Raw genomic sequence first — 72,089 nt, 5'->3', positions numbered from 1 at the left:
GTCCATTACTGAAAAATGATTCTAGTAAATTCTGGCCAAATCTACCATACCAGTTAACGTATGCAAATGACTGATATAATAATATGTAAAGTTATCTTCTATTTTTCATTTTTTTGAACTTTAGTAAACTCACTAGTAATAGTGAGTAAGGTACATCTACACACATCAGCATTCCACTAGAGCGACTGCCCTGGTAAGCGGAATCCTATCGGGAATGAATTCTATCTGGAATAGATATAGCGATCTAACTTTTTTATTTAGATCGGGATAACCACAATTTATATATTCCCCTAAAAACAAGCGAATCGACTCTTTGAACTAATTCCCCCAGAAAGATCGAGAGTCAGTTCAGCTATCTCGCTATCTCCTTAGGACAAATCTAGTGGTGACTGAAGGTTGGAACCGAGTCTCTAAAACCTAGGACTATATGCAGCTATTAGACACTGCGCGCGCACATCACAAAGCGACGTATGTCGCCATGGTGACCGCAAACGCAACTGATAGGTTAGAGACTTTCGATTCCCTAATGAATGGACCTTTGAGTAACGAGTATGCATATCGAGACGTAACCCCGCCCCCGGTCCGCCTGCAACCATGCTAATTGGAAGACGCGGGTAGGAGGGCGGGTTCTGCCTCGGTATATACTCATTTCCCCTCAGCTGTGCCAGTAGCTCTTGAGAAAGGCGTGTGAGCACGCCGAAACGCGCGTCGAGCGTTTTTGCCGTATTTTGTTTTTAATACTGGGGGATGCTTTTGGCTAACTTAATAATGGGGGAAGCCTGCTAATGTTTTGGACTGGGTGACTGGACTTCGACCAGAGCGATAAGTAATCTCTCAATCAGCAACAGCAATATCCAGTCCTGGCAGTGCATGGCACTAGGGGGTCTTGCAGTTTATGCCTTTATATATATATTTAGACGACCTTTGAGGCAGTTCATATCTCCTTAGTCAGGTAGACAGTGGGGACTATTTTACGCTAGGCTGCCTCGAAGCAGCAGTTTAGTGGAATCTAATATACCCATGAATCAGACCGGAGAGTGAGGATATTTTAGCTAGCTGGAATGCTTTTTTGCACAATTTAGCGGCAGGCTGCCTCGAAGCAGCAGTTTTACTTAATGCACATTAGCACTGGACCAGCTGCGTTACATTTTTTCTACAACTGTACATATGTATATATACTCTATTTGCCAAATATTATTGCTGACCTCCTTGAAGGAGACTGTATATAGATGTGCTCCGTATAAGCTGCCCAGGCATACCCTGTAGCATCAGCTGTTCAGCAGGGTTCACAATCTGTGTTCCGATCTGAACAACTATAAAGGCTAGTGGGGACCAGGTTACTCCTCTACCATCCGGAGGCTACTAGACAATATATGACGTCTGCCTCTGTGATACTCTAAACCTGACTTTACCCGATACTAAGGCTTCTACTGTGTACCCATTAGAGATATATACAAACTAATGGATTCTGACTCTTGTCCCCATCGACTGAACAGTTCCGTACGCACTACCATACTGCTGTATATTTAGAGTAGCATTTTTGGACGGACACGTCCACACAGAGACTCTGTGGGTCCGTTCTTAATTATATGTATCTCTAAACAGAGTCAATAATAGGAACTGTCATTCTAAGTCTAAAAAGCCAGGATATCTACTAAACCCTACGTGCATGTATGGATGAGGGGGTAGAAATATCTGATCAAATATAGAACATATGGTACACCGCATCTACTTAATACTATATCTCAGATATCCCTCTCTACTAACTTTACTGCTACTGGGTAATATCCAATACCGCATCCACCTAGTTTTTAATTCACTTCTAGTTTACACGAGTGTTTCACCATCACTGTATGTCTGTTTTGTCCGCAAGCGGCTTAATAAAGGGTATATCCCACAATTAATTATTTTTACCTTATATTTAGAGATATCATCCTGTGGAATAGACACCCTACTGCTTTGGCTGTAGTTGTGCAACTGTCCCACTCTAGTCTTTTCTCTCTCCAATTGTATGCTTACTCATGCATGTCAGCATAATACAAACATACACTGTACAAGCATTGCTACTAGAGGAACCTTTCTTCTGCAAATCCTGGTTACAGGAGTCATACTGTTGGCAGGTCAGTTACCACTACAGACACCATTAGCAAACTGTGCACCACAAACTGGACGCACGCTTTGTTATGACATCTATCTAGCTTATTATTTATTTATTTTCCCCCTTGAAGAACGCATATGTATCAGGATTTACTAAAGTGTGAATTGTAGCTAACGGGTGTCTATGGCTATCGCTGACTTGGCAAATTTTTCCAGAGTATCTAATTTAGCCTCAATTTCCCCATTCAGATTTAGGCCAGATTTATTAAGCTTTCTAAATGTTTTCATACTGTTAGAAAAACCTTCCAAATGATTTATTAACAGAAGTCTATTGGGAATTTTATAGATAAATCATTTAGAAAGTTTTTCTAATAGTATTGAATCATTTGGAAAACGTATTTGCTTAAGTCTGTTTAGTAAAAAAAATACAAAAAAATACAAAAATTAAAAAGGTCCTTTCTGAGCTTTCTTTCGTAATTACAGATGAGGGATGGTTGGCCATAAAACTCACAATTCCTTATATGAGGATTGCTTCAATAATGATGGCTATTTTGGACCAGGTGACTTGGTTATTTGGTGACTGATATATGAAGCATGTGGCATTTAAACTTGAAGAACAATAAGAGACCCTATGCCCACTAGTTTGGGCATTCCCTAACCCCTTCCCTTTTATTAGACCAGGGGAAGCCAACCTATGGCACTGCAGATGTTATGGACTACGTGTCCCATAATGCTCTTACAGATATAATCCTGGCAAACACAAATATCCCACATCCTCACCACAATGTGTATGGTGTGGTTCACAGACTTTTATAGAGTATATGAATGTACAGCTTCCTCTTGGGGTATCCCAGACAATTACCCCTTCCAGAACAACCACAACACAATATATATGGGGGCTGTGGATCTACAAATAAATATTGACACAGTGTAAAACTGTTTTTTTTTTTTTTTATAACTTGTACTTTATTGTTTTCAATAAAACAAGGATATTGAGTCATTTTGTTTCCATTAACAATACATTTAACCAATGATATAAGTGATATATCATCAATAAATAAAGTGTCATTAGTCATCACATATATATTACACAGAACATTCTCAATACAAGTATCTTACAAACGTATCCTTTTTGTGGAAAGCAAAGAGTGAAAGATGGAAGTAAAACGTAAAGAAGGGGGACGTTGGGAGGGGGAGTCCAGAGTGAACTTGTCATTTGTGGCTACCTGACACTCCGCTAGTACCAACACTCACTGCTATTCGTCCTTTTCCTATCCAATGTGTACCTTTGATCTAGATTTCCTGGTTATGAAGTAGATTGTTGGTGTGCTAAATTGCCAGATTAAGTATGTATTAGCTTGGTTCGAGGTTTTATTTTTTTATGTGCTTCTATCCTGTGAATCTAAATAAGAGTACAATGTTTCTTTAGCCTGCTTTGTTGTATTTTCCCCTCTATTATAAGGAGCTAAATACATTCATAAATTAAGTTCACTGAAATCAGCTCCTACAAGTCTTCCCTTGTTGTCATTGGGGTGGATCTCCTATATCTTGCTATTAGAGAGTTTGCTGCTATCAATATTATAAATGCTAATTTCTTAATGTGCTTGGGCATAGTAACCTAAATAATATATGCAATTCTGCTATGTATCGGCTAACTGAGTCCTGACACTGCCTGTAATATTTTTCTTACTGTAATATTTTTCTTACTTCCGACCAATATGTAGACAGCATTGTATACCCCCACCCCACCTAACATGCAGCATCGTGCCTCTCTGTTAGACACCTCCAACAGGTCCCACTTTCCTCCTATCCTAGATGTGTCAGCCTAGCAGGGACTAGATACCAATATAACAATTCTATTTGGTTTGCGCATGTTGTAAGGCCTTTGTGTATCTGCAAAGCTTGTGTCCATTTTTCTTCCTCTAAAGTATATCCTAATTCTTAATGCCATGTTTGCATACAGCCACTAGGCATTTTGCTTGATTTTTGCCTAATACACTTGTAACATGCGGACAATACTTTAACTGCAGGTATCTTTTGGATACACATCTCTTTTGTTTTTGTCAGTTTTGAACTGTCAACCTGTGAAGGCTTCAACAAGGAAGTATCTCATATTATCGATTTGTAGGTGAAGTATGCGATTTTGGGGAGCTGATACTGAGCTTGTAAATGTGCACATGGATGGATCTGCACGTTATGAGAAATTTGATATACGTGTTGAATGCCCCCTGTGTCCCAAGATTCATAGTTAAACGAGAAGGATAAGCCTACTCTCACAGAATACATTGGGGTCGCTAGAGACCATGGGGTGTATTTACAGTATTTAATACAGTTAGTTTTGAGATAAACTGGGCTGATAGAAATTCACTCACAGAGTATGTCGTAAATAAATCACCTCTGGGTTCTTCCCCTTATACGTTTAGGGGGCTACTTGATATCCCCTTCACTCCTGGTTGCAATCTCCACACCAGTACCAATAAGGAGGATTCAGGGTAGGTTCCAAAAATATTCCAATTTATTTATACAAATAAAGATATAAAATAAAGGAAAAAAAGTGCAGTGCAAAGCATCAGGGGAAATGCAGTTCACAACACCTGGAGTGCCGAAGGATGCATACTCCTGTACTAGACCGTATAATCAACCTAGTAAATATGCCTCTTGCTTCATCTACACAAATGTTCAGGGGAAGAGTATAAAAGGGGTGCAACAAGCAGCTATTATTCAGGTACAAACATATTTCAGTGCTTTGTAGACTAATAAATTTACAGCTCAATTTAATTTAGTTAAATATTAAGTACAAATGAATAATAATAAGTGTCAAAAAATACACCATTCATTCAACTGTTTAGCTATATATTTGTGGGTTTAGTAGTATATCCCTTTGGGTATAAAATGGTTCTTGGGACTGCAAAGCTAGTGGATTAAAAATATCTGGCAATAAAAGTGTCTGAATGAGAAGAAATCTTTTCAATATACAAGCACTGGCCTACTCTATTGTATTACATTTTCTGCTCACTGTATTCCCACAGCAACCAGACAACCTGAGTGCTCGCATTTGTATATATTTGCCCAAAGTTCCATATTTTGCATATCTACTGTCAGTCTTTGACTTCTATTGCTTGTGCTCTGAGAAGTCAACAGAAGCTTACATCCATCTGCAGAAGATTGTGAGATTCACCTTTTTCAAAACAGAGTAAACCTTTAGGATGCATTTGGAAACAAATGATGCCTCTAGGCAAGGCTGTGCCCCTAACTACTATTTTCTGGAGCTTTACCATAGGAAAATTTTGCAACACTCCAGTGTTGAGAGAACAATAATTTCATAACCTTAGAAACCTAGGAGGGCGTAACTAGCAATCAGTCCCTGGTGCAAAAAATCAAAAAAGGCCAACTTTGTTGGTCACCAACCCTAAGTAATACATCTGAGTGGGATGTGTGTGGTGGCTGTGTGTGATTGTGTACGTGGGCTGGCTAAGTTTGATATGTATGCGTGGAGTTGGCTGAGTGTGAGAGAGTTTAGCAGAGTGGGACTGTGTGTGGGGTTGATTGAGTGGGACTGCATGTGAAATTAGCTGACTGTGTGGGGATTAGGTATTTAATATCAACCTAAAACACTGTTTTTAAACCCTTTTCTGTATACCTTTCTGCAGGGAGGAGGTATAACCTCTGGTGGTCCTGTGGTTTTAAACGCTACGTTTAGCACCCCCAATGTCCCCTAGCTTCAGTATAGTGCACCCATTCTTTTAATGAATCTCCCCAGTCCTACAGCAGGGCCAGGCCCCATACATTTGGAGAGCATTCCTGGGCACTCATTGAATGAGTTAAAGCCTTTCTACAGGAACTCAATGGCGCTCTGACTTATTTTCTGAGTGCAGGGACCATGAGGAAGCTCCATGTATTAATTTTACTGTTATTTAATATATTGCCTAAGTGATATTATACTAAATAATGGTTTTGCAAAGGAACACCTGATCCAGCCTGGGTTCCCCTTGACAGGCAGAACTCCAGGTCCAGTTCACAATAGGATAGCTCATGGCATATTTTCACAAGGCCAATAATGGCCCAGCTTACATTTACCAAAACCTGTGATAAAATAGGAATGATCCTTCTATGACTGATGTTATAGAGAAATGCCCTTGCCAAACAGTGACTGCCTTATCAAACCTATAAAAGTTTTTTACTCCAATTTCAACGTTAAACAGGCAAATATTCTCACTTGTTCTTTCATTATGGTTCTAAACAATGACCTACACATATTTTTCTAATTGGTATTACATTTCACATCTTTAGCATAGTTAAAGGGACACAATAGTCACCAAAACACCTTTAGCTTAATGAAGCAGTTTTGGTGTACAGATCATGCCCCTGCAGCCTCACTTATGCAGCTCTAGACACACCTCCCTGCATGTGACTTGCACAGCCTTCCTAAACACTTCATGTAAAGATTAAACTAATGTTTAACCTTCCTTTATTGTAAATTCTGTTTAGAATATTTTTTTTTATTTCTTGCTCTGTTAATAGCTTGCTAGACCCTGTAGGAGCCTCGTGTGTGTAATTAAAGTTCAATTTTTCAGAGCAGGAGATAAAAACTTTTAAAGTAAATTATGTCTGATTGAAAGAATTTTTTTTTTTTCAAGCAGCCAGTGTAAGTTGCAACCAGGGAAGGTGTGTCTTGGGCTGCATTAACAGACACAAAAGTGATTTCGCTCCTAAATGGCAGAGAATTGAGCAGTGAGAGTGCAGGGGCACTATCTATACACTAAAACTGCTTCATTAAGCTAAAGTTGTTTTGGTGGTCCCTTTAATTATATTTGAAACATATTTAAGCAGTGGGAATTGTAAAAATAGAATAGACAAAGAATTAAGATAAAGTTATATATAATATAGTTTGTAACAGGTGATTAAGAATTCCTCAAGTGAAAAATTACTTCTGCAGTAAAGTTTACAGCACATCCTTACAATGAGAATATTAAATGGTATTTAAAACATTATCGTATTATTTTACATTTAATATGCCTGCATGGAAATCTTCCAAACTCAATATATCAGCAGATTATGACTTATATAGGGCATGACTGATGGATACTACCTGTTTATTCATATATGTGTGAAAATCTGCTCCTCTAGCATGTGAGCTCATTGAGCGGGGCCCTCAACCCCTCGTTTCTGTGCTTGCAACTCCTCTGGCTACAAATACGTGTCTATTAGTCCACCCATTTTACAGCGCTGCGGAATTTGTTGACGCATTATAAATAATAATAATAGTAGTAGCTGGGCTATACACATTTTTTTAAAACAATAAGAAAACAACATATATCCTGAAGTGGTAATGCCAGTGGTGTTATGCGAGGGCACTTCATAAAAGTAGCGACCAATAAGAAACGCCTCAAAACTCAAAAACTTAGGGTACTACAGGAGAACTTACGTCGACTAGAAAACACACACAAGACAGCGCCCTCCACGACCATTCTGGCTCAACTTAACGCAACCAGACACACACTTAAAGACACCCTCTTAGAGGACGTGGCCCAACACCTACTTTGGTCCAGGCGCCTTTTCTATGAAAAGAGGAGCAAAATGGACTCTCTCCTAGCGAGGGGATTAAAACCTATAACGCGCCGGGAACCTATAACGGCCATAAACACTACAAAGAGACACATGGTCACGACCCCCTGGGAGATTCACCTGGCCTTTCAGGAATACTTCACCAAACTCTATAATCATTCCCCCACTAAGACTCTAGCCAACCCAGAATATAGGGCAGACCTGGAAACTTTCCTTGCCTCTCTAAAACTCTCACTGAGGAACCGAAACTCACCCTAGAATACGACTTTTCCCCAGATGAGATTCAAGCAGCGATAGCTGCCCTAAAGAGCTCCAAGGTCCCTGGCCCCGATGGATTCAGTGGAGGATATTACAAAACCTTTAGCGAATTACTAGTACCACACCTGACTACTCTCTTTAACATAGTGAAAAGGGGCATACCACTCACAGACGACACAAAACTAGCCAACATCACCCTATAAACCAAAGAAGGCAAACCAGATGAGGAGATGGTTAACTGTAGACCAATATCCCTTATAAACACGGATGCAAAACAGTTTGCAGCCATTTTGGCCAGGACACTGAACCCACTGATGCCGGGCCTGATCCACCCTGACCAAGTGGGCTTCATAAGAGAAAGGCAGCTCTTCGAAAAACACTAGACTGGCCACGGATTTGCTGTGGTGGGCGGCGGGGTCAGGGAGGCCTTCTCTGGCCCTTTCCCTGGACGCGGATAAGGCCTTTAACCGTGTTCTATAGCCGGATCTGTTCGGTCTAATGGAAAAAATTGGGTTTTCAGGCTGGGTTCAGGGGGGATGTCGAAGCACTATACACAGCTCCCAATGAGCTGATTTTAGTGCCCGGAGCGGTCCCAGCCCCCTTTAGCCTGTCCAACGGGACCAGGCAGGGATGCCCCCTATCCCCTTTACTGTTTGAAATATCCATTGAGCTACTGCTTCACCTCATTAGAGAGCATCCTGACATCAAAGGTTTCCCTATTGCACAAACCCCTACGCGGACGACATGCTTCTCACGCTGACAGACCCACAGAATTCGCTTCCCCTGCTGATCGACCTGCTCGATCGCTTTGGAGCCATTTCAGGTTATAAAGTCAACCTAGGGAAATCCTGTGCCATGCCGTTCCACATGGGGGCCCAGGACGTGGTGCTGCTGCAGACCCAATACGGGTTACAGGTTCAAAGGTACTCTTTCGGATACTTAGGCATACTCTTAACCTCTGATCCAGCCAGATTGGGACCTCTAAACTTACTTAGAAAAGTGGACCTCCAAGCCCCTTTCCTGGATAGGGAGGATACACACAGCAAAAATGAATGCCCTCCAGCAAATACTATTTTATTTCCAGGCATTCTCTGTATTGCTGTCCAGATGGGACTTGGCAGGGTTGCAATCAGCAATAAACAACTTCATATGGGGAGGGAAGAGGCACCGTATCTCCAAACGCGTACTCTACCGCCCACTAGCAGTCTGGGACTGCCCAACTTATACATGTACTATGTGGCCAATCAGCTGGCCCAGATCGAATCAGAATCAGGAAACCGGAAGCAAGGGCCTAATTACCACCATATATAATGCTCAGAATCCGCAGAATGGGGCAATTAAGCATGCACGGACCAGTGGGAGGCAGACCTGGGAGAGGTACAGGAGAGTGGGGTATGGCAGGACATATGGGAAGCAGCCACCAAAGTATCAATCAGTGTACGACTCCAAGAACAATCGATCAAGACAATGATGCGCTGGTACACCACACCCACCAAGCTACAACATCTGAGCACAGGGGCTACTGATCTTTGCTGGCGAGGCTGTGCCGAGAGAGGCACCTATACATACATGTGGTGGGTGTGCACGAAGATACAACCACTATGGCGGGATGTGGGGGACCTGTTGACTGACCTACTGGAGAGACCAATTGTTTTAGATCCCTGGGCCTTTCTTCTGGCCAGACCTGTGGGCGGCATGTCGAACAGACACAACAAACTAATGACCAAGGTTGCCCTGGCAACCAGGAGGGCCATAATGGCAAAATGGCTGGAACCCGCCACCCCAACATGAATGAAGTGACACAAGCTCATGGATAAGCTCACCGCAATAGTTCACAACACTACCAAATCCTTCGAGAGGGTGTTGGCACCCTGGGAAGCGATGGTAGGGTAACCACCACAGGCAGGGCATGGGCGCAGCACTCTCGCCTGGGGTTGTTGGGGCAGGTGCGGGGTATTGGGGAAAAGAAAGTGCTCCCACTCCTCCTTACAATAAGTCAACCTCTACAAATTTTCCAGAAACAGCTGAGACATCTTTCCTTTTTCCTTTTCTATTAGTTTGTTCAGATCTATACATTGTTTAGTTATTATTTCGGGAAAAGGAAAAAAATTTTTGGGGGGCGGCATGTACTGGGCTGCATAAACAGGGACATGTTATTGCATTTATACAATATGACTGCTAAGTGGAAAAGTGTTAGGGCATAATAAACCAGCTCTGTCTTTGGTACACCTTGAAAGAGACTATTATGTATGCAACAAACCACACGGAGCTTCTGCATAAGCATCTAATCAAATGCTTAAGCCTGTAATGCTTGCCAATGAAAAAATAAAGAGTTATAAAAAATAAAAATAAAACAATAAGAAAACATCCTAAAAAACATCTTCAGTCCTATGACCAATTAAAGGGTTATTCAAACACTCTTGACTATCTATGTAATTGTTGTTTTATATATAGCTTAATCTATTATTGTCACTTATTCTCACTACATTAAATCCAGCAGTGTGCTAAATTCTCCATGCCATATAAATCATTGTTTTACTTTGGACACACGTGAGGAAAAAGCCGCGAATCCAGTGCTTTTCTATCAGAAGTACTACACTGCACTTGTGCATGGTCATGAATGGTGAGATGACAGCGCATCTCAATGCTAACGGACACTCAGCAAATTCTGGAGAGAACGTGTAGACTGGACAGAAGGTGGGTGGAGCACCACGTAATATAAAATGTAAGGGTCGTGGGCTGCATGGAGAGTGGTGAAAATGTGACATGCAGCAAGTGATTTGGACACTTTTTGTAGGTGTGCTCATTATGACTCTTGCAAGTCCATGCTGATAACTAATGTTTTTTACACACAGAACTAAGTCAGTCAGAAACAGATTGTGATGTCACACATCCGGCACAAATTTACTTCTTTCTGAAAACGATTTATGGAAACAATGCAGGCTTTAGCTTCTATTGATAAATTTTCTTAGCAGATAGCAATTACATTTTGGAGAGGGCATCCAACATTCTAAATGCTAATGGTAGATGTTAAAACGTGAAGTATTTAGTAAATAATTCAGATAGAAAAGGTGTCCCTAAAGTCTGTTTGGTAGAACATATTGCAAAAGCTTACAATATCTCTACAGGCTGGCTTGACCCCCATAGAGACCTCTGATTATTTAATTATCCTTACCATGAAAAATAAACTGAGTATTCTGTGTTTGAGAGTCCAGTCTATCTTGGTTATTCACGTAACACAGGATTTTGCCCGGGTGGACAAAATCTAGTAAAAATTATCGAATTCCAACTGCATTGGCATTCTTATAATTACTAAAGCCAAATGCGATTGGAATTCGTTCGGCCCAATTTGATCTGCAGCAATCGCCGGATCCATTCAGTACCCGGATTAAAATCTGTGTTCACTTTTAGTCTGGCTGAAAACTGGACCAACTTCAGAGTCTGAAATACAAGCTCCAGTCATTGTTAATCTGCACAAACAATGTCTGGATTCTGCAGTCTGAATAGCCTAAGCATACAGTACTTTCATAAGACACTTAAAATTAATCTCTTTAGAAAAGCTTTACATCTTCCTGGGTAACTTCTCTCATTACAACAGCTCACAATAGCAGACCCACCACACCACAGTCTGTACTTCCACAGCTTACTTCACCTTTTCCTTCAACTCCTTCAAAGGTTTCTCTACACAGCACTTTTAAAAGCTTAACTAGCTACATGTGACATACTTGTCAATCTCTCCTCCCCTCTGACACATTGTGCTTTTATTTTCTCATAGCTTGCAAGCTTGTAAGATTGTAACTCTTGTATCTGTAATCATTGGCTTATCCTGTATGTTGGTGCCATAATACATTCACTGATCAGCCACAACATTAAACATTGAATATATCCTTACAGTGGACCCATCAAGTGGTGGGATATATGAGGCAGCAAGTGAACAATTAGCCCTTGAATTTCATGTGTTGGAAGCAAAATGGGCAAAAGAAAAGGCCAGTGATTTTGACAAGGGCCAAATAGTGATGGTTAGACAGCTGATTCAAAGAATTTCCAAAACAACAAGTCTTGTGGGGTGTTCCCAGTATGCAGTGGTTAGTACCCACCAAAAGTGGGGAAAGGAAGGACAACAAGTGAATCGGTATCAGGGTCATGGCTCACTGATGCACATGAAAAGCGAAGGCAAGTCTGTCTGATCTGATCACACAGAACAGCTACTGTAGCTCAAATTGCTGAAAAACATAATACTGGCAATGATAGAAATGTGTCAGAACATACAGTGCATTGCAGTTTGCTGCATAGCCGCAGACCGGTTAGAGTGCCCATGATGATCCTTGTCCACTACTGAAAGCTCCTTCAATGGGGACATTGTCAGGCTCAGCATGGAACCTAAACATACAGACAAGCCATGTACCGGTCCTCAGAGTGGCCGGACTAATGACAAAGGAGTCAGAGAGAACTCTGAGGTCAAGGATAGGAGAGATACAGATAAATGATATAACAAGTCAAGGTCAAATGATTACAGAGAGATCAGGAGAAAAGATTAAACAGACAAATCAGTAACCAGGGATAGGATATACAAGGAACACGCTCTTGGTCAACTACAGGGGTTCCCAAAAGACAGATCCATAGATGTTCTAAAACTACAGCTTACATGATGCTTTGTCATTCTACCGGCATTTTAAAGGCATGCAAAGCATCATATGAGGTGAAGCTTTACAACATCTGAGGATCTAACCTTTGGGCACCCTTGGTCTACTAGAACCACAACAGGACAACATGGAGTGGGAGAAGTATGTATTGGCATAGCTTAAAGGGACACTCCAGGCACAAAAACAACTTAATCTAAATGAAGCTGTTATGATGACAGGAGGCCCCTGGAGGCACTCTTACCTCAAGGGATTAAACCGTTCTTGGTTTAACCCCAAAGTTGCCTCCAGCAGGGATTTCCCTTCCCCTCCCCGGTGGCATCTGGCTTCAGAATTTTCAGATTCAGAAAGCAGGGGCGCCGCTGATTGGCTGAGAGCGGTCAGCTGACGCACTCAACCATTCACAAAACTGGCTGGCAAAAATACGTACATGTAGTCCTGACACTATAGTTTTAAACTATTTAGGTTCCCCTATTTAACTATTTAGATTGTTATGAAAAAGGCATTAAACTTACCTTATTCATCAGAACTCTGACTACTGTTCATTGACTTAGAACAAGAATCGCAGGTACACTCCAAACTCAAATTTAAATTTTTCATCGCAGCAAATACCCCTATAGCACGTGCACGGAAGACGCAACAGGCACCTGACAGGAAGGCACTACATACCCAGGTTATCACAAACTAGGATTACGAAACCATGTCACACATCCATATGAAACCTAACAGGGTCACAACAGAGGCCAGAAAGATATGGGAAGACTACTCATCCCCCTAGTACACTACAGAGACCTACAACAGGGTAAAGTACTCCTACTAGACATAATGTCTGCCACTCTGCTACACGACATCTTTTGACCATACCCTAGGTCAGGTATGGACAGTCATGGGTTTATGTATCTATATCTATATGTGATCTGCTCCACTAACCGATAAACAATCCACAAAGAGTGCTCTTGGCATTGCAGCAACTCCCCCCCCCCCCTTCTCTCCCCCGGTGGCCCATTGTTACACAGCCAACACCCAAAAGCACAGCCTTCAGCATCAAACGTATTAAACACAGAGACTGCATGCACAGCCACAAACCTAACTACCATGCTCCAGGCCCTGGCCATACTAGACTATTATTTTGGAATGTATTTTTGTACTTGGGATCTACTGAACACCGGAAAGTATCACACGACAACAAATATGTCCCTCGAGAAAGGGTAGCAACTGCCTAGGATAAATATTTCTTATGTATGTGTCAGTCAAACTGATTTATCTGTTGAGTGTGTTCAATGATGCTGCTTACCCCCCCCCCTTTTTTCTTCTGTACCCAAAAAGATAAATAAAATTGTCAAATTGATAAAAAAAAACTTTATTCCCAGTCTGCACTGGTCTCCCCACAGTTGGCCCTGCCTCCATGGCTTAGATCATTGATCTTGATGATCTCAGCCAATCCAAAGCTTTCCCACCGAAAAATGCTGTGTTGCACCACACTGTGTGCAGCACTGACACAGGAGGCACCTCTAGTGGCCATCTATGTAATTGCCACTAGAGGTGTTATGGGGACAGCCTACAAACACCAGAACCGCTACATTAAGCTGTAGTGGTTCAGTACCGGATACGGGGGGGGGATCCGCCAGTGTAGTGGTTCTTGGGGCCATAATGTCCCTTAAAAAGATCTGCTGCTAATATCTTGGTGCCAGATACAGGGCCGGATTAAGAGCACACTGGGCCTGGTGCTGACAATTATGATGGGCCTAATTACGGAATCTTATTGACCAAAAACATTAAAACAATCATACCTCCCAAGCGTCATGTATCTGATGGAGATGGTACTGGAGGGAAACTCATTGGATGCAGCTATAAGAAAACACATACTCTATGCTAATCTCTCTCTAATTTATATCTTTCATCTTTCAATTAAATCCATAACCCTTAACAGCAGTGTCCAGTGAAGCAGGCAGTCAATGGGCAGGGTAAAAGGGTGGCCACTGGTGCGAATCACGTGACCAGACCTGCCAAAAGGCGAGGACATGTCCAAAAAGGGGGCATGTCTGTCCAAAGAATTTGAAGGACAGCCTGACATGAATGCATGTCAGGCTGCCCGCCAATCATGCAGGCTGTCCAACTAAGGGCATACTATGCAGGCAGCACCCTGAGCTTAACATAAATGCGTCTAATGATGCGCTCACTCAATGCTTTCTAAGGACTGTCCCCTAGCACTCGCTGGTCCACTTGTCTTCTTACCTTCTTACTAGCAGGCAGAAGTTCCTGGTATATAGTCTGAGACAGAGAATAGGTGTATGTAGTGAGTGTAGATGAATGGGGACATGCCACAGTGTTAGAGAGGCCAATGTCTGCATTACCTAAACTAATTGTATTGTCAGCCAGTCCACACAAGTTTTGTTCCCACACATCCCTCTTAAGCTTCCAAACTTAAAGGGACACTATAGTCACCAGAACAACTACAGCTTATTGTATTTGTTCTGGTTAGTAGAATCATTCCATTCAGGCCTTTTGCAGTAAACACTGTCTTTTCAGAGAAAATAACTCCACTGGCCACTCCTTAGATGGCTGCTAGAGGTGCTTCCTGGGGCAGTACTGCCTAGTGTGCAGCACTGCCATTCAGTGTCTCCACCCTCGGCATGCAGACACTGAACTTTCCTCATAGAGATGCATTGATTAAATTTATCTTTATGTGGAGATGCTGATTGGCCAGGGCTATGACTTGTGCTGGCTCTGCCCCTGATCTGCCTAGTTGACAGTCTCAGACAATCCTATGGGGAAGTATTGTAATTTGCTCAGACCACCACTTCTGATGATGTCAGCAGACAGTCAGTTCAGAGGCAGAGCTAGCAGCTGCAGACTTGAATACAAGTTATATTTTACTATACTTAGGGAGGCAAGAAGGGGGCAGGGTGGTGGTTTTAACATAATTGGGTCAGAAATACATGATTGCGTTCCTGACCCTATAGTGCTACTTTAAGCAAGAGTATGTGAAGAGTAGTTAAGGTTGCCACCTTTCTTGGAACAAAATACCAGCCTTAATCCTTTGTATAATCACAAGGAGTGACATCAGAGAAAATTCTGTAAAATCACCAACAAACTACTCACAGTTTGATTCTGCTGTATAGATGGATTGCTCCCAGTGTCTCAGTCTCGCAAGTCTCTCAGTGTCCCTATGTATCACAGTGTCAGTGTCCCCATGTCGCCCAGTCCCCTAGTTTCCCAGTGTCTCAGTGTCCCAATTTCTCCCAGTTTCTCAGTGGGTCCCCATGTCACTAGGACACTGAGAGACATGGGGACACTGAGACCTGGGGACACTGAGAGACCGGGGACACTGAGAGACCCGGGGACACTGAGAGACCCGGGGACACTGGGAGACATGGGGACACAGACATTTAGGGAAACTGGGAGAAATGGGGACACAGACACTAGGGACACAGACACTGGGAGACATGGGGACATTAAGACACTAGGGACACAGAGACATGGGAACACAGACACTGGGAGACTATGGGACACTGGGAGACTAGGGGACACTGGGAGACTAGGGGACAGTTGTGGACTTAGACATGGTGACACTAGGCACACAGAGACATGGGACACAGACACTGGGAGACTTGGGGACACTGAGACACTGGATGGGGGACACTGGGAGAAACAGCGTCCCCATGTGTCTCAGCATCCCCATGTCTCTCAGTGTCCCCAAGTGTCTCAGTGTTCCCAGGTCTCCCAGTGTCTGTGTCCCCATGTGTCCTAGTGTCTGTGTCCCCATGTGTCTCCTAGTGTCTCAGTGTCCCCATATGTTCCCTAGTGTCTCAGTGTCCACATGTGTCTCAGTGTCCACATGTGTCCCCTAGTGTCTCAGTGTCCCCATGTGTCCCTGCTGCCTTTCCCCCCCCATCCCTCACTTATCTGAGCTGTAGAGCTGCTTTCTGGACTCTGTGCTGTGTTGCTGGTCCCCACGGATCAGTGAGTAGTACAGAGAGGCAGGGATATGCATAGACATAAAATACTAGACGCCGCATTGACTGCTACTTCCTATTAGCGCTGATGAGCTGCGGGGCCGCCATCTTGGATCGGTCACAGTGTGATCTGTAGCATAGACATATATAGAATATATATGTCTATGATCTGCAGAGCAAGGTCCTGAAAGTAAACATGGTTAGTCTTAAAATCCACCTGGAGGGTGTATAGATCCAGTAGCATGATGTTTAATCCTGGGATATTAAATAAAATTAACTGACATTTGCTGCTTTAAGACCTCTGTGGTTATTTACGTTATCGACTGAGTTTACTCAATACATTGAAATTATTTGAATTTCCAGATTGAAACTATGCGTTGCATTTGGATTTAGGTTTGCTAAAATTATAAGTTTAGTGAACTAACCCCACAATCTATCATCTTAATATACATGTTTTAAACTGGGACTGGGTCTTTGCCTGATTTGTAATGTATTTACTTTTCACCTATTTTTAACTAATATGGATTTTGGAACAGTGCAAAATAAAATGTAGATATCTACAACTCTTTATTATTGTGAGCTCTGTCTTTTGCACTTTGAAGTCCGCATGGAGATAGCATAAAGAGAATAGGAGAAATCAAACAATCACATCACTATTTACTAAAGTGAGATTTGTCACTAAGGCAAAGTAAATTAAAAAAATTAGGGACAGAAGTCCTAATATATAGACATATAATACCACACCGGGTGCCCGCATTTCATGGCCCCCCGAGGTCAATGCGGCGTCTAGGTATTATATGTCTATGGGGATATGCTGCAACTTCCTATCCCTGCCTCTCTCCGCACACAGTGACCCCTACTGGCCGGTGCTGGTATTGCAGAGTAATCTCCACTTATTCTGAGAAAAATACCTGCATTTGTATTGCCAGTATTACTGCAATACCGGCACGGCCAGGCAGTCTCAAATACCGGCTGTGCCAGTAAAATACCAGTCAGGTGGCAAACCTAAGAGTAGTGTGTGTGTAAAAAAAAAAAAAAAAAATGTAAAAAAAAAAATTTTTTTTTTTTTTTTTTTCAATGGGCCTATTCCATGGGCCTGGGCCTGGAGCTGCAGCTCCATCAGCCCCTATGTTAATCCGGCCCTGGCCAGATACCACATTACACATTCAAAGGGCTTTTGGAATCCATGTCTTGACACATCAGAGCTGCTAAAGCAGCATGAGGGAAATCTACACGATATCAGGCAGGTGGTCTGAACAGTGTATATGTATAATATTTATGTATTGCATTTCTATGGGAAATGTTCAAATGTTCAAAAAACTAAAAATTGCTAAAAAAAATTGTTATGTAAACAGAAAGCATGGCTAGATAATGTAGGAAAGGTATCACAGCAAATTATTCTTGATGACATCATCAACTTCTCCGAACATCTGCCTATTGCCACGTCTAACATCTGGATTCAACCTTTAAATGTCAAACGTGACAGCAAACCAGAAACAGGCTATTCTTTTATAAACAACTGTCAATTTAAGGTGACAGTTTATCCCTACTACCACATGGTTAATGCTTTCCTTACATCTCTTCAGAAAGTGGAGTCCAGGGGTTCATCCAGCATTCAGTATTTTTGTATATTCAATATATTTTTCAGAAAGAATCGTTATCTTTTTATCATGTAGCAGACACACTTGTGTGTACAAGATTACGTTCCTAAATATATGGCACCCTCGGACAGGCTGCATGTTGCTTGTATAAATAAATGCTACAGAAAGTGGCATCTTAGGTAGTACTGAACATCAACATGTAACCAACACTTACATCTTTTTACTTTATCTCTCTCTAAATATATTTATATCACAATCCAGCCAATTAATACATTAAATCGCGTGGATATGCACTGGAATGCTCAAATATGCTTAAGTGGTTTGTTTTATATTAAGACATCGATGTTTCTTCAGATATCTTCATACACAAGAGATGCCCCTGCAACCCTCCACGCAGAACCTCAACTGACACTCCCTCACATCACAAGGGCACACCTGAGAGCCCATCTCCTAGAGACACCACACACTCAAAACTCCTCTCGGAAGCACTCACAAAAATCTATCCCTTGTTATCAAACGTACAAAAATGTTGACAAGCCTGTTGTATATCTTTCAATATTACTCTTGTTATGAAAAAAACAAAAAAAGTGCAGCACACCATGACTATGCTAAACAAAACATTGTCAATCTCTCTGTAACGCCATGTAATATTACCGAAATGTATACTCAACTCTGCACTCAAAAATAAAGAATTATAAAAAAAAACATACATGGCTGCCAAATTACAGATCATTAAACTGCTCCAAAATTTATTTAATAATAAGAGCAATAAAAGCAATACAACACACAGGATATAAAAAGAGTCCACAACAAAACTTGAAAGAATAAAAAATACCAAATGGTATGGCACAGTCTCAAAGGTGGCAATAGATCTTCTAGTCCTGGTATGGGACTTTTTTGGTAGCTTCGCTTAATAGCAGTATATGAAAAGGAAGCAAAAACAGTGGCAAACCAATAGTGCAATATGGTAGTATGTAGTAAGACAAACGACACTTAAATAAGATGTCAACACACATATGGTAGAGCTATAACCAGCTCTAGGTAAAACAGCATGCAGTGGTATACAATCAAAATTTGCAGGATTTACCCCTCTGGTTTTAGTACACAGTAGAATGGTAGTAAATCACAACTGGATAACAATGAGGTAGATCATATGGAATGACAAAAAAGCAGGCAATAGTGCTCTCTATATAGATAGGTAAGTATCGATAAGGTAAATAAAAATATACTTACAATAGAGTGAGCAGACTAACCGCTCTATGTATCAAGCCTGGGTGGTATAATCCCCACAAGGATTTCTTTGGTTGGTTGTCCGCAGTAGGTGATGGGTCCAGATGTCAGGTAAACGTATAAAAATAAATAAATAATAAGTTCTTAAAATATATGGCTAAAAGGAAGGTAGTGATGTAGTCAAAATACTTTATTTAATAACAGTAAAAAAAATGGGGTTTTTTTTCTCGTTTTTTTTTCTCCTTAAATAGTAACTTTATTAGGTCTATATAAAGAGCACTATTGGCTGATTTTTTGTGTGCTGCCTCCAATCCAAGTGTTCTTAGTTTGCTTCCAAAATCATGTTATGCATAGGTGTGCACAGTGCATGATCTATACACCAAAGCTGATACATTAAAGGAACACTACAGGGAGTGCAGAATTATTAGGCAAATGAGTATTTTGACCACATCATCCTCTTTATGCATGTTGTCTTACTCCAAGCTGTATAGGCTTGAAAGCCTACTACCAATTAAGCATATCAGTTGATGTGCATCTCTGTAATGAGAAGGGGTGTGGTCTAATGACATCAACACCCTATATCAGGTGTGCATAATTATTAGGCAACTTCCTTTCCTTTGGCAAAATGGGTCAAAAGAAGGACATGACAGGCTCAGAAAAGTCAAAAATAGTGAGATATCTTGCAGAGGGATGCAGCACTCTTAAAATTGCAAAGCTTCTGAAGCGTGATCATCGAACAATCAAGCGTTTCATTCAAAATAGTCAACAGGGTCGCAAGAAGCGTGTGGAAAAACCAAGGCGCAAAATAACTGCCCATGAACTGAGAAAAGTCAAGCGTTCAGCTGTCAAGATGTCACTTGCCACCCGTTTGGCCATATTTCAGAGCTGCAACATCACTGGAGTGTCCAAAAGCACAAGGTGTTCAATACTCAGAGACATGGCCAAGGTAAGAAAGGCTGAAAGAAGACCACCACTGAACAAGACACACAAGCTGAAACGTCAAGACTGGGCCAAGAAATATCTCAAGACTGATTTTTCTAAGGTTTTATGGACTGATGAAATGAGAGTGAGTCTTGATGGGCCAGATGGATGGGCCCGTGGCTGGATTGGTAAAGGGCAGAGAGCTCCAGTCCGACTCAGCCTTTTCGGGTTGAGGATGGAGTCAAGCTCAACTCCCAGTCCTACTGCCAGTTTCTGGAAGACACCTTCTTCAAGCAGTGGTACAGGAAGAAGTCTGCATCCTTCAAGAAAAACAGCAATTTTACTTACCGTAAATTCCTTTTTTCTTTGTATAGTGGCAGTACTCACAGTTGGGATGTTCCTTCCAATCTGGGACAAGAAGCTCCCCCTTCTTCCGGTTTTTAGGTCTGTGCTCCGCCTGCTGCCTCCATAAATCCTGTATGCCCTGTACACACGCCAGTAATAAAAAAAGAACCCAAACGGAGACCGAATCATGCTAAATTCATTTAATCTATACAAAAAGCGGAGGGAAAGCCAGTACTGCCACTATACAAAGAAAAAAGGAATTTACGGTAAGTAAAATTGCTGTTTTTCCCTTCGTATAGTGGCAGTACTCACAGTTGGGATATATCAAGATCCCTGTAAAAAATAAAGGGTGGGGACTCAGTAGGCCACAGCTTGCAACACCTTACGCCCAAAATCAGCCTCAGATGATGAGAATATGTCCAGCCTATAATGCTTGATAAAGGTATGCAATGAAGACCAAGTAGCCACCTTGCAGATGTCTTCAGGCGAAGCCGCAGCTCTTTCAGCCCATGAGGTAGCCATAGCCCTAGTTGAATGAGCCCTTAATTTGAATTTAAGGGGAATCCCTTTGGAGCGATAGGCCAACCTGATGGTATTTGTCAGCCATCTAGCTAATGAGGGTCCAGAGACAGCATTACCCGCACATTTGCCTTGAAAGTAGATGAAAAGATGATCTGAGGATCTAAACTCCTGAGTGTTCCGAAGGTAGCATTTCAGGGATCTCCTAACATCTAGGAGATGGCATTTTCTTTCTAGCTCAGATGTGGGTGATTGACAAAAGGCTGGCAGAACAATAGGCTGGTTGATCGTAGCACTCGAAATAACCTTAGGCAAAAAAGAAGGTCTGGGATGTAGTACCACTTTTTCTTGATGAAAAATGGTGAACTCCGTCGAAGATGATAGAGCTCGGATTTCACCTATTCTCCTAGTGGAGGTAACCGCCACCAGGAAGGCCGTCTTGAAGGTAAGGAATTTGATGGAGACTTGAAACAAAGGTTCAAATGGTGGTTCACAAAGGGCCTGAAGAACCAGAGACAAATCCCATGTAGGAAAGGAAACCAGCCTGGGAGGCCTCTTCAACCGTACGGACTTAATAAACCTTCGAACAAGAGGGTTAGATGCAATATCCTGAACCAGGAAGTGACTAAGAGCAGAAATCTGGCCCTTGAGTGTAGATACCCCTAGGCCGGCTTCAAACCCATCTTGCAAAAAAGAAAGAATTTTCGGAACTGAGGCTTTGGCCGGATCAGAATTCCGGAGTGAACACCAGGTTCTGAACTTCATCCAAACCCTGAAGTAGATTCTTGAAGTGGACGAGCGGACAGATGACAGCAAAACGTCACATAGACGGTCAGAAAGACCCTGACCTTGGAGTATCATCCTTGCAGCAACCATGCCGTCAGGTGAAACATTGCTAGGGTTTCTTCTGGAAGCTTCACGTTCTCTAAAATGTGAGAAGAGACCGGGAGGTGCCAACGAGAGATGGCCATGTTTTCCACTTCCGAAAACCAACTTCTGTTCGGCCAGAAGGGCAGGACTGCCAGAATTCTTGCCTTCTCCCATCTTATTTTCTGAACAATTCGTGGTATAAGGGCTATAGGAGGGAAAACATAAGCCATATCGAAATACCAAGGGATCGATAGACCGTCTAGGACATCTGGGTAATCTCTTGAATGAAGTGACGCAAATCTCTGCACCTTTCTGTTTCTCCTTGTTGCCAACAAGTCCATCTCTGGCCTGCCGAAGCGTGCAACCAGCTCCAGAAAAACTTCGTTTGATAGAGCCCAGTCTGCTTGAGACCAATGGCTTCTGCTGAGGTCGTCTGCAATAATGTTTAGAGACCCTTTGATATGGGTAGCTGATATTGCGAGAAGATTCGCTTGGGCCCAAGCCATTATGTGGTAGCAAAGATCTTGAAGAGCTTTTACCTTTGTGCCCCCTTGGCGATTCAAGTAGGCCACCGTAGTGGCGTTGTCCGACTGAATCCTCACCGACTGATTGGCGATGAGAGAACTGAAGGAAATCAGAGCTTCCCAAACCGCTTTTAATTCCCTGAAATTCGAGGAAGCGCATGCCTCTTCTTTGTTCCAAAGCCCTTGATGGAAATGAGAGCCTAGATGAGCGCCCCAACCGGCTGGGAGGCATCTGTGGTTATCGTAATCCACCGTTTTAGTGCGAACGACAGGCCCTTTGAGATGTTGTCTTTTACTTTCCACCAGTTCAGTTGTCTTTTCACCGCCTCGGAAAGGCGGAAGGGAGAGTCCAGATCTTCCTGTTTCCGCGTCCACTGGGACAGAATGTCCCACTGTAACGGTTTGGATTCCGCTTTTGCCCAGGCGACGGCCGGTATTGTAGCAGTTAGGAGGCCTAGCAACCTCATAGCATCTCTGATTGAGCTTAAGTTTCTTTGCAGCTTTGATACTGCTCTGAAAATCCCCACTTGTTTCTTTTTTGGAAGAAAAAGAGATAGGGACTGTGAATCTATCCGAAGCCCCAAGAATACTAAACTCCGAGACGGAGTTAATTCTGACTTTTCCAGGTTCAGGATCCAACCGTGATCTTTTAAAACCTTCCTTGCAATCTTGATATTAAGTTCTAGCAGTTGTCCTGACTGGGCTTTCAGGAACCAATCGTCCAGGTATGGAACAATCGCAATACCTTTCAGACGTAAAACTGCTGCTACGGGTGCCAAAATTTTTGTAAAAACTCGAGGAGCTGAAGATAGGCCAAAGGGAAGAGCCTTGAACTGCAAATGGAGAATCCTTCGCCTTCTCGTTAGAACTGCAATCTGAGAAACTTCCGGGAAGATTCTGCCACTGGTATATGCAGATAGGCGTCTTTTAAGTCCAACTTTGCCATGAAATCTCCCTTTTGTAATATGTGTGTTACAGACAGAATGCTCTCCATACGGAACTTCTGGTATGGTATGCAGGTGTTGACTTGCTTCAGGTCTAGGATCGGTCGAAAGGATCCATCTGGTTTTTGCACCAGAAAAAGGCGTGAGTAGACTCCTTGAAATTCCCAACCTTTGGGTACCTTCTCCACCACATTTTTTCCTAAAAGGATGAGTGCTTCCTGAAGCAGAGCCTCTGTTTTTACCTTTGAAGGATAGCTTGACAGAAGGAAGGATGGCCGAGGACTTGATGAAAACTTTATCCTGTAACCTTCTGAAACGGTTCTTAAAATCCACCCATTTGAAGTACTCTTTCTCCATTCGTGGGTGAAGAACCGAAGGCGTCCTCCCACTCTTTTGGCGTCAAAACTTCCTCTTTTTGTCTTGTCTGTTGGATTCATGCCTAGACCACTGGCTGTTGTTGCCACCCTGTTTATGGAACCTGCGAAACCGCCCTTGGTAACGAAAGGACCGCTGGCCCTTGTACTGGAATCTCTTATATCCCTGGGCTCTTGGTTCCAGCGGAAGGGCTTTCTTTGTATCTGACATTTGTTTAATAATGTCTTCCAACGGAGTACCAAACAGCTTGTTCCTCTCGAAGGGTAATTCACATAAAGCTGCTTTCGATGCTGAATCAGCTGTCCATGTTCGAAGCCAAATAGCCCTCCTGGCTACTGATGATAACCCCATAATTCTTGCTGATAAACGAAGAAACTCCTCAGCAGCATCCAAAAGGAATTCATTGGATAGCTTCAGCAGGAACATGAGATGGGAAGGGTCCGTATCGGATTTTCCCATAAGGGAATCTTCCAGTGCTTGAAGCCAAACACTCTGGGCTCTGAGCACTGCTGAACCCGCAACTTCAGCTCTGCACTGAAATCCTGCGGCCTGGTATATTCTTCTACATGAAGTTTCGGCTCTTTTGTCCATAAGATCTTTGAGGCCTGAGACTTCGCCAATGGGTATAGTGGTTTTCTTAGATAGTTGGGCAATCTGAATATCGACTTTAGGAAGATCTTCCCACTTTTCTTCAGACTCAGAAGGGGATCTATTCCTCCTACGTTTTTTAGGCAATTTCTCTTGAATTGCTGGGTCTTTCTTCATCGTATCTTTAAAAGACTCAAATGTCTGGGACAAATTTTCCTGAAACCAGCCCAGGAAGGATGCCATATCTGACTGTTTTGTTTTTTCAAGTAATTCAGAAGTGCACTGGTTACATGTCTTTTTGCGACATCCGTCAGGTAGAGGAACAGCACATTCCAGACAACTTAAGTGCTTAGACTTGCTTGTGGCTTTTTTGGGCACAGAAGTAGACATCTTGTCCTTATCTGCCTTGTCCGGAGCTATAGGGCTGGACATATCTGTGAACCAGAATAAGGAAGCAATTAATAATAATTTAAAGAAAATTAATGCATGCATTATAATAGGTGATAAAGAGGAGAGTTTAAATAGTTAAACCTCACCTTTATCCACCTGAGATCCGTGTCGGAGGGCTGGTGACACGGAGAAACCGAACTGTACACCCACCCTTGGGGTCAGAAGGGTTCAGCACAGCTTATATACCAATTTAGAAATTTCGCGCCAAAACTCCGGATCGCGCATGCGCAGTAGCGCGATACCGAGTTTGCTGGAACGCAACGCCACCCGGGCGTGCGTTCCACTGCTGTGCGCATGTGTAAAGTCCCACGAGGAGGACCGCCCGGGAACTCCTGAGGAAAACCACAAAAATTGCCCTACCTGGTCGCGTTCCGTAACGCCAGACCGGAAACACTCTGCCACTCAGCTCCCGCCCGGGGAGCTATCGGGCGCACACCTCCTCGATCAGCAGCCTGTGCTGATCGCACCTTCTCCACCAGACTGGGGAACCTGTCCGTCCCGTTGCCGGGACAAGAAGAACTGGCGTGTGTACAGGGCATACAGGATTTATGGAGGCAGCAGGCGGAGCACAGACATAAAAACCGGAAGAAGGGGGAGCTTCTTGTCCCAGATTGGAAGGAACATCCCAACTGTGAGTACTGCCACTATACGAAGGGAAAAACATGATTTTCATGCAGGACAATGCTCCATCACACGCGTCCAAGTACTCCACAGCGTGGCTGGCAAGAAAGGGTATAAAAGAAGAAAATCTAATGACATGGCCTCCTTGTTCACCTGATCTGAACCCCATTGAGAACCTGTGGTCCATCATCAAATGTGAGATTTACAAGGAGGGAAAACAGTACACCTCTCTGAACAGTGTCTGGGAGGCTGTGGTTGCTGCTGCACGCAATGTTGATGGTGAACAGATCAAAACACTGACAGAATCCATGGATGGCAGGCTTTTAAGTGTCCTTGCAAAGAAAGGTGGCTATATTGGTCACTGATTTGTTTTTGTTTTGTTTTTGAATGTCAGAAATGTATATTTGTGAATGTTGAGATGTTATATTGGTTTCACTGGTAAAAATAAATAATTGAAATGGGTATATATTTGTTTTTTTGTTAAGTTGCCTAATAATTATGCACAGTAATAGTCACCTGCACACACAGATATCCCCCTAAAATAGCTAAAACTAAAAACAAACTAAAAACTACTTCCAAAAATATTCAGCTTTGATATTAATGAGTTTTTGGGGTTCATTGAGAACATGGTTGTTGTTCAATAATAAAATTAATCCTCAAAAATACAACTTGCCTAATAATTCTGCACTCCCTGTATAGTGTCTGGAATACAAATATGTATTCCAGACACTATAATTCTAATAGTGCTATTTAGGCCCCCGGTTCCCCCTATCAGAAAATGAAAAGGTGTTTAAACTCACCTTTATTCCGGTCTTGCAGTGGCTGCCTCTGCCTCCTTTGCCGAGATCATCAAACTCATCCAGAAGGGGCCTCCTTATTGCCACTTGTGCCTGTAGTCGCTGGTTCCTGCTGGGGAGACGTTCACTTGGCCAACGCTGTACAACCTCCAGGGTTTCGTCCCACATCTCTTTTCTGGCCTCCTCTCGTTAGTCCAGCGGGGCCATTTCTGATACTCTCGGCTCAAGCAGCGCTGCACCCTCCAGTGAAACTCCTCCAATTCGAACGCTGTCCAAAGACTAGCTGGTTCCATATCGCTCCGTAATGATTCCGGTGTCTCCAGGATGTTGTTCCTCTCACTAGAAAGCCATCCCTCCTCTGCCACCAATGTAACAGAGCGTCCTGTACCCCAGTTGGGTACCTCCACCGACAGATGCTCCTAGTGCTCACCGAGGACTTCAAGCACTCCACCAGACACCATCAGCACCGCAGTCCAGCGTTACAACTTGGCTGGGAACTCGCCGTCTCCTACCCGCCCTGGACCTACGACAAGGCTCCAGGTTCCAGTGGGTGAACCTCTCTTCCTCCAGAGAGTCAAGCAGGAACAGCTCTTAAAAGAGCTAAGTGATTATAATCCCAGGGGAGTATAGTGATAAAGCAATCCCCTGGGTAGCAAAAGGCTACAGGGACAGGTTATAGGCACCAGAACAACTACATTAATCTGTAGTGGTTCTGGTGACTATAGTGTCCATTAAAAAAAAACTGGTTCCTAACTTTTTTAGCTGGCTCCTAGATTCCAAACAAATATGTCAAGCCCTGGTATATGGGTCAGTCTGTCTGTGTGGGCGGGTAGTCTGTGGGTTTTTATGGGTCAGTCTGTGTAAGTGCTAGAGCTCCAAGAGAGAGACCTCTCATTTTGTGATCTCCCCTGTCCCCAAAGGATAGGCAGCCTTCTCAACCACCACGGATCTGATTGTGCCACCCCTTCCCTGCAAGGTAAGATCAGGGAAAGAGGAATATTCTTTTTTTTTTTTTTTTAAACAATTAATAAAGTAAAAATTGTAAAGCTCTTCCCCATTCCACTCTCTACACCCCCTGAACACAGTACACCCTCACAGATACTGAACCCCCCACATACAGTACACTCCCATCAACACAGAGTACACCTTTGCATACACACACAGTGTACCCCTCACACACACATCATCTCTTCACTCACATACACACTTCTTACACACACACACACGCATGCATACATAGATAAATACATACATGCTTCACCCCATTACACACGGAATCTCATCTCTTGCCTGTAATAAGGAAGGCGCAGCAGTGGAACTACATCAAGTGGGCCGTGCAATTAGGGCCACACGATGGGCCTGTGTCTTCAGGGGCCCAAAACAGTTTTTGCACCGTCTACGTTAGTTCCACCACTGTGCAGCAGCTTCCCCGGCACTCAAGCTCTGCCCCTGCATAGAAGATCGCCTCCCCGTACGCAAGCTCCGTCCTTAATCTCTGACTGAAACACACACTGACAGACATACACACATTCTGACAGACGTGACAGTCACATACTATCTGACTGAGACACACACTGAGACACACACACACACACATTTTCTCACAAATTGCTATTTTTATTTAAATCCACCCAGCCTCCCTACCTTTGGGAAAGCTGAGTGGATCTTTCCCTGGCGTCCAGTGTGTCTCTTCTCAATCTTCCTGCAGTTTCTCTCTGTTCCCCTGTGTGCTCTCTGTAGTGATGTCGGAGTCGTAGTTACTTCATGCCACTAAACAGCGCACAAGGGAGCAGAGAGGAAGTGCAGGAAGGTTACTGCTCCCTGCGTTGGCTGGCTTTAATGTTTCCTGAGCGGCTTAGCAAAGGGTTGACAAATGCCAGGCGCCAGGGTGAAATGTCTTGTCGACCTGGCGCCTTGAATTTATCAAGCTCTGTGTATGTATATGTGTGTGTGTGTGTGTGTGTATATATATATATATATATATATATATACACAAAAAATGATTCTTGGCACTCACCCTTTCATGTAAATAATCCAATTTAGCCTAGGTGCAATCCCGCGTTGAAGATATATAAACAAAAGTAAAGAGATGCACTCTAAGGACTTAATAAGTGAAAAAAGGGTAATTTATTCCAATAGGTATTACATCAAAAATTAGCCGACGTTTCGACCCATTCGGGTCTTTCTCAAGGTCAATGTACCTAGCTATAAAAGTTATATATATAGGGAATATATTATATATAGGGAATATATAATATATTCCCTATATATATATATATATATATATATATATATAACTTTTATGGTTCCCTATATATATATATAACTTTTATAGCTAGGTACATTGACCTTGAGAAAGACCTGAATGGGTCGAAACGTCGGCTAATTTTTGATGTAATACCTATTGGAATAAATTACCCTTTTTTTCACTTATTAAGTCCTTAGAGTGCATCTCTTTACTTTTGTTATATATATATATATATATATATATATATATATATATATATATATATATATATGTGTATATACGCACACACATATATTCACATTATATAACTGCCCCCCTATTTTTGTTCCTGGCACCCCCATGTATGAATCCTGGAGACGCCACTGCTACTCTTTAACAATGCTTTCCTTGAGAATGGACCAGGCTTCCCTAATCAGAACTTCTTCCAGAATTTGGGCGAGGTGTTGTCAGATGTTACGCAGACTTCTGCTAGGCGAGACCACATAGAGCTGGAGAAGTAAGGAAGGGGAGGAGGCATTAAAAGTTACTTGTGCTATCTTTGCCACACAGCATGTTCTACATTAATGTCTGGTAAAGAGTCTTATCAGGTCTGTCAAATGTGGGATCTGCCCCTTAGAAATGCAGGATAGTTTCCGCTTTTACAGCATGGCAGGACTGGGTTCACACGATTACAGAAGCGCACTTGCAGTTGTTTCTCAATTGCTGCAGAGTTAATAAAACTATACTGTACTGAAACTTAAAATGATTTAAAGTAGAACTGCATTTGTCATGTAAACTTAACAATTGGATTGACAACAACTGTATTTTGCTAGGCAAACTGCAAATAACTGCATACATTACAATATTCCTCATATTTATTCAATCCAATGACCTGGATACACAGTGTAGAGTTACCTCTAACCTATGTCAAACTATTACCCTATAATAATACAGAATTCTAAAAACTCTCCTCAAACCTGTTTATACCAGAGCTACTCTTTTTTTTTTTAATTATAACAAAAACATTAAAGGGAGTCTATAGTGACCAGAACAACTGTAGCTTATTGTATTTGTTCTGGTGAGTATAATCATTCCTTTCACGCTTTTTTGCAGTAAACACTGTCTTTTCAGAGAAAAGGCAATGTTTTGTTTCCATTAAAGCCTAGGGATACCTCCACTGGCCACTCTTCAGATGGCCACTAGAGGTGCTTCCTGGGGCAGTGCTGCACAGTATCTCCACCCTCTGCGTGGAAATTTTTATTATAGAGATGCATTGATTCAATGCATCTCTTACCTTTATTCCAGTACCCGCAGATTAAAATAAAGTTAAGGTTTTACTATATTTAGGAGGTGAGGGGGGAGTGGGGAAGGGTGGTCAGGGGGGCTAGATGGTGTTTTTAACACTATAGGTTCAGAAATACATGTTTGTGTTCCTGACCCTAAATGTTTCTCTAATATGTCATTAAGCCAGATCTACTTTAAACACACATATAATTTCTGTCATACAACCTATGTAAAAAATAGCGAATAGTAAATAAAGTGACACTGAGAAATTTTATCAGCTAAGAAAATTCACCCGAATTAAAGTAACTAAATGTGCGATACCTACTTTAGTCTTTAGAAAATATACACCTTTGTGCTGTAATAAACTTCATCCATTCTTCAGTTAACTCTGGGGGGGGCGGAGGGGGGCTGACTGCAATGGCGACTGGACGTTTTTCTTGAGCGCTCCTCATGAATCACTTGATTTCGTCCAGTTGCCTAAGAACTAAGCTTGCAAACTCGACTTACTTGGGACTCCCTGACACCTTGCATTGATTGACAGGCTCTTGGTCGCTAACAGCGTCGTCTGTGGCTGTTCAGACAGAGACCTCGGCGGACTGTGTGAGAGGCCTGGTGGGCGTTGTGGAGGGGAGAGGCGGCCGATCTCCAGGCCCAACATAAGCTGACTCGCGGCAACATGACCCAGATGCCCTGCTACCCCCCCCTTCGACTGGCAGGGGTAATCCCGGAGGGCCCCTTGACTCTGCAAGAGGCATGCAGTAAGGCTGTGACCTCCGAGGACACACAGAGAGGCGCACCTAAAATGGCATATACCATGACTCTTTCAGCTTGCCACATAGAAACATTATTTCTCCTAAACCGCTTGGACAAAATATTCATTATATTCTGGCAGAAGCTTTTTGCTACCCAAAAAACACAACCGGCTCCCACAACTCTTAAACCCCCTCCGACAACATGTCAGCAGACTGGTGGTTCCTGGAACTTGACCAGCTTACCAGAGACAGCGAAGACCACGCCGACGGACTTTGCAGAAGGCACTAAGCAAGCAGAGACAGGGCACCAGCGGAACACATATAGAACCACTAGAGCTGAAAGAGAGGTCCCTGTGGCGCCAACTGCAACCGAAGGGCCACTTACCTACACTCCTAGAGCCGAAGCTGCAGTCCAGAACAAACTTAAGAGACGGTGTCATACCCTACAGGGCATCGGGTGATTGATAAGATAGATGCTTGACAGCATTTCTTCTCACTGCCTATCTAATCACATTAAAGGATCACTATAGTGTGAGGAAAAAAAACTTGTTTTCCTGACACTATATAACCATAGGTCCCCGCCACCCTCGGGGTCCCCATTCCACTGGTCTGAAGGGGTTAAAACACCTTCAGCCACTTACCTTTATCCAGCGCAGGGGTCCCTCGGCACTGGTGACCTCTCCTCCCCCGCCGATGTCAGCTCTCAAGTGAAGCAGAATGCACATGCGTGGCAAAAGCCGCGCGTGCATTCAAACAGTCCATAGGAAAGCATTTCTCAGTGTTTTTCTATGGACGTTCTGCACGCTGAATGCTATTTTTGCATTCAGCGTCACAGAAGCGCCTCTAGCGGTTGTCAGGAAGACAGCCACTAGAGGCTGGATTAACCCTGCAATGTAAACATAGAAGTTTCTCTGAGGGGACCTGGCACCCAGACCACTTCATTGAGCTGAAGTGGTCTGGTTGACTATAGTGTCTCTTTAACCCTTATGACGCATATATGTCTACTTCATTGCAATATTTCTCATGTATACTGTCTTATCTATGTCACCACTGAGCACAACAAAAATAAAGAATGACAAAAAAAAATTAAGTTAACTCTAGTAATATGACTTGCCAGTATCTATGTAGACTCTGTTGATTAGTTGGACTCCAACAATTTTACCACATGCTCTATCCTTGATCCAGTCACAGGTTACCCTCTGATCAACACCATAAATCATCACAAATATGACAGCCACAAGAGGCGCAACCGCACTTTTGAGTAAGTAATGGAATGCTGGAAGCATTTGACTGGCCGCACATGCACTTCTCATCCCAATGCTTCTCTAAAAGGAGCATTTGATTGTATAAGAAGGCAATGTTGAATGATGTCCTGGGAGGCCGAGTAGGTGGCAGCACCAAGCGAATCACGGCAATATCAAAAAGGTAATCAAAACAGTTTTCTCTTTAATATTTAAGTTAATGGACTCTCTAAAATAAACTGTGAGGAAACACTATAGCGTTAGGAATACATGTTTGCATTCCTATTGCTCTTGTGTTTCTTCAAGCAGAGTGGAATCCTGAAGCATACAGATCATACATATTGCAGGCAGCACTTGTCATGTGCTGCCCACTAACATGAAAAATATACACACCCAGTATAACATTGTAGATATGGTAATTCTACTCTCAGCAGATAGTTACTTTTTAATGTAAACAATTAAAAAATATGAAACCTCTGTTAATTGCCCTGAGAATATGCCCATCCACCCAATTTCCCAAACGTTCTTATGTTAGGGCAAAATCCCCCAGTCCTTTTGTTCTGTCTCAATGCCCCTCTTTTCTAGGATAAATATATTGTTAGTGTGTTTGAGTGTATTAACTGAGCTAAATAGCAATAATACTCACTGTAATGTGTCTTTAAACTACAAAGTTTACATTTTAGTTGCATACGTTTTTATTACTAAGTCACCTAGAATTTCTCAGAAAGCCATGGCCCTGGCCACATCCCCACTCACAACACTATGAAAGTGTCCCTATTTGTCCTTTTGAAAAGTTGGGTTGTATGCCACTTTGAGACCCTGAAAATCACACAATCTCTTTTGTTAAGACAAAGAGAAAAGTAAAGTACTACTAAAGGTACCTAGCCCACATCTTTTTGAGTGGGCTGGACTGAAGATGCCCCTTAGTTTTAACCTTTCTTTTTACAACATTGCCATTTTTTAGATACGGCAACGTTATGAGTGCAGATTTAAAAACACATCTCTACTGGCTGTATACAGCCAACAGAGGCACTTCCACTGAATAACGGAGCCAGACTCGAATATTTAATCAAACTGTTTGTAGAGAGCATTTAATTGCTCTTTATGGGGAAGCATTGGGTTGGCTGAGATCATCAATCTTGATGCTTGGCTACACTACCTGCTAGAAATAGAACAGAATGACATTCTCTTCCCACCTTCTGTCCCTCTCTCCATATTTTCTCTCCACCTTTTGTCCCTCTCTCTATATTCTTCCCATCTTCTGTTCCTCACTCCATATTCTTCCCCCACCTTCTGTCCCTCTCTCTATATTCTCCCCATCACCTTCTGTCCCTCTCTCCATATTCTCTCTCCACATTTTCTCCCTCTCTCCATATTCTCCACCACCTTCTGTCCCTCTCTCCATGTTTATTTTCCAGATCTTCTGACCCTGTCTCCATGTCCTCCCCCAACATTCTGTTTCTTCATAATCTTCCCCACTTCCTGTCCATCTCCCTCACTCTTCTTGTCCCTCTCTACATATTCACCTCAACAAATGTTCTTCATATTATTCCCCTCACTCTTACCCTGATCTCTCTGTCACACATTTACCCCATACCTGCATTACAGCCTGGGTGAGCAGCATGGTACTGACTGTGCTGACCCAGGAGAGGACGGGTATAGAACTTAAAGTTATCATGCCTCACTTTAGCAAGAAGCAAGAGGGAACAGGGCTGCCGGTCAGGGAGATCTTTGGACAGTACATTAGGGTATGCCTAGGCACACCACATGCGCCATCTATAGTGAACATTCAGCAGCTGTAATGAAAAACTAGAGACCGCTGCCCTGTTGCTAATAAATACAAAGGAGGGAGCTGGCCCAAGACCCCGCTATGCCCCTACCTGTGTGCATCAGACAGGGACTAAAAATTAAATAATGGGGTTTAAACAAGTCACTGTCCGCTCCAAAACCTTCTCCTGTAGCTGGGATCTACTAAATAAAAAAGTGAGGAGGACATTCTAATGTCCCCGCATTTCCCCCTATGAATGGCGGGTAAGGACTAATGAATTAAAAAAATGAGGGGGGAACTACTGACCCTCCCAGCCCTTACTCATGGGGATCGGGTGTCGGTCTACTAATGCAATAAATGTGTGGAGGAGGGGGTTTATTGTCCTCTCCATATGTCCCATCCCCCTCCCTCCACAGCGTTTCCACATGTCCCATTCCCCCCCCTCTAAAACCCCTCCTGACCGAGCCGTGGTAGAGGAACTCCTGCTCACTGCACCCAGTCTGACAGGAAGTAGTTCTGTGCTATTTGTGAACACTACTTGTCAGACCGGGTAGAGGAACAGAAGCTCCTTATAGAGGCTTTTCCTGCCATGTAAGTCCATTCTGTGTGGAGACCTCCTTGGGTGAAGATGGATCAAATTTGTCTGCACTTTTTTTTCTTTCCTGCTGGGTTTACTTACTTTTTTTTTAATTCTTTATTTTTATTTTTTTTAATTCTTTATTTTCTGTTGTGCATGATATAACAGTAGGCTTACTCAGCCACTATAGCAGTCGTAAGCGGTAACAAGTATAACAATTCAACCATGGCATATGAATATATGGCACATTTTTTAATTTTGTTGAGAGGAACATAGACCGTGGGTATACATAACATTTAAACATGTGAGCTTTCCTATCTGACCTGCCCATTTTTAAGGGGTGTATATAACAAGGGTTAACTATCGCTAGAGTGTGGTTAAGTAGGTACTAGCTAGGGAAGCTACACATTTTAAGCTCTGATACTGCTATATTTAGAAGTTCGGTGTGCGGTAGCTTTTAGAAAAGTATGTTTGCTGTTTAGGTAGACTAATGGTACTGTTAGAAAATAGGTAGATTAATTGGTAATATACAGCAAACAGGATTAGTTTGTCCTTGAGCTAGGTTTATAACTAAAGGATAATACGAGAATCGCATTTTGCCTAAAATGCTAGCTAGGCCATTGCCTAGGTGCCGTATATATGCTTAACAGTTCGCCTATGCAGGATAACCTGCGTAGGTAAAGTCGCTTATAGGTATGCTGGAAGCGCTTAAAGTTGAGGTTGCGTGTCTTGCTAGCGATATAGCTGAAATGCCTCGAGAGCCTAAAATCATGATTGACGGTTTGATATTCTGGACGAGGCAGCGTTATACGATGTTCAGCTAGCTACCATGTAAGGCATATGCCTATTTCGCATCCTAAACAAAAATAGATAAATAAACAACTAGATTGCAAAGAGCATGCAACATCTGATAGAAATGACACAAGAACATTTCGTACATTCCTCGTCTGTTATAACTGAGTTAAGCTAGTGGCACAACATTTGCAGCGATGCCTATGGTGTGTCCTGCGCGCTTCGAGCTACGAATGCAGATATACATTCGTAGACATTTGTTGATTGGTATTGTGTGGATGTTTCAGCGGAGTAGCTTATCGCTTATTAAGGTGAGCTGATGTGTGTGTCGCTTAGACATGTTCTGGGTTCCTGTGGGTACTACAGGTCGTGCCACGATGGTTGGCAGCATGTATGCGGTAAGGTATGCAAATATATTGTGTACATGAGACACATGCGAGTTATACACTTCCGGGCAGATCTAGAGTATGCCTGTGAGGTTTAACCCCTTAAGGACCAAACTTCTGGAATAAAAGGGAATCATGACGTGTCAGACATGTCATGTGTCCTTAAGGGGTTAAGGGATGCCAGCCAGGAACTGCCGTAATGCCGGCTTTTTAGTGGACCCAGCCTAGGCGTGTATGGTGCCTTGTCGGCCGGGGTTAGCCTATGAGATGTGAGGTGCCGCCAACCTGTCGGTAGGTATGAAGTTCCTAGTGTGGTGTGCCTTGTCAAGTCTAACTAAACGATATACACAAAACTTAAATTAACAATGAGAAGTAGCTTGGGGGCCTTTTCAGTCTCCATCGGTCCCGGTCAGGGTGTCTCTCGAGGCTTCATGTGGTCGCTGTAGCATACGGTTCCTCTGTGTTTCGTCGCGGTGTAAACAGGGCGATTTTGCTTGGGTCCCAGGTATGCTTGGGCCTGGGCTCAGGTTGTGGCTGAGGGTTTAATAAAATGTCCTGTGGTAGTCCCAAATCCCTCAGGAGTGTGCCTGCGTCTCGTAGTTCCTGGATTTGGTGTGTGGTCTCTCCATGTATGACCTGGAGCATGCGGGGCAGTCGCCAGCGGTACCCTATGTTGCGCTGTTGGAGCATTGATGTAAGGGGTTTGAGTGTCCTCCGCCAGGCCATTGTGCTGCCGGACAAGTCACTGTAAAATTCCAGTGTCATATTTTCAAATCGATAGTTTGGCTTACCCCTGATTGCCTTCAGGATCGCTGTCTTGTCTGTTCCGTGCCTGAATTGGATTATCAGGTCACTTGATGCCGACGGTGGGGCTCTGGCTGGTTTGGGGATACGAAAAAGCCCGTCCAGGGGTGTTGCTTTTGCCTGCTTGTGTGGTAGTAGGTCCCCCATCATTCTCCGCACCAAGTGCGGCAGCTCCGCTTCGGGGACAGCATCGGGCACCCCCCGGAGTTTCAAATTATTCCTCCGCCGTAGGTCTTCTTGGGTTGCAAAGCGGCATTCGTGGGTCTGGTTTTGCCGCTGGAGGTCCTGCACCGCTCTTTCCAGCACCTGTATACACTGGGAGTCCTGATGAGTGGTAGTTTCTAGCGTGTCGATTCGGCCTGTTAGTCCCTGCAGCCCTCCCCTGATCGTGGCAATGTCAGCTTGCAGGGTGGTCTGTAGGTCAGCAAGGAGGCCCTTTAACGCCGACAGTGTGACCGGGGATGTGTCCAGCTTCGTCGGGGAGGGTTTAGCCGGCGTGAGTGAGGGTGTCTCTTCCTCTTCCGAGGCCAGATCGTCCGAGAAATCAGAGCAACTACCCAACAGCGCAGCCATCTTGGGCCCGACCGCGCCATGTGCTAGGTGCCACATTTCGCCGATGTTCATCCCCAGGTGAGGTTGATCCTGCTTGGGTTTTTTTGTTTTACGTCCCATGGTTGTCAGGTGTACGGGTCTGATGTCTGGGGTCTCGGTATAGCAGGGAATGGCCCTGAAAATTGCGATTTTGTTAGCTTTTGGATCGGAGCTGCAGTGGCGTGCAACTTCTCTCCTTGGTGGTTAGGCTCCGCCCCCCTAAATTCTTTATTTTTGAATGACAATATGTGATAACAAGAGGTTGTGACCTGGCTTGTGCACAAGCCGATAGATACATAGCATGAAACAACGATGTTACAAAACTGGGTTACGTACAGATCAATGCGATTGTCGCATAATGTTGTCGGGTAGAATAGGTCAACCTTCAGATAATGTCATGGTTTTTATTTTTTATTATGCGTTATCATGGTCGCAGATGGTAAGCTAGGTAGAGGGTATTGGGTTGCCGCCGAGGGCGGTGGACCCTATGCATTTGTAGATTATGTGGTTGTAGTAGGGTAATACGAGCGGAGTGTGTCGTCACAGTTTCCCCAGAACTACCACTAGTATCCTAGTCCCTCCGGCTGTCGTCGCATACCCAGGTAACTTTGTTAGATTTTATTATTTTATTTTTTTTACAGTATTTTAGATTTATTGTGACTCTTTCACAAATAGTATCCAGTCATTTTTAATTAGGGAGTGGATTTGGGCTGGGGGGTATGGACCTGGCCAAATTTTGGGTAGTGTGGACAATGGTAAGTCCACCCACCAGGCCACCACCCATGGGTAGATGCTGTGGGGTGAACAATAGGTCTTCCTTTTAGATTATTATAAATCCCCAAAAGGGGGGAGGCAGTAGGTTCCCTGTTTATTTAGTAGTTCCTACCCACTGCTCATGGGTGGTGGCTAGGGGGGAACAGTGGCCTTTTTTAATATTTGCCTGTTGTCTGCTAGTGCTTGCAGCAGGCATATGGAGAAAAAAATATATTATATATATATATATATATATATATATATAATGGCTCTTTATGCTATGATTAAGTGTGATTTTATACTATGACTATATAAAAGTTATAAACCAATGGAGCGATTGAGAATCATTTTTGGAATGTATACATTTTATTCTTTACACGCATTTCCCTTCAGTGTACATCCCATTGACCAAATATTCCTCTTGTATGACTGTCCCCATGCTAGCTCATCTTCTTCCATCAAATATTCCCAATTCCCACGCTAACTATAGGAAATTTCCCACACTTTCCAAGTGTCAGATATTGCATGAGCTGCGTAAATCAGCAGTGGATGATGTTTATTTGTTTCTGTAGTAGTGGTGAATTTAAAACTTGTGATGGCAGCCTTCCAGAAACGGGGCTGGTTTTTATTTGTGTTTGTATGTACCTTTTTTTCTTCTTATTTGGAGACAAATAACCCAGCTTGTTGGGAAATATTTACTGGTTACTAATTACGGATTTAAAAGGATTGAATTTTAAGGGTCACTTGCTATTTACTTGGTCCCCAGGGCACTTCTGCCTTTTTAACTTTTCACAAAGAAAACACAAATGATCTGAAAGATTAAAGTCCTTGTCAGTTGAAATTCACGTTTATGTTGTTAAGCTGTGTGCTGCAGCCTTCCACTACAAGTAATACGTGACCCACTTTACAAAATACCCCTTATATCAACCCCTCCCATGTAAAGCAGGTTGAAGCATGTTCCCCTCTTGTACGAAATTGCTCCCTTGTCCATTCTAGCCCACTTGGCATGGTTACATGTGTCATAAACTTTGACTCTTTCTTGCAGTAGGAGGCTGAGCCAGAACAAGCCCCAACAAGAAAAGCGACAGAAATATGGGCATGTGGATTCCAAACCCTGCAGGCTGGGTAGGGAACTAAAAGAAATTGCAGATGCCACATGCCCTCCCATGGACGTTTAGTCAGCCAAATGTATTTCCACCAATCACTAAGGGCTAAAGAGGGCAACGTCATGTGACTTTGCAGTAGCATTAAAAGGAGTAGAATTCATCACACTCTGGAATGATAATTCGGAACTTGCCTCCAGCACTGTATTGTGAATTAGACACCTGTGCGGTGTTAACCTGCTTCCATAGCAGCATCCTTCTTTGCAGGAAATACATATCCCGGGCTGAAATACTACACTCTGTGTGTGTGCATGCAAGGAGACAGGCGATACTCTACCTTCCCCCAGCCCAAGGCTTTGTGATGGAGTGATTTTAATTGTCACATGAATCAATGCAAAAAAAGAAAAGGTTATAATTAGAGGGTTACAGGGCTGAACATGGATGTGCTTAACTGACCTGCAAGAAGCGGTTTGTTACTGTAAAATGGGGTGACAGACGAAAATATAGATAGTGAGGTAGACCGAGAAATACATCAAACTCTCCTCGTACATCCGCATTTTTAGCATCATCTGCTACTCTTTCACTATTGTAGAATAAGAAAATGAAGGGGTATATATTCACTAAACAATGAAATTCCAAATTTTGGCAAAAAGTGCTGATTTGGCTATATTAGTATTATTATTATCCATAAGGCGCCAACAAATTGGACAGCGCTGTACAATGGAGCTATATCAACCTAAAGTTTGCAATTCACTCCAACTTCGTGTTTTGTGGATAAAGTGTGTTATAACGCTGTATAGAGGAAAGACAGGCTATGAGTATGTTATATGGGTGTCTGGCAGATAGCAAAAAGCTGTGCTAGGCAGTATGTGTGACAGTGGGAAAGACGTTTTAAGAAATGGAAAGGGACAAAAATATGAGAAATGTGGACAACGAGCGAAAGCACTTAGTGAGGAAATAGTGAATAATAGCTAATGTTAAAGATTAGCAGCAGACTGAGAGGGGCAAACAGAATGTTGTAGAGACGTTCATTGCTAGGACAAGTGACAAAGACTGGTAGTGAATAGAGAGAGTGTGTCACTGTAAGCGAGAGGTAGTATAGGCAGTGAGGGTATACAGCAGAGAGCGAGTGTCAGGGAGAAACATCAATGACTTGTTAAGGCAAGACAAAGAGACCTGTGAGTAATGTGAGTGTGTGAAAAGGAAAGGGACAGTGAACATGTTCACAAGGAGGACTGGCAGCAAAGACAATGTGACACATAAGAGGGAGGGAGAGGAAAGCGGAGGAGGAGAGAGAGACACAGAGTGGTTCAGGAAAGCATAGCAGCATCAGACACAAGACAGACTGAGCGGAGGAGACTGATCACTGCAGACCCCTCCTGGAGCTTGGGTGGAAGTAACCTCAGCAGGTGAGAGCATGCCAGGCAAATGGGGGCATCGTGGGTTCAAGCCGTTTTCTATTAATGTTGCACACGTGTTCAGGCAGTAAACTAAGGTTGCTAGCCTGGAAGTCACGTAGATGGGAACTTTTATGAAGGAGAAAATGAGAGCATGGGACTGGTTTTATAGTTTGCCCTGATGAATGATTAGACAGGAGAAGTGTGATGGCAGTGGGGATTATTCAGGCATTCTTGGGATGAACTGAGTTCTGTAGCTGTAGTTTGGGGGTACACCAAGATCGTGTTACAATAATTTCAAGGCTGTAAAACAGAATTAACATTGTAAATACTGAAATCAAATATAAAAGGGAAAACGTGGAATATGAGGAAGTTTATACAGGTGCAAGAAATGTGACTGCATTTTATAGAGGTTTTTGGAGTATGATAAAAGCTATTTAAAGACCTGGAATGAGGAGGAGAATGAAGGGAGGCAAAGGTCATAATGCTGTTAATCTCTCAACCTGTAAGGCACGGCATGGCCAGGGGCACTTTAGTATCAGTTACATTTAAGATTTTATGGAGTTTAACAGAAAAAAGGCGATTACTGAAATACAAAGTTATTTGGGGTAAAACTTGTCACTATCAGTCCCTGGTTGGAAGAGAAAAGAGGAACATGGGTGACTGGGTGAACAATGGACTATATCAAGGACGAAGAGCGATTGTTGCTGGAATTAGTGTAGGTGAAAATATCATATATTCTATAGCAGGTTTCACCAATAAATATTTCCCCATTTTTTGTAGAACTACCTGCCTTAAGAGTGACAAGGTATCATGTAAGTCGCAGTTCTACAAGCAGCTGTGTTACACCTTTTTGTCCAAACCTGCTTTATACAGAGGTTGAATGGGTGCAATATTAAGATGACGTTAGGCTTCAGTAGATGGATGTAATTATAGCATGTAATAGCGAAGCTGACGTTACATGTGGAATGTCTTTTAGTTTGAGGTGCAGTATGGTATGTGATGAACCTGGCAACAAGTGGTAGATATGATATTGAAATACAGGATAAGGTGAAGGTTACATGGGTGTGGATAGTGTTGTTTATTCAGTGCTGTGGGATTCTGTTTCTGTGTAGTGTTTTACATGTGTGTAGGTTTGCAGAAAAATGCACAAACAAAAACAAACAAACAAAACATTGCAATAACTATAGATTAAACTATGAATTTGTGGGCAATTTTATGTAGATTTAAAGTACATTTTTTTAACATTGGAGAAATTCTCCTAGTCAGCTGTGTATTCTGTTCAGCTATTTTCGCCCCAATTTTGAAATTCACGTTAAATTGCTGAGAATCCATACTTTAGCGAATAACACTAGTAGCATTTTTGACCCATGCGCCAGTTTGGTGCAGAGTGTTTGGACAGAAGTATGAATTATATCAGAGTTACATAATAGCAGCTCTGGTGCACATATGACTGAGTCGAATAACATTTACGCTGCAAACGTGAAAATAGGTTTCTTGAAAACTGCTTGGACTTGAATATCGCCAGTCTGTGTTCCTGTGATAACCAGCTAGCTCTGCACAATTATGTAACTCTTGTACTATTACATAGTGCGTAAGTTGATACATACCTGCAATTGCTGTAATTGTAATGTTTAAACTTACAGGTTAGTGTTCCAAGTTGGATGTTTGCTTGCATGGTTTGCTGCAGTCCTATTCGTGCTGAGGATCTTTCTGTCCTATGATACTTAAGCCACTGGTGCCAGAAAAAGGTTTCTGCGTTGGAACGGAGCTTTCTCTGTTGGAGTCTGGACATTGCAGGAGTTTCTAATCAAGGAAGACACAAGGAAAGTTATCTTTGGAATTATATTGTACATTTTTGCATCAAAGATGGTCACAACATATCACAGGCAAGAGTAACTGCCGAAACGCTTATCGACACGGAAAGGAGGCGCTGCTGCCACTATGACCAGTGAAGCGCCCCCAATCTTCTGCCCAATGTCAACTACACCATGTTAACACAGTGGGATCAGGTTTATATAGTGCTAGAGGTAGTCACCGCGGTGCTGGCCATACTTGGCAACGTGCTTGTGTGCTGGGCGGTGCGCATTAATAGTAACCTGCAGAATGCCACCAATTATTTTGTGGTGTCACTGGCTGCTGCAGACATTGCTGTGGGACTGCTGGCCATTCCATTTGCTATATCAATCAGCACTGGATTCTGTGCCACCTTCTATTCCTGCCTCTTTATCGCCTGCTTTGTTTTGGTGCTGACCCAAAGTTCCATCTTTAGCCTTCTTGCCATTGCTGCAGATCGTTACATTGCCATCCGCATCCCACTAAGGTGAGTGACCTGAATTACTGTCAGTATACAAGTGTTCACTATTACTTGATAGCTCTATATAACTGCTTATTGTACTCTATGCAAAAGCTCCATAAACCCACTTTTACTACTCTATAAGACAACCTTCTAAAACAACTCACTTAAAACTACCCAATACTAGCTCACACTATGTAACAGCTCCTTGAGAATTCTTATATTCCTCCAAACATAAGTGTCCTATTACTACTTCTTTTACTCTATATATCAGGAGTATACAGTGAAGTAACAGAAAGTGTGTGAGTAAATCCTCTGTTTTGCTAAGATAATTTGACCTAAAATGTTACCTGCTCCTCACCTAAATCTAAAGATTCTCATCAAATAAAAACCACGCACACACGCACGCACGCACGCACGCACACACGCGAAAAGCACACTGATTTCTGTTGTTACTGAGCAGATTGATCTATTCAGTGTTCTTAATGGATAATCAGGTTTACTAAGAGTTTATTTAAACCAGATGCCCTAATTAGTTGAGCGTGTGAGGGTCCCTGTCCTATAAAAACTATCAGGGTTATTTACTAAAATGTAATAGGATATAAAAGTGAATTCAACATGAATTACAAATTTGACGCCAACACAGACAATTCAAAAACAATCCCCACGTCAGCTATGCTTTTATTCTGAAATGTAAATAGAATAGGGTGGCGCAAAAGTATGGAGAAAAAAGTAATTAAACAAATAAATGCTTTTATTCTGGCTACTTCGGCCCAATATTTGAAACTCACTTTTAATTCCAAACAATTCACACTTTAGTGAATAACCATGACTGTCTGAATTTACTCTTCACCCCACAACTGAAATGAAGTAGACCCTTATCGAATGTTTGAGGACCTCAGGTAACAATAAAATGTTTTGTTTAATGCCCATGAGAGTAGATGGGTTACAGAGCCATTAGTAATGACTACTGCCTCCATTATTCTACATTCAGGTAGAACAAATGGAGGGAATTCCACACCATTATTTTTATTCCAATAGAAAGCAAACAGCTCAATTCTCATTAATGACTAAGAAGCTGCAGCCTTGACTGGCAGTGGCTAACGCCGTTGTTCAATGCACCTCTATAAGGAAATCCCTGAACAAGTACTAAGAAACACTATTGTCCATTTAGGGACTACCTGGATGTTCCAGACAGGTACAGGAAATGTGTAATATGATTAAACATATTGAAAGAGGAAGTTTTCAGCTTAACTGATAAATGACCGTCGAAACACTCAATACTGCAATCTAAAAAAGGAAATGCCACTTGTGAGTCCTGGCAGACGGAATAATGGCTCGGGGTCTGCTTTATTTGATCTGCCTTTGTTTTTGCATTAGAATTTTTGAGGGAACAATGAATTCTGGATTGTACCAGCAGATTCTGCAGGAAAATGTCAGGTTACTCCCCCCTCCCTTACCCCAAGCATTAATGCATGGATTATTTAAGTTGTGGGGCACAAGAACAATCCTCTGCACGCAAGTAGATCTACAACCCATTGCATTAAGCAGATAAAAATGCATTTTGGAAAGGTTGAATCAAAGTCTTGACCTTAACCTAACGGCAATTTTGCTGCATGACCTGATATGAGCATTTCACACATGACAACCCCACTACATTAAGGACTCAGGAGTCATTCTGTACTGTGGAGTCGGCCAACCCCTCCACCCATGTAGATTTATTGAAGAACAGAAAAAAATTGGTTGCCATTGCTGTTAAAAGAGGTGCCACCAGTTACTAAACCTAAAGGTTCACTTACTTTCTATCAAAAACTGAATGTTGGAAATATGTGCTGAATAAAGACACATTTTTTTGTTTAATAAGATTCTCTTTTTCTAGTAGTACATGAAGATAAGATAATGTTTTAGGGCAAAGCAAAGCAATTCATATAGATATTTCTGAAACTCCCTGTCTGAGCTGTGTCCATACATTTCTACATATACACTATGTTTCCTTCAATTGTTATACCATACCACTACAAAAAAAGCCTGGAACACACCTAACTTGCCATATCTTCTGTAAGAATCAGTCAAGGAAAAATGCTATTGATAAAAAGATAAATGAATCAAAATAAAATGTGTACTCATTTCCAAGAACTATATTGTATATAAAAAGCCCACCTTTTATTGGGAGTACAATGGGCACTTCCTTTCTGACCGGGTTCATTCAATGAACCCCTTATATGGGTTTTACTGAATAAAGTCAGGAAACCACAGAATAAATCATGTCTCTGCTAGAAACAATGCAAAGAACTCAAAGTGCTTGTGGAGTAAAGCCAATCATGTATACCTTCTTTAAATTAGAAAGCTCTTATCATGAATAATGTGTGTGGCACTTCAGCAGCATGGACAAAACTATTTTCCATTGTACTACTTACTTTTTCACGCATACCCTAAATTGTTGTCTAGGTCAGGCTAAGAATGTCTCTTCACAAATTAGTGGAGAATAATCACAGCAACTAAAAGCAAATGTGCCATAGTTGCTGTGATATAGAGCAGGAGAACCAACTGTTCCTGGAAAACAGGTTGTACTGTCAGCATAGAGAAGCAGGTATTTTTATTTCGGTTGATAGAAAAATGCATAGATATGCTAGCAATTCCACTAGCACAAAGTACAGGTCTGCCCACAGGATGGGGGAATGGGGCACCATCCTCTGATGCAGACCATAAGCCAATGCACCACGGAGAGGCTTCAGGAGTGAAAGGAGGATTGCTGAAGGGTAACCGTAGAAGGACCTAATAACTAATAATAATGATAAGCTAAGCAGCAATTAAAGGGTTATATCCACTAATTGCCAAACACCGTTGTGTTTGGCAATTAGTGGAAACACTGAATAACAACCTAGAAAATCTCATATAACTTGTGCTGTCCCTTTTCTTCAATTTCATTTCAATTCATATCAAAGATAACAAATTACATCGCAATTCAGTTCAAACACAGCAATACCAGGGCAAAGATTGCAAATGTGGAGGACAAGTTGACAGCCATGTTCAGCGAAGTCTCCCAAGTATAACAGTACCCCTCATGTACAGGTTTTATGGTGTTTTCAAGTCTGTGATTGGACAGATACAGAATGTCTGGGTGGGACTAAAGTGGTTGCAAGCTGCTTTTAGATATAACCCCAATGATAAAATGTATAATTAAATGCATGCATGTTTTCATTGGAGGTATATCTGTGAAATCGTAATTTTTGTAATTATGATTGTGGGCACTGGAGCGTCTGTGATTGGACAGTTAGAAAGTCTGGGCTGAAAAAAAAGGGGAGGTCTTGCAAAGGCTTCAGACAATAGATCTGAAGACTTCACATGTATTTCTAGATATACACCAATGAAAAAAATTCATAATTAAAGGTGTACATGTTTTTATTAGGGGATATGTACTAAACATGTATTAATGTTTTTTTTCGTTTGTAAGTGTGCAGTGGAGTTTCCCTTTAAATATATGGATAAGTAAACGCAATATTAAAAATCCAACTAGTATAGATACAGAAACAGTCTGCAATAAGTTCCCCAACTTTAGACACTAGACTACAATTGTGGTTGATTGCAAGGACAATGACGAAACAGGATCATATGATATGTGATTTGGAGTTCCATACATGATGCCAAAAAAAAGAGATGATAACGTCAGTGAAAGTGACTTTTTTCATTTTTCACACACAAACGGCACTTACACTGACAATATTATTGCTGTGATACTTTTTACTGTTTTGAAACACAAATATTTGTGTTCAGCGAAGTCTCCCGAGTATAACAGTACCCCTCATGTACTATAACAGGTTTTATGGTGTTTTCAAAAGTTACAGAGTCAAATATAAGGCTTGTGTTTCAGTTTTTCCACATTGAAAATCGCCAGATTGGTTACGTTGCCTTTGAGACCGTATGGTAGCCCTGGGATGAAAATTACCCCCATGATGGCATACCATTTGCAGTAGTAGACAACCCAAGATATTGCAAATTGGGTATGTCCAGTCTTTTCTAGTAGCCACTAGTGGCCAAAATTGGCATTCAAATTAGTTTTTTGCATTTTTTACACACAAACAAATATTTACACTAACTTTGGCAAGTGTTTCTGACTAAGTGACTACTAACAAGGACTGGACATACCCCATTTGCAATACCTTGGGTTGTCTTCTATTGCAAATGGTATGCCATCATTGGGGTAATTCTCATTCCTGGGCTACTCAAACGCAACTTAATCGATCTGTCAAATTTCAATGTGAAAAAACAAAAAAACTGTAACATGCTATATGTGACCCTGTAGCTTCCCAAAACACCATAAAACCTGTACATAGGGGGTACTGTTTTACACGTGAGACATCGCTGAATACAAATATGTGTATTTTATTTCAGTAAAAGCAAACAGTATTATGACATTCACAGTTAGAATGCCATGTAGAACTACGTTTTTTTTTATACTTTTTCTCCCATTTTTTTTTATATTTTATTCATATTAAATTATGTTTCATACCTAAATATTTGATGTTAAATGAAAGCCCTGTTTCCCCTGAATACAATTATATATAAATTATATATAATAAGTGTGGGTGCACATAATATGAAAGAGGAGAATTACGCCTGAACAGACATATAGCGCAAATTCAAGTTTTTGTTTACGTTTTGTTTTGATCACAACGTGTACATTTGGCTCAGTCCTTAAGGGGTTAAATAGTAATTTGGATTGAACTGAAAACCAAATTGGAAAATGTAGGCCAATGTCGTTTATTTGGGGGGGGGGAGGTGGAATAAGCAAATTTATTATTTTCAGAGTTTGGAAATGTGTGTTTTTCATTTAACTAAAATGTATTATCCAGTACCCTGAGTGTCACTTATTTGTATACAGAAATATAAGCATGATCAATGCTATTGGGCTGTGCATAAAAAGCATTTCTATTAGTATGTGTCATTCATATATTGCAAGAGTTTCAATTCATTAACAGTTCTTTGGAATCCTCAATGTTTTTCTACCACCACAAATTAATAGGATCTGCATTGAGCTCTCACCAAATCTGTAGATCAGCCAATCATAATGCTTGCTTAACCTTAGTACTCTGCACTTATTCCATCTCTGTACAGTGGCACTTTTAGGACACTGCAGGGACTTCAAGGAGTTGGAGTTTAATTGTAAGCTTTGTACGGTAGAAAGCCAACAACTAAAGTAGTGGCGTAACTAATGCAGAGCGGGCCCTGGTGCATGAATTTGTTTGGGCCCCGTCTAGCACGAGGGTGAGCAAAAGGTGGATCCCCATCTGCCGAACTCCCATGATGCTTTGCCAGCTGAGGATTTACCATTTGCCCATCCTTGCAGTTGTATTTGTGAGTAGTGTTTGTGTGTTTGAATGTAAGCATGTTTTTGTATAGAGAATGTGTATGCATGTAGGGATGCATTTGTCTGTACTTTTGCCATTGGAATGCAGTGGTGTCCTTGTGTGTAGTGTTTATGTTTGAATGTAGGTGTGTGTTTGTATGTAGTGTTGGCTTTGACATACAGGTGTCCTTTTGTGTGTAGTGTTCAAGTTTATTATTATTATTATGTTATTTATATAGCACAATCAAATTCTGCAGCGCTTAACAATGGGTGGAAGAACAGACATGTAGTTGTAACCAGACAAGTTGGACACACAGGAACAGAGGGGTTGAGGGCCCTGCTCAATGAGCTGACATGCTAGAGGGGGTGGGGTAAAATGACACAAAAAGGTAAGGATAGTATTAGACTAGTGACAGTTGCAGAAGAGGAATAAATCAGGAGATATTAACAGTTTAATTGATATATAATTTTGGAATTTGAATACATGGGTGTGTTTGTATGTAACGTTTGTGTTTGATATCAGGGTTGTTTTAGGATGTTGTGTTGTTTTTTTGTTGCTGCGATGTATGCATATATATACACATACACTGCATAATTACACAGACATACATATACAATAACATACACAAATGCACACATATAAACACACTGACACATACACACACATAGATACACACACTGACATATACACACACCCTGGCAAAGAGATGCACACACTGACACATACAAAGACCTTGACACACAAACACACACAGTGACACATACAAGCATTGACACATACACATATTGACACATGCACATACCATGACACATAGATTGACACCCTCCTTTTAACATACATTTTTGTCTCTTTCCTTGCTTTTCACCACTTCTGTGGCCACTATCCCTCCTGCGCGGCTCCCTCTGAATGTGGGTGGAAGTGACATGCTGTCACTTCCTCCCGGCATCGCCCTGTTGTGCTGTTATAGGATCATTGCGCCCGACCTGGTCCCCGTTCAGAAATAACCATCAGGTGGCCCTAAGTGCATGGGACACCCGATGGTCTCCCTGACTGTGCGAGCCCCAGTGCAGCCGCCACTGAAACACTACAGGTAGTTCCGCCACTGAAACACTACAGGTAGGGAGGGAGAAAATGGGTGGTTTATGGTGCAAAAATAATATATATATAAAGAAATTATGAATAAATAAAAAACGTTACCTAACCTATGCATTCCACCTAGCACGTAGGTAGCAGCACGCACCTTTAATCAGGGAAGAATCCCAAAATTATCATTATTAGTTGACCAAGGGGAGAGGCAGGTTGAGGTGAGATTTACTTACCCAACCTGTCTCTCGTGCACATAACCATCTTCCTCTAGGGGGTCCACTTCAGCACATGGTATTTCATTGCCAGGAGCTGAGGTTACCGCTGTACTCTTGTGCATGCAGGACCATCTATAGGCAGAGCCAAATCCCTGCAGCCATCACTGGTGACAGCTGGGGGGATTGAAACTTCTAGACAGCAGTAGCTCCGCACAGTGTGTAGAAATCTCTTACGTAGGAAATATACAGTCCCTACTCTGTCTCAGTCTATGTCTTGACTGGGTTCTAAATTCCAACACAGTAAAAACTAGTATTTCATAAAGATTCTATCTTGATGAAATACAATTTTTTGGGGGGAATGGAGAATGTGACAGTGCTGCTTTAAAACAGGGTTATTCACTAAACTGATAATTATCAGTGATTAAACGTGAATTTCAGATTTAACCCCTTAAGGACCAAACTTCTGGAATAAAAGGGAATCATGACATGCCACACATGTCATGTGTCCTTAAGGGGTTAAAGTCGAACTAGCCAAAGAGGAAAAATTTCACAAGCCACCAAGTTTATTTATTTAAAAACCCTTGACTTTTCTATATTCCACAGTTTCAAATGTGTATTAGGAGAAGAATGAAAGGAAAGTGTATTCAAACACAGTTTGCATAACAACTAAATTTATTGACTGAAGCCTTAAATGCATTTCACTTTATGGACAGTTTGATATAATATTCAATAGAGAAATAAAATATGAAAAAAAAAAAAATATATATATATATATATATGTGCAGCGATGCGCAATTCCTATCACCCGATACCCGGGACATGCAGTTCCGGGCGCTGGGCAGGTAGTTTTTTTTGCTTTTAGCCATGCTGCGTGCTAGCAGCGGTGTGACTTGTAGGGTCCTTGGTCCCCCCAAAGAGCCAGCCCTCCAGTCTGCAGCTCCGCCAGGTGTGAGCTGAAAACTTGGGAGATAATCTCAGTAAGGAGGGTTTCTACCTTTGTTAGGTAGATTCCTTTACCTTATTTGTATCTTGCATTGAAGTATTGTTATGTCTGTCTCCTAAATACGGTTTTGATAAAAAAAATAAAAATTGTATCAGGACAAGTAGATTGTCATGGTGTACAAGTAGATTGGGCAAACGCTTTAGTCCCTGGACAAGTATTTTTTTTTATTTCAACACCCTTGTATGTGACAATATCTTCATCTCAGGATATGTTTATCTGCAATTTCAATATTGTATTCAGAAGCTCGGCATTAAAGGGACTCTATAGTCACCATATAAAAGCAAGAAAGACAGGTCCCCCAGCCTTCCTTCTTGCTTTTATATGAACTTTCATTCATTAAAAAAAAAAAATCGGTGTTTTTATATTAAAAACTTACCTCCGTTCCAGCGCCGAGCTCCCCGCTAGGCCGCGCCCCCTTTTTCGTCAAAATGACGAAATCGCGGGGCCCAATGGGACGGCTTCGCGCTGGACCAATCGCGTTCTTCATAGAGCGGCATTGAATGCCGCCCTATGAAGAACCTGAGCGCTTTACCGCGCATGTGCGCGGAATGCGCGTTCGCGAGCTGAGCTGTCTGACTGACAGCTCAGCTCGCTTTCTAAAATTATCAATAATAATTATCAATATAATTTAGGGCCCCCACCCGCCCTGTGCGGCGGGTGGGGGCCCTAAAATTATCAATGAGGGGGGGGACCTACTGTCCCCCCCCCCCGGCCCCCACCCCTGTGCGGCGGGTGGGGGCCCTAAAATTATCAATGAGGGGGGGACCTACTGTCCCCCCCGGCCCCCACCCCTGAGCGGCGGGTGGGGGCCCTACAATTATCAATAAGGGGGGGGACCTACTGTCCCCCCCCGGCCCCCACCCCTGTGCGGCGGGTGGGGGCCCTAAAATTATCAATGAGGGGGGGGACCTACTGCCCCCCCTGGCCCCCACCCCTGAGCGGCGGGTGGGGGCCCTAAAATGATCAGTAAGGGGGGGGGACCTACTGTCCCCCCCGGCCCCCACCCCTGTGCGGCGGGTGGGGGCCCTAAAATGATCAATAAGGGGGGGACCTACTGTCCCCCCCCCCCGGCCCCCACCCCTGAGCGGCGGGTGGGGGCCCGAAAATTATCAATAAGGGGGGGGCCTATTGTCCCCCCCCGGCCCCCACCCCTGAGCGGTGGGTGGGGGCCATAAATACAAAGGGGGGGGGGACCCTAGTTAACCCTCCCCCCCAAAAAAAAATATCTCCCTACCTACCCCCCTCACCCTAAAAATAATGAGGGGGGACCATTAACTAAAAACCTGTAAAAAAATGAGATAAAATCAACTTACCATTCGATGTTTTCTTTCTTCTAAAATCTTCTTTCTTCAGCCCCAAAAAAGGCCAAATAAAAATCCATAATAACCGACGCAATTAAAAAAAAAAAAAAAAAAAAAAACGAGCGCAAAAAAAAATAATCCATCTTCACCCATGGAGGGCTCCGCGCAGACTGAGCACCGCAGGGCGGGGGAAGGCTTATAAAGCCTTGCCCCGCCCTGCAATTAGGCTAAGAACACTCTGATTGGTGGGTTTAAGCCAATCAGAGTGCTCTTTGTCATTTTACAAGCGTGGGAAAGTTCTTTGGAATTTTCCCACGCTTGTAAAATGACAAAGAGCACTGTGATTGGATGGATTTCAAGCCATCCAATCACAGTGCTCTTTGTCATTTTACAAGCGTGGGAAAGTTCTTTGGAATTTTCCCACGCTTGTAAAATGACACAGAGCAATGTGATTGGATGGCTTGAAATCCATCCAATCACAGTGCTCTGTGTCATTTTACAAGCGTGGGAAAATTCCAAAGAACTTTCCCACGCTTGTAAAATGACAAAGAGCACTGTGATTGGATGGATTTCAAGCCATCCAATCACATTGCTCTGTGTCATTTTACAAGCGTGGGAAAATTCCAAAGAACTTTCCCACGCTTGTAAAATGACAAAGAGCACTCTGATTGGCTTAAACCCACCAATCAGAGTGTTCTTAGCCTAATTGCAGGGCGGGGCAAGGCTTTATAAGCCTTCCCCCGCCCTGCGGAGCTCAGTCTGCGCGGAGCCCTCCATGGGTGAAGATGGATTATTTTTTTTGCGCTCGGGTTTTTTTTTTTTTTTTTTTATTGCGTCGGTTATTATGGATTTTTATTTGGCCTTTTTTGGGGCTGAAGAAAGAAGATTTTAGAAGAAAGAAAACATCGAATGGTAAGTTGTTTTTATCTTATTTTTTTTTTCTTTACAGGTTTTTAGTTAAAGGGTCCCCCCTCATTATTTTTAGGGTGAGGGGGGTAGGTAGGGAGATAAGTTTTTTTTTTTTTGGGGGGGGGGGGGAGAGGGTTAACTATGGTCCCCACCCCCTTTGTATTTAGGGCCCCCACCCACCGCTCAGGGGTGGGGGCCGGGGGGGGACAATAGGTCCCCCCCTATTGATAATTTTAGGGCCCCCACCCACCGCTCAGGGGTGGGGGCCGGGGGGGGGGCAGTAGGTCCCCCCCCTTATTGTGAATTTTAGGGCCCCCACCCGCCGCACAGGGGTGGGGGCCGGGGGGGGACAGTAGGTCCCCCCCCTATTGTGAATTTTAGGGCCCCCACCCACCGCTCAGGGGTGGGGGCCGGGGGGGGGGCAGTAGGTCCCCCCCCTTATTGTGAATTTTAGGGCCCCCACCCGCCGCACAGGGGTGGGGGCCGGGGGGGGGACAGTAGGTCCCCCCCTATTGTGAATTTTAGGGCCCCCACCCACCGCTCAGGGGTGGGGGCCGGGGGGGGGGGCAGTAGGCCCCCCCCCTTATTGTGAATTTTAGGGCCCCCACCCGCCGCACAGGGGTGGGGGCCGGGGGGGGGCAGTATGTCCCCCCCTTATTTTTTATTTTAAGGCCCCCACCCACCGCACAGGGGTGGGGGCCGGGGGGGGACAATAGGTCCCCCCTTATTGATCATTTTAGTGCCCCCACCCGCCGCACAGGGGTGGGGGCCGGGGGGGCAGTATGTGCCACCCTTATTTTTAGGGCCCCCACTCACCGCTCAGGGGTGGGGGCCGGGGGGGGGGGGAGGAGAGTAGGTCCTTCCCCCCCCCCCCCCCTTCAACCACTATTGTGGCCAGACAGCATCCCTGTGGGTTCGGGCTTCAGCTGTCAGCTGAAGCCACGCCCACAGCAGTGTTCACAGTGCTTTGTGTGCTGATAGCCCGTCTGATGCATTCACCCAGAATGCATCGGACGAGAGGCCTTTTTAGGGCCTCTGAACTCGGAAGTCCCTCTGGTGGCCGTCTGATTGACTGCAACAAGAGGTGTTCCAAGCTTCCAATGTAAACACTGCATTTTCTCAGAAAATACAGTGCTTACAAGAAAAAGGCTCCGGGTAGCTGTAGCACTCACCTAAACAACCTCATTAAGCTGAAGTTGTTCAGGTGACTATAGTGTCCCTTTAATGTCCCTCACTGCTCAATTCTCCAAATCTACTTCAGAAAACTATTTTGTATCACATTGCTAATATGGGATCTAGAAAGCTAGCAAACCTGTAGCAAAACATTGTATTCAGAGAACTGAACCAAATTATCAGCATTTTAATATATTTTGTATAGGATAGAATGTGAAAGCATATATGGGGGAAGAAAGGATGAGCTTGAAGGGTGAATAATGTACCTTATCATTAAACAAAATATTCCATTATGATATGGATTATTTTTAATCGCGTGAAAATGTGTGTGTGGTTTTTAATTGCAAGTTGCAACAATGGAATTCTATTAAATATGAAAACCTTTCCTAAAATTTGTAACTGGAAAGAAATACACTAGAAATTGACTTACTTTCAGTTTTAGATAGTTAGAATAATCTGTCCTCACTTGGTGTTCCTCTACAGTGCTTGATAGAGAGCTAAACTCTTTTCACAGACCACACAGATGAAAAATATCATGTCGATCCAGGGTTTATTTGCACATCACCAACCCAGTGCAATACATGAGAAAGAGTAAAAGTGAAATACACAAATGCAAAATAATATACCTCAATGAGTGAAGTTACTAAGGCAATGGTAACAAATGGTATGCAAATGAATGAGGCAGTAAAAAACAGGTTGCATACTGAATTGTTAATTACCACATTCAGATGACATGAAGAAGTGATGTAGTCTAATTGATACACCACAAAATGGAGGCTATAGTCACAGAGCAAGGCCTGAGATAAAAATAGAAAGTAAACTAGTCAGGAAATGCTAAACTAACTATATTCAATAACAGAGAAATAAGAGAATAGCATTACTAAGAATATAAACTGGCAGGGCAAGTTAAAGAATACTTACAGACAATGCATTCTAGGAGCATAAACATATAAAGACAGGTAACAAAGTAAAGCTTCAGTTATAACAGGATGTGGAACAAAATGGAAATGGTTTCTGCAAGGGACAGAGGTAACAGTTGCTATGGGGAATAGAACCATAAGCAAAGGAGTACAAACTCAGGAAAGCACCACTAGATGTTTCTAAAAATGACTTAACAGGAGCCAGAACATATAATGACAACAAATTCCATAAAATGAACTTTTATTTAAACGCCACTGCAGCCTGAACCCCCTCCAGTGAAGTCATCAAAACTGAGTAATTTTGTCCCTTCAGATGCTTTTCATAGAGATGCATTGAGGACACACTGCATTCAAGCCTTTTGCCACAAACCGCCAATCCAATGCAGCTATATGTGCAATAAATCCAATGCTTCTTATATAGAAGCATAGGACGAACACAGGGTCTCGCATCAGCATACTTTGCACACTGACACCAGACATCAAATAAATTAAATATTTCAGACATCCCAACAAATGCATTTTAGGAAGGTGGCTTCACAAGATACTACCCCCTCCCCATCCCCATGCGCTCAACCCCCCTCACCTCCCAACACACAAACACAGACAGACACAGATACACGTACTGGCACAAACGCACTGACACACAGATACACACATTGAAACACACCAGCGCATACACTCATATACACACTGACACACACTAACACATATACTCATATACACACACTGACACATACACACACACACTCACAGTCAGATTTACAGACACACACTGGCACATACACTCATATATATACATTGACATACAGACACACACTGGCACATACACTCAGATAATACACACTGGCGCATACACATAATTTGACACACACGTGTCACACTTTATAGATTTGCAGCCACCCTCCTGTTAGCTTACCTTTGTGTCCAGCGGGGTGGCTTGCTTGAAGTTATGGTGGTGGGTGAGGCTGTGGTGAGTGAGCATGCAGCAGCAGCTCACTCAATCCTCTCCTGTACCTCCATGCTGCTCTCTTCTCCTCTGCTGCCTCCTCCCTCCAGTCCTCCCGGGCAGGCAGCTCTTTGTGAAGCAGGGAGGGCACGGTCGGTTTTTAAAGAGCAGGCACCCGAACGGGCCTCTGATTAATGGGTAATATGGAGATGTTGGGGGGTGAAAGTCATAAAAAATATAATGAAACTCGAACACACACATCAGATTGTGTCAGGAAGCCGCATTCAACATGCGGGAGTCTTACGGAACTACTGGGAGTCTTGGGATGTCTGACAGCCATCAGTAGGTGTGGAAACTACAACATGTAAACAGTGCTGTTTCTCAGAAATGGCACTGTTTGCAACAGAAAGCTGTGCCCCAAATCACCTTATTAAGAGAAAATAATTTTTATGCTGGCTTAGATTGTCCCTTTAAACATTAACAATGGGGAACATCAATCCTAAAACACACGGAGAAAATTTAGATATTATTGTAAAAAATATTGCAAAGGAGGCAAAATTAAGCATACTCTGATGTGTGGAGTGTCTCAATCACATGAAAGATATGGGCCTGACATTTTTTTTTCTTCACATTAATGACAAACTATGATAAAAACTTGGAAAATGCTCTCGGCATGCCGTCAGAAATGCAAAAAACTTATTCATGGTAAGCAACAATACTACCGAAATCACCGAAACAGTGGATTGTGGTGAACTGACAAATGAATTGCACAATGTGCACTTGTCCATAGCTAGAGAGATTAGCACAGACTTTGTTATCAAGTTTGTTTATTTTGAATTCTATTAGTGTTGTGTAGTCACCACAACCTACAAAAGAGCTTGTAATCTATGGCCAGTAATTCTGAGCTTGAACGTGCATTGTTTTCAGGTACAGGGAGTTAGAAATGAGCGGATAGTGGTCTCATGTGTCTTGTGTTCAATCAGGACGTTGTGGTCTCTTTATCACTGATCTCTCAAACTTGGCCACAGTCACCTCTGCTGGAATGTAGAAATTCCCCAGCTGTTATCCCATGAACAGGAGGAACTTGGGATATCTCCCAAAAACTTTGAGTGTTCCCAGGGAACCTATTCTAACCCCACTTCGTATTCTTTCCATTCTGTCTTTCAAGTCTATTAAAAAAAGAACATGCCATCTTAAACACTACATAAATGAACACTAGATCTACTGTGTGTATCATTTATTCATCATGCAAGTCTTAACACATATTAAATGCATTTGATAATAAAGGTCTGTTTGACATCTTTTGGATTTTCTTGTATGGCTGACATAGCAAAAGCACTAATTAGACACATGAATCAGGAATATTATTTGTATACTGTATGATATCTGCCATGTGGGTGATTTATGGAAGTGTTGTGTTCTGAAAAGTGTGTGTGTGTGTGGGGGGGGGGGGGGGGGAATAAGGGGGGGGGGGTTGTTAAGGGGAAGTAAACATCAGGGTAATGTGCCTGTTCCTTAAATTGTTTTCTATGGTGATTGTTACACATTTAGAACTTTGCACCAAAACACGGTACTCTTATCCATCTCCCATTAAACATCTTTTTAGAGATGTTTTAAGTGCAGAAGATGCGGAACTACTTCACTTAGACCTCATTGTTTAATTAGCATTTATCAGAGAAATAAAAATAGGAATCTTACTGAAACCCTGCACATACAGGCTCCAAGCTCAATGACCACTTCAAATCACTGAAATGATTATGGTGCTTGAGGTAACACTTTAGAATACAGCTTACCATGTTATTGCAATGTATATAATCCCTACTACAATTATAAAATAGATTGTAAACTTTGACGCACCACCTTACTTATGATTTACCATTTCTTTCTCTGCAGGTATAACAGCCTGGTGACCAGCCAAAGAGCTAACATTATCATTGCTGTCTGCTGGCTGCTTTCTTTTATCATTGGATTAACCCCTATGTTGGGCTGGCACAAGAACTTTGACAATTCTAATGACAAAAATGAAACCAATAAAACCAACACCTCTACGATGTCACCTACATGCAGCCCTCCCATGCTAGAGTGCTTGTTTGAAAGTGTGGTAACCATGGATTATATGGTATATTATAATTTTTTTGCCTGCGTTCTAGTACCCTTGCTCCTAATGTTGGGCATATACTTGCGCATTTTCATGGCAGCACGGCGACAACTAAAGCAAATGGAGCTTAAAGTGGTATGTGGAGAACGCTCACGTTCCACGCTACAGAGGGAGGTTCACGCAGCCAAGTCTTTGGCCATCATTGTTGGGCTATTTGCTTTGTGCTGGCTACCTTTACACATTATCAACTGTTTTAACCTGTTCTGCGAGGGGTGTGATCGTCCCCCTACATGGCTCATGTACTTTGCCATTCTCCTTTCCCATGTTAACTCAGTGGTGAACCCTTTGATTTATGCCTACCGAATCCGTGAATTTCGACATACATTCCGTAAGATATTACACCAAAACCTACTGGGCAGGGCTGAGCCATTCCAATCAAGGACCGTCAGTTCCAAGTCACTGTCTTATGGAGCAGACGAAGAGGCAGGACACATCCATATTCGTCACAGTAGCTCCATTCATAGTACTCACTCCAACGGGAGTTGCAAGTTGAAGGATGTATGGCATCAAAATGGGTGTCAGATAGGACATAAGGTGGAGAGGACAGGATGGCACAAGTGTGAAAAACAAAAAAAGGAGACACTGGAGATATCCCAAATTAAGTCACTCATGGGAACCTGAAAAAACTATTTTGGATTTGGTATTCATACTGGACATGTGAGCAGCGTGGCTCAACAGGTGGACTTTTGCTTGAAAACAATGACCTTTTTGACTTGTTTTATTTATGAAACTGTTTTGCAGTGTTAGCTAGGTCACTTGTTACTGTGTCCCACTTTGCAGTGATCTGCAGGGGCCAAAATACAAAAACTCACTTCGGCCTAGGGGTATTTAATGAATGCTGGACTCAGTGCTGTGCACTTTAATTTGTGCTGTGAGACAACCACCCAAAATGTTTGATGTTTTTATATCGAACATTAAATATACTTTCTGGTTAGTCACCTAATCAAGAGTGCTGGATAACCTCAGAATTCTGAAAAGCTGGTGTCTTTATTCTATCACAGTCAATGTCACTTGACCTAGGGTCTTTCACATTTTTACCCCTCCCACCCATTAAGGAAACACATGTGTTCCAGTTGAACAGCAAAAGAATCAGATTTCCCAAAATAGACTTTTTCCCATAGACCTCTCAGGAGACCCCCAGTCTAAGTAGGAAGGTTGTGTTCCTATCCAGCTGTCACTGCAGCATACTACATGCAATATCATAAACCAACATGCTGTTCTGTAGCCTCACTCTCCAAACTCAACTGAATGAGGCTGTTGGTCTACTTGTTGAGAATTCCTACTCTCTACATAGCACAGTGTCACCCTGGGCAATTCGATAATCAAATCATAATAGTAATACAGAACAGGCTTTCCTAAAAGCATTACCCCATCTTTATTGTTGCACAAGTAGGCAACTTAAAACACATAAAAATAGCCTCACTATTTACATTGGCCACCCACTTGTATGTTTGAAAATGTTCCTGGCTATGTGTTGCAAAAATTAAATGTTTTAGCACAACCTCGTTGAGATGGTAGTTGGGTTCCAAGAATCGGGCAAAACACAGAGTTTGTCCCAGATATTCAAATGAAACAGTTCATCTCCAGCTGTGTTAGACATAACACTGACATATCCCAGACTATAGCCGCATGCAACATCCAGCCCCCCTGCCCAGTGCTTTATTACATTATCAGTCAGAGTTTCCTGTTGAGACATCACTGCAGGCCTGAGGGTGACAGAGAGGAGGGGGTGACATATGTCTTACCTACTGCTTTCTGTACATCACTGCATAGAGGCACATAACAAGTCTACAGAGAATGAATACTGAGGAAAAAGAGATAAGAGAACAAAATAACTTATTATCTAACCATTGCAGCATTCAAGTTTCTCAACTTATAAGTGTCCCTTAAATTTTCAGTTTTCTACAAAAAATATTAAACATATATCCAAGTACTCACAGGTTTGTCTGTATCTACTATAACTAAATAATTGAAGGGGACTCCCCCCACCTTCTCCCAAACTTTCAATGCATTAAAATATAAAAATACAAACAAAATTACAAAACAGCTTAAAAAAAAAGTTACTTTACTAAATGTTTTCTGGAAAATCGACAGCTGCTCTAGAAACCATTCATTGTTTGAGAATTCCCATCCAGTCATGGCCTTCCTGTAGCTGAGAACATCTAATAAATCCCAGTACAGTTCAGGTTCATACACAGCACTCAATTAATAGTTTAATTCATGAAAATCCATGAATGAAACAACTGTGCAAGCTATTAGATGCTGTAGAACATCATCATACAAAATGGATTTCTGTTTTTGCATGACTAAAGCTAGTCACAGTGCAGGTATTTGCATAGAAAGCTATGATAGAACCTGAAAAATGCAGTGGGAACGTACATGCAATATATATCAAACAATACATGACAGGACAGCTCCTTGAACCATAAAATCTATACTAAGCATCAGTGATCACAGGGCTTGGGGTGACCCTCTAATATATTTCCCAAGTGTTAAATTGAAGGCTATTAAAACATAGTGGTGTTCTCAGTGCTCATAACATAAACAATAGAATTATTGTTATTCTAGAAAGCTAATTATGTCCTCGCTACATGTGGTAAAGTGTCTATGTCTCAAGACGTGACACTTGCAGATTCTCCTATCCTCATACCGATGACTGCATGAACAGAACCCCTCCACTGTTGTGGCATTTGACGTCATTGATTATATGATAGAATCCATCTGTGAGCAGGATACCGCATCCCCAAGACTATTGTGAGAACACTATAACAATTTCATGGTATAGGGAGGGGGTTGGAGGGGATAAGGGTTGAGGAAGGATGGTTCCTCTGGGATCTTCAGTGGAAAAGAGACATCTGGTGGCAAGCATCATATTTTAGACAAAAACAACATAATGAGCAGGTTAAGAACATGTAATAGTTGAAGATCATTCCTCGAACAATCCTGGCTATATTTACACTCCTAAACTTTTCTATCACCTCTGCTACCTGTCTGATGGGGCACTCTGTCTTCAGAACATTAGATACATGTTTATCTTATTGCAGATACCAATGCAAATGTTACATACAAAACTGTGATTCATGCAAAATGGTGCTTTGTCTAAAGGCAAAGTGAAATGACTGTTAAAACTTAAGAAGATGTTATTTATTCTTGTTAAACCTGCAATGTGCCTTATACTCAAAAAAACACTACAGTCACACAGACCATCTCAATAAAGTGGTCTTGGTGCAGTGGTCCTGTAGCTTTAGTCCTTCAAGATAAAATATTGCTGTTTTGCAGTAATGTCAATGTTTACATTGCAGGATTTAAATTAAATGCCTTTAGAGGCTGTCAGTCTGACAGTCACTAAAGGTACTTCTGACAAAATAGCTAAGTAAACACAACGGCTGAGGAAGAGGGACAGGGGCTGAGGAAAGGGACAGGGGCTGAAGTAAGGGACAGGGACTGAAGTAGGGGACAGGGACTGAGGAAGAGGGACAGGAGCTTAGGGGAGGAGGGGAAAGAGCTGAGGAAAGGGACAGGGACTGAGATAGGGGACAGGGGCTAAGGAAAGGGACAGTGGCTGAGGAAAGGGACAGGGACTGAGTAAGGGAACAGGGTCTGAGGAAGAGGGACATGGGTTGAGTAAGGGGATAAAAAATAAAAAACCTTAAGTGCATTCCCCTCTCCCTGAGGCTTACTTTGGGCCAGGAGGGGTGGGACAGGATCTGGAGCCTGCAGTCAGTGGAGTCTGCCGGCCTCTTCTGATGATGTCAGGAGGAGGGGGCGTGACTTCCTCTGCTCTTCTCCCAGACTCCCCAGCGGTCCTGGTAGAAGAGCCGTGAAAGTCACGCCCCCTCTTCCTCCTGACATCATCAGGAGAGGCTGGCCGACTCCACTGGCTGCAGGCAGAGTAAGGTGAGTTTAAAAATCCGAGTCCCCAGCCAGAAGCAGGGGATTCAAATTTGTGCTCCCCTCTGCTCTGACGGCCGCTTGTGCCAGCCCTGGGTCCTGCAGGACTAGTAACAGGAACAGTGTTCCTGCTGTGTAAAAAGTGCACTCGAGCCCTGCTTTTGGGTATGTATTTTTTTTAATTATAATAATCAAAAAACTTCAGTTTTTGAGTGAAAAAATGCAACAACAAAAATATAAACATTAACTTTTCAGGGTTTGAGACAAAGTGGTTACTAAAAAAAGACTGGACATACCCCATTTTGAATACCCTGGGTTGTCTACTTTTGCAAATGGTATGCCATGATGGGGGAAATTCTCATTTCTTGGCGGCCATACAGTCTCAAATGGTAACCAAGCTCGCAAATTTCAATGTGTAAAAACTGAAATGGGCAAGCCTTATATTTGACCCTGTAACTTTCCAAAACATCATAAAACCTGTACATGGGGCACATAGTTATACTTATGGGACATCACAACATGCAAATATGTGTGTTTTATTGCAGGAAAAGCTAACAGTATTATGACATTCACAGTCAAAATGCCTTGCATTCATTAATTTCTTACACTTTTTTAGATTTTACTCATATTAAATAGTGTTCCATGTATAAGTATTTTATGTGAAATTAAAGCTCTGTTTTTCCTGAGCAAAATGATATATAATATGTGTGGGTCCACTTAACATGAAAGAGATACATTTTGGTTAAAAACATATACAGTGGAAATTCGGAACTCAAACTTATTCTGTTCCCGAACGCTGTTCGAATTCCAATTTGTTTGAGAACTGAGTCAACATTTCCCATAATAATTAATGTAATTTGATTAATCCGTTCCAGACCCCCAAAATTACAGCATTTTAACACAAATGTTACAGTTTAATAATGCCTTACATGCATAAATTCAGATAGAAAAAATAATAATAAACACAATGTACAGTAAATGAAAAGAAAATATAACTTCACTTTACCTGTAATGATGAGAGTGGATGGCATATGTGGAAAGGAGAAGAAATATTAATGGTTGGATGGTTGGATGGGGATAGGTAACTATTCTTCTCACATTTAAAATGTGTCTAAAGTGAGACATAGCTTTATAATTGAACATGTTTGTGGCATGATTTGTTCGGGTACCGAGAATCGTTAGTGAACCGAGATATTTTATTCTCAAATTTTTTTGTTCGACTACCGAATAGTTTTTATTTGAGCCACCGTATAAAGCATACAAACCACTTGAAAAAGCCCTTTTTGGGAGAAACGCGTTGTGGATTGTTTTTATTTGTTTCATAAAGTTGTATTGGTTACTTTATCATAGTATTGTGCCATATTAATTTTTCTTATTACCTGGCATCCTGATTCATATCTCCAGTGAGGAACTCACCAAGTATCCTAGGTGGGGATTATGTCACCTACGCTTATATACTTGAGCGGGTTACCTGCTTAGTAAATTGTGTGTATATTTCTACCTCTATAACTCCTGGTTTACCTTTTTATACAGTGACCACTATTTTGGCTTTTCATGCTCTTTGATTTTATATACACCCAGCAACGACATCCATAGACACTGCCTTCCAGTGATATCCTAGTAGTGGAGGATCAGAACCACTATATGTGCACTACACCAGAGCTGGTTTGAGCTTTACCACATGTGAGTAGAAACTTGGATTTCTCTTAAGATTTACGCACTTATTTTGGACTTATTGCACTATTGGAGTTTTATCTTTTTTTCCTTACATATATCCATGGGACCTGATCATCTTGGTTACTTTTAAGTCTGAAGAAATACCCAGGCATTAAGAGACTTTTACTTCTATCCTCATTTTAGATTGCTATTATCGTATTGAGGTATCTGTATTTTTATCCATTTTTTTTTACCAGTGTTCTTATTTTGCCGTTTAGTATTTATTTCTCTATATTTTTATTTAACCATATAAAGCATAGGTTGCCAAAAGGTAGATCCTGAGTTGCTGTACAACTGCCATGATGCTTAGCCAGCTGTGGACCTACAATTTACCCATCCTTGCAGGGTTTTATTTCTGTGCAGTGTGAACGTAAGCATATTTCTGTATTCAGTATATGTCTGTGAATGTTTATGTGTTTGCGTATATTGCTGGTGTTTGAATTCAGGTAATGTGTTTGTGCGTATTGTTGGAGTTTGAATGCATTTTTTTTCGTAGTGTTGGTGTTTGAATACCGCATTGTTTTTGTGTATAGTGTTGGCATTTGTGTGTAGTGTTACAATGCATGGTATTTCCATGCAGACGTGTATTCACAAATACACATGCAATGAAACACATACAGGTGCACATTGTTATACAGTTAAACACGTATACACTGCCACAGACACATATATACACAGATACACTCATAGATACATACACGCTGACACACATCCACAGTTAAGCACATTAATCTGCTAAAAACTAAAATGCATTATTAGATGCAAACATTGACACACACACATAGAAGTACTCACCTTCTCTCTGAGTGTAGCTCTTCCTCCTATGGTGCACACTTCCAAAATATCGTGCCTGCCTTTCCCTATTGATATCCTGGTGGACCAGTGCTGACTGTTGCTTATGTGTTCACCTTGATGATCAGGAGTATATCGTAAAGTCCTGCTGATATACTTCACAAAATCCTCTCTCTGATGGTCCCGGCGCTCATTGTTGAATCAGAGCACCATCTGGGAATCTCCTTGGCTGCGCTCTGACTCACAAAGTCAGCCCCAGAAACGAAAGGGAGAGGATTTTATGAAGTGCATCAGCTGGAGCTGCAGGACATGCGATTTACCACCAGACAACCAGGGAGTCATTTTTATTTAATATTTTTCATCTGGCAATAAATAAATAATAATAATTGAACTTTTCATTGTAGGCAGCATTTTTTTTTAGATACTGTTCGGCCGTTGCTCCAGCTGCCATGGCGCAGTGTGTGGCTGCACAATTCGGACATCCCAAAGGCCGGCCCTGCAGTCAACTCCATTATATACCTTGTATAATATGGTTATAGGTAGAAGGACTATGTAAATGAGGTATATAATTTCTTCATTCCTTACATAATGGCATATGGCTTACTTCCTTCCTGCTATAAATGGTTTTTATATGGCAACATAAAAATGTAGGTTAAAAAAGTCTAATGCCCATTAGACTCAAGTTCCACTTTGCTGCTGTTTATTCAAAAGATAATAATTCCCCAAGTTCAAGGGATTTTCCAAATGTAATGTAAAACAGTGAAAATCCTTGTCTCCAAAAATATTATTTCTCTCTGCAAAAACAAGTTATTAGTAATGTCTATAAAAACTATATTACCCTGTATTTCCTACTTTGCTATGGCAAAATGTATTTTTAGTGCATCCTTTAAATTTGATAAAACAGCCTCTTTCGGCACATAATTGTAGATTATGCTAGCTTTAGTGTACCTATAATCTTAATTTTATTAATGACAGGAGGCAAGTATTTGCTTAAGTCTCTCTTTACTAGAACTCCACAGCAGCACAGAAAAAACAACCAATCAGAAAAAAGTTAGATACTATAAAACTCCCCTCCCCATGCATCATTTCCTCTTTCAAGCTGCGACAAAAACAGAATAAAAGGCAGAGAACATCATGGGGAAGAAACGAAGTCCTAGACACAATGAATATAATGACGTCCACCATCCGAGAGTAACCGTCAAACTAGATAGTGTTGATGGACTGTAAGCTGAAACGAGAGAAAAACAGAATCGAACAGGTTGATTATCCAATGAAATGTACTCTGAATAAACATGTAGGTACCCAATGTAGCAACCAAAATAAAATATCCCAACCCTACTTATGAAAATAAACATAGATATAAGAACAGGCGACAGGTAGCGCACAGGTAGAGACAACAAACAAAGTTGCATACGTACCTGATTAAACCAATTTTTTAACATAAAACAAGGGTGGGAAAAGAATGGGTGGGAAATACTCGCCTCCTGTCATTAATAAAATTAAGACTATAGGTACACTAAAGCTAGCATAATCTACAATTTTATAACATGACAGGAGGCTTCGTATTTGCTGTTTTAAAGCTCAGTCCACAAATCCAACGCTGTTTGTTTCGCTGGTACCTATACTCGGGGTTACCCGAGCAATCCCAAATGGACTTTGCAACTGCGATAGATGACAATGCAGCGACCGATGGGAGTGCCAGTTGATGAGGTATCCCCAAAAAAACGGAAAAACATCCTCTGCTGATAGATCCAATGTACATGGGGTTGCGACCTGTTACCTACCAGCTGGTCCATTGATCTTGGAAACTGAACCTATTAGCCATTTCCATGCAGTCATAAAATTTCGAAGGTCATTTGCGGACTTAGAGTCGCGATAAGACACTACCGCCATGTCTCAACTCTTGATGTATAAGGTCGCTCCACCGATCGTGCCAGGGTCACCTGGCAATGTGGCCTAGCAGGCAGACCTTCAATCTCAAGTAATGCGCCTAAGACCACCACCCAATCGCAATAGAACCGAGTAGGACCTGTCAATTCCTCCTGGCCTACTCGGTAAGATGTCCCCTCCGAGAATAAATATAATGCAGGCAAGAGAGCGATCAAACTAGCCGTATCCCAAGTAATTACACAGGTCACTTGGAATATTGGAATCTTCGGAAGCAGTAGCTGCAAGGCTCCAAACGGGACGTCCATTCAGGGATCCGAACTGAACTTGTGTGGAGGAACGGTGGTCGAACTATTCTGGGAGTAGCGAATCCAAGGAATAACCAAAGTGATGGGCAGAGCCAAACCGGAGTGCAGATTCCTAACCAGATATGTCCTTGTCTAAGAGTGAAAGGTGTCTGAGTAGGAGTCGGGGAACACCAGGTACTCCCATAAAGTCTTGCAGGTCTCCATGACGGTAGTTGAAAAGTAGGTTAGTGTAAATCCAGAACCGAACGGCTCCCGTGAGGGATAAATAGAGTATAGGCGGAGGACCCCCAACTCCGAACCCCGATCACCAGGTATGCCTTCCGAGGAGATGTGGTAATCCTGTCATCTCATCCCAAGATCGTAATGGCCGGAGTACTCAATACCACCTGGGCTACCGGTCTTGCCATGTGATCCATGTAAACGATTTACCTTCAGACCAGGTAGAAGGCCTTCCTTAATCTTGTTACTCGAGCAGGGCAGTGCCCATTCACTCTATGAAGGTCTCCGTGTCTCCTGTGACCTAAATATGGGAGAAACTGTCTGCGCAGTTTTCCGCAATGGTCTGGATATCCAAAAACAGAGAGCAATCCTCTGTTTATATGGTGCAGAATATACCAAAATCTGCACTCACGTAATACCTGAGGACCATCCGTTAGCTATATCATCACCAGGAGTGTGTGCTAATAAGTGGGAGACTCCCCCCGTTATACCTCAGTGAGAATGTCTCGCGTGGGTTAGAGCGGTCTGGATCCAGTAGATCCATAACAGGAGATAGAATAGAGGGATCCAGTCTAAAATGTATATCATGTAACACTAGGCAGTCCTCTATAACGAAATCAGTAGTATGGACGTCAGATCCAATTGAATGCAGGAGGGACGTCCCTCTATGTAGTCATCGATGTCTCGCACAGGTACAAGCCTGTTTGATGAGCAAATGGCCGGCCCCGTAGAGTGTCGAGTGTATGAGATAGTCGAGATGATGGAGGGTCACACCCTCCTGTGTTCCAAACTAGAGTCCCAAGAGACTCAGGGTGACCAATTGCAGGGTACACCAGATATCAATATCCGTATAAGGCTGGTGGCAATCTATGGCAAGAAACAACAATGAAAAAAAAAACTACCAACTGACCACCCGGATCCCGTGCGCGCGCGCGGGGTCCAGGACGACCGTTGGTAGCCCGAGGAAAGCTGGAGACGTTCTCCGCAATCCACAAGCACCCGGGAGGTCGGGGGAGGTCAAGTCAGGCCTCTTGACGTCCCGAGCGAAAGGAAAAAGAAGTCGCGAAAACGAAAAAATAACGTAGACAAGGGAAGGATACATAAATTCTAGATCAGATAGAAGGCAAATAGCAGGCCGGAAGGCAAGACAGGTAAGCCCCACTGAGCAGAGCCAGGAGCTAACCTAACGTGGGAAAAAACTACCGATACCTCGAAGGATACCGGGAGGCAGATACGGAGGTAGATGTAAAAGACAAGGAAAAAACACTGCGTTCTTCTTAGGTGACTGAGCACCGATCCTCGCCTGTGCGAAGTTTTCCCTGGGGATGTATGACCGGGGTCCTTATAAAGAACCTTGCCCTGCAGGTATGAGGTTTAGGGCCTACACCCTACCCACCATATTCAGATGGCCGTATACTGGTGTCCTCTTGGATAGTATGGCAATGGTGGCTGTCTGGACACCTGCCTATTTCCATGTCACTGGTGGGCATCGGCATTTCCTCAGTGATATTCCCCCCGGGCCTGTGGCCTGGAAGGGGTTCGGCACCAATGGAGCAGGCCCGTCAGAAGGGCACAGATGGGCACAGACATAGCAGGCCGTCTTAATATGGAACCGACATAGCAGGCCGTCTCAATGGGCACAGACCTAGCAGGCCGTTCTTATGGGCACAGACATAGCAGGCCAATCTTATGGGCACAGACATAGCAGGCCAATCTTATGGGCACAGACACAGCAGGCCAATCTTATGGGCACAGACACAGCAGGCCGATCTTATGGGCACAGGCATAGCAGGCCGATCTTATGGGCACAGGCATAGCAGGCCGATCTTATGGGCACAGGCATAGCAGGCCGTTCTTATGGGCACAGACATAGCAGGCCGTTCTTATGGGCACAGACATAGCAGGCCGGTCTTATGGGCACAGACATAGCAGGCCGATCTTATGGGCACAGACATAGCAGGCCATTCTTATGGGCACAGACATAGCAGGCCGTTCTTATGGGCACAGACATAGCAGGCCGTTCTTATGGGCACAGACATAGCCGGACGTTCTTATGGGCACAGACATAGCAGGCCAATCCTGGGTTGTGCATTATTGTTATATTATGATAACATGTTACATAGTTACATAGTTACATAGTTAGATAGCTGAAAAGAGACTTGCGTCCATCAAGTTCAGCCTTCCCCACACCTGTTTTTTGCTGTTGATCCAAAAGGAAAAAAAAAAACAAAAAAAAAAAACCCCAGTTTGAAGCACAATTTTGCAACAAGCTAGGACAAAAAATTCCTTCTTGACCCCAGAATGGCAGTCAGATTTATCCTTGAATCAAGCAGTTATTACCCTACATTGAAAGATTATATCCTTGAATATTCTGTCTTTGCAAGTATGCATCTAGTAGCTGTTTGAACATCTGTATGGACTCTGATAAAACCACTTCTTCAGGCAGAGAATTCCACATCCTGATTGTTCTTACAGTAAAAAAACCTTTCCTTTGCCTTAGACGAAATCTTCTTTCTTCCAGTCTAAACGCATGGCCTCGTGTCCTATGTAAAGTCCGGTTTGTGAATAGATTTCCACACAATGGTTTGTATTGGCCCCGAATATATTTGTATAATGTTATCATATCCCCTCTCAGGCGATGTTTTTCTAAACTAAATAGGTTTAAATTTGTTAACCTTTCTTCATAGCTGATATGTTCCATTCCTTTTATTAATTTTGTAGCCCGCCTCTGCACTTTTTCTAGTGCCATGATATCCTTCTTTAGAACAGGTGCCCAAAATTGCACAGCATATTCAATATGTGGTCTTACCAGTGATTTATAGAGAGGCAAAATGATATTCTCGTCCCGAGAATGAATGCCCTTTTTCATGCATGACAATACCTTACTGGCCTTGGCCACTGCTGATTGACATTGCACATTGTTGCATAGTTTGTTGTCTATAACAATTCCCAAGTCCTTTTCGTGTGTTGTTATCCCTAATTCGCTTCCATTAAGGGTATACGTTGCTTGTGTATTCTTTACGCCGAAGTGCATAACTTTGCATTTTTCAACATTAAATTTCATCTGCCATTTGAGTGCCCAGTCCTCCAGTCTATCTAAATCCTTCTGCAGCAAAGTAATATCTTGCTCACATTGTATTATTTTACAAAGTTTTGTGTCATCTGCAAACACTGAAACATGACTTTCAATGCTGTCTTCAAGATCATTTATAAAAATGTTAAATAGAAGGGGTCCCAGAACAGACCCCTGAGGGACACCACTTGCCACCTCTGTCCAGCTTGAAAATTTACCATTAACGACAACTCTTTGTATTCTGTTTTTAAGCCAATGTTCTACCCAAGAACAAGCATTTTCATCGAGACCGATTTCCTTGAGTTTGAACACTAATCTTTTGTGTGGAACTGTATCAAATGCCTTGGCAAAATCCAAATAGATCACATCCACTGCAACACCCTGATCTATACTTCTACTTACTTCTTCGTAGAACGCAATCAAGTTAGTTTGACATGACCTGTGCTTCATAAAACCGTGCTGATTTTTGCTGATAACCATATTCTTCTCAAGGAATTCTTGAATATTATCCCTTAATAGCCTTTCAAATATTTTACCAGCCACAGAAGTTAAGCTCACAGGTCTATAATTTCCAGGCAAGGATTTTGAACCCTTTTTGAATATAGGAACCACATCTGCCTTCCTCCAATCCTCCGGAACACTTCCTGAAAGAAAAGAATCTTGAAAGATTAAAAACAGAGGTTCACTTATTTCTACACTTAGTTCCTTAAGTACACGTGGATGGATACCGTCAGGCCCTGGAGCTTTGTTTATATTAACTTTCTTTAGTTGCTGCAGCACATTGTCTTGAGTTAACCAATTACAATTATTCTGCAAGTTTTTAGTAGCAATCATTTGCACATCTATTGCCATGGGTTCTTCTTTAATATATACGGAGGAGAAATAGTTATTTAGAATTCCTGCCTTTTCTTGGTCTTCATTAACTAACACCCCCGTTTCAGTTTTAAGTGTACCTATACTTTCATTTTTGGGTTTTTTGGAATTTATGTACTTAAAAAATGCTTTGGGGTTGGTTTTGCTCTCTTTAGCTATCATTTTTTCATTTTGAAGTTTAGCAAGTTTAATTGCCTTTTTGCACGCATTATTTGCTTTCTTATATCTTTTATAAGATGCATCTGATTTGTCTGATTTAAATGCTTTAAATGCCCTTTTCTTATTTTTAATCTCTTGTTTTACTTCTCTACTAAGCCACATTGGTTTTAATTTGTTTCTTTTATACTTATTTCCCAATGGTACATACTGAGAAATGTACCTTTCTAATATTTGTTGGAAGATGATCCATTTATCCTCAGTGTTCTTTTCACTAAAGAGTTTATGCCAGTCAATATATTGTAAAGCTTCCCTTATCTTATTGAAATTGGCCTTTTTAAAATTATATGTTTTAGTATACCCCATGTGCTTTTGTTTTTTTGAGTTTATTTCAAAGGACACTATATTGTGATCACTATTTCCCAAGTGCTCACCTACTTGAATGTTGGTCAAAAGATCAACGTTGTTTGTTAAAACCAGGTCCAGACAAGCGTCCATTCTAGTTGGTGCTTGTACAAGTTGTGACATGAAGTTGTCATTTAACAAGTTTAAAAACCTAATTCCCTTTGCTGAGCTACTAGTCCCTATGTCCCAATTTATGTCTGGGTAATTAAAATCTCCAATAATTAAAGTGTTACCAAGATTTGCAGCTTTCTCAATTTGCTCAAACAGCTGTTGTTCCTCGTCAATATTAACATTAGGTGGTTTATAACATATCCCAACCAATAGTTGGTTTCCCTTCTTTTCCCCCAAGCAGATATTTACCCATAAAGCTTCCACATTTTCCTCATCGCATTCAATTTGCTTAAGATTTGGCTTTAAATCATGGTTGACATACAAACATACCCCACCACCCTTCTTGTTTTTCCTATCCTTCCTAAATAATGTGTACCCATTTAAGTTAGCGCGCTCCGATTCCGTAGCGCGTTACAATGGGTATGGAGTGAGCAATGGGGACCTCCGAGGTCCCTAAAAATAGCAGAACCTCAGAGCATCCTGTGACACAGGACCTCTAGACCCCAACCCATAGGCAGCGTAACGCCGTATGAATAACCTGAACCGGGACTCGCAGTCCCTAAATGCCCAGCAGGCAAATAGCGGTATTCCATCCGTATTGGGTATAAGCGGAAAGTCGTTCCAGTGACTACTATGTCCATGAATGTAAGATACACTGAGCAATACTCTCCTTAAACTGCGAATTGGTATGCCCATGTTCACACAGATCTGTTGGAAATTTCTTATCATATTATAGATTACCCTCGTCATACCACCTGAAGGGTATTGAAACCATGGGCACGTCCAGGAGTAGGGCTAACGATAGCCAACTCAATGAATTCCCCCGGGAATCTGGTAAAAAATTATGGTATCAGCGTAGACTGGTCTCCCTTACCAGTTTGAGTCAGAGCCAGGTCTGTAAGCGAGAAATATATGCCATGGACAGAGAAATCATACCAGCGTAGTCTCACAGAGACAGAGACTTCCAGCTGGGCAGAAAAAATATATACTGAGACGGAGATGAATCCGAGAGCTAACTGGCACTGTAAACACCCTGTACAGAGTCTGTGTAACTGAGTTCATATATATCTGTAACTCACAATAACCTGTGACGTATCCCATCAGGCACTCACAGAAACCTGTTGATATACACTGACAGTAAAACTCACAGCGATCCGTGACAAACACTGAGCAAAACTCACATCAATCTGCGATATACACAATCAACGGAAACACTCAGCAATCCGCGCTATACACCGACAACAAACCCACAGTAAACCGTGATACACACTGTCGGTAAAACTCACAGAATCTGTGATGTACACTGTAAGCAGAGCAAACCAATATG

General features: G+C 42.3%; 1 protein-coding gene across 2 annotated transcripts; it reads left to right on the top strand.

Moving 5' to 3' along the window:
• Window positions 1-27,221: 27,221 nt before the first annotated feature.
• ADORA2A (adenosine A2a receptor) lies at window positions 27,222-59,338 on the top strand. 2 transcript variants are annotated; one of them, XM_063454523.1, is made up of 3 exons: window positions 27,222-27,277; window positions 41,623-42,299; window positions 57,067-59,338. In XM_063454523.1, the coding sequence occupies exons 2-3, from the start codon at window positions 41,968-41,970 to the stop codon at window positions 57,950-57,952; spliced, it is 1,218 nt and encodes a 405-aa protein (XP_063310593.1). In that variant the 5' UTR covers window positions 27,222-27,277; window positions 41,623-41,967; the 3' UTR covers window positions 57,953-59,338. The 2 variants fall into 2 exon arrangements, with proteins under 2 accessions (XP_063310593.1, XP_063310594.1); XM_063454524.1 differs by lacking the exon at window positions 27,222-27,277 and adding an exon at window positions 39,910-39,988.
• The last annotated feature ends 12,751 nt before the right edge of the window (window positions 59,339-72,089 follow it).

This window comes from Pelobates fuscus, chromosome 5 (genome assembly GCF_036172605.1).
Source record: "Pelobates fuscus isolate aPelFus1 chromosome 5, aPelFus1.pri, whole genome shotgun sequence".
Taxonomy (NCBI): domain Eukaryota; kingdom Metazoa; phylum Chordata; class Amphibia; order Anura; family Pelobatidae; genus Pelobates; species Pelobates fuscus.
The sequence above is the reverse complement of the archived record's forward strand: the minus strand, read 5'-3'. Positions and strand labels throughout refer to the sequence as shown.

Coding starts and splice junctions, on each gene's coding strand:
- ADORA2A (XM_063454523.1), top strand. CDS start 41,968: ATGTTAACACAGTGGGATCAGGTTTATATAGTGCTAGAGGTAGTCACC. Junction 42,300..57,066: donor GCCATCCGCATCCCACTAAG/GTGAGTGACCTG, acceptor CTTTCTCTGCAG/GTATAACAGCCTGGTGACCA.